Raw genomic sequence first — 72,089 nt, forward strand, 5'->3', positions numbered from 1 at the left:
TCAAAGGGTAAGTTGGTTGCCCCCCTGAAACCAGAACGAGGGCAATGGAAGCTAATGAAGACCATTTTGGCAAGTCAATAACCACCTTCTTTGAATCTCTGTTGACCATTGCAGGGCAACCGAAGAGACCCATCCTTGAGATCCAGAAGTTGCCCTCGAATCTGCTAGACCTGCTGGTGTCATCTGATTCTGGATTGGTCACCAAAGAGAGACACAGGCCTTCACCAAAAGATATCACTGGACCTGCTGGGTCTTAGGATTTGTAGCCCAGCTGCAGCTGACCTTCAAAGAGGATTTCGTGGGACACCAAACGCTGTGGTCAAAGTCACCCAACTTAAGCATGGACCGAGCAAAAACTTCAAGGTTACACCTCCACTGCCACACAAGCTTCTTTCATCTTTATTGGTATCCAGAATCCCAAGCATCAGGACCACTCCATTTAAGTATTTTTTATAATCTTCATGTAAAGTGTGGAACTGGACTTGATACTGCTTTGGGGCCAGGTAACTTTCCATTTGCTCCTTCGTGGCACCCGTGACCTTCTCCCTGTCACATTTTTTCACCCCACTTGACCCGGAGTAGCCAAACATAACTCTTTCACTTTTCAAAAGTCTCTAAAATTAATGATTAGCGAAGCTTGTTGGCTCTTTGTAGTAAAAAGCTGAGCTTTACATTTTACTTCCAAATTTATATCTCTGGAATCCTCCAGTTGATTTTGCTCAATGTGATTTCTTATAATCCATAAATACATAATCTATTCATATAAATTGGTGTTGGATTTCTTTTGTGTGACTTTCTTATTTTGTTGTTTGGTGCTTTTAAGTGCTTTGCATTATTTCCCTTGTTTAAGCCTTGCTTCTCGAAGCCACAGCTACATAGTGGTGAGCAAAAGGTTTTTCAAATGAGGCTGACTGGACCCAAGCCAGTTTAACTAGTGTATTACATAGTAACTTCACACAACTATACCATATAATATCACACAATCCTTGCTAAATATATATATATGTGAGTTGTACACTTGTTTTGAAAATTTTGGGAAGATTTTTCAAACAGCCAAAAATGGCTTGTCTATGTAAACTAGGTCCTAACCATAACTATCTACTGGTGACTGCCATTTGCTAATATATATATTACCTACTGGCGGTCGCCAGTAGGTAGTTATAGTTAGGACCTATTTTCCAAAGGAAATCCGCAACATTATATTTCTAATAACGTTGGTGCCGGCCGACGAATCTTCGTGAAATTTTCAAAACTTGTGGACGCTTTGGTCCGCTCCTATCTTGAAAGTTTCTCGGAATATTCGGCAAGCGGGGGACGAGAAAAATGGAGGTCCCAAAACATGTTTGCCGATGCAATTTTCCATAGGAAACTTTAGCCGCGGCTACTGCCCGAACTGCTGGACGGAATTACCCCATATATGGCAAAGAGGTAACCCTTCGTTCAGAAAGGTGCCTTTTTGTAAAATGGTGTAAATCCGTTCAGTAGTTGCTGAGAAAATCAAAAGTAAAAACGCATATATATCTATGGCCGCGCAGGATCCGCGCACCCTCCCGATGACAAGTTGTATGCTAATTAACTGTCAACACTCCAAATCAGGAAGTGTTGGAAGCCATCTTGTGCCTCGGTAGAACGAGGCACAAGAAAACAGTAAAACAAATGTGCAAAAAGTAAAAAAGGGGGCAGGGTAGAAATACCCTGACCCCCTAGGCCTGTTAGGGGGTCCCACAAGGACCCCCAGGGCCAAACAAATATATATATATTTTTTTAAATCGGTAAAATCCACGAAGGGTGCGCAGATCCTGCCGATAAAAAAAAAACAAAGCGCAGACTCCCACGCCTTGTTAATTATCAGCCCCCGGGTTGGCCAAATCCCGGGGGCAATGTAAGAATTGGTTGGGGGCCCAAAGGGGCCCCCCAGCCTTGGTGACCACCACCCCCGGGGCTTTATCAAAAAATGTGGGTGGGGGGCTCATAGCCCCCTCAGCCCCGGGGACCGATACCTCCCGGGGCTTTGAAATTAGCTGGGTGGGGGGCTCAGGCTTAGTAGCCCAGGAGAGGGGCCACATTGCCCCCAACTGAAATATAAAAATGTTAGAAAAACAACAAAGGCCCGCCCGGGGGATGGGGTCCCCGGAGCCATGAATGGCCTAATGAGGAGGGCAAGGCAGCCCCCCTCCAAAAAGAAAAAGAAATTTAAAAATGGCCATGCCCCTGGGGATGTGGTCCCCGGGGCAGATTATGGCCTCGGGAGGGGGGCACAATGTTTGCTTTTATGAAAAAAAATCAGGGGCAGGTCCTGGGGGATGTGGTCCCCAGGGCCAAGAATATTAGGAATAGAAGGAGGGACACACAGCCCCCTTCTTAAAAAATAAAAAAAGGACCAGCATCACACTGAGGCCACACCCCCTCCTTTCAGCACTCTGCAAACGGGTCCCCTGGCGTGTTTGCAGATGGGGAAAGAATTCCCCTTGAATACTGGGGACCAACTAGCTCACCAGGAACCTCCAGTATGCGCCAGGGGGCTGCGTTGCAGAGAGGTGTCCTGAGGCCATACTCTTTATACACCTCTCTGCAACGCAGCTCTGTGGTGCTTAATTGAGGTAGCTGGTGGGCTAGTTGGGACCCTCAGGATTCAAGGGGACTTAATCTCCCAACTTAAAACGGCCACAGGGTGTGTTTACACAGTGGGGAAGGGAGGGGACAGGGCCTGAGGTGACATGTGCAAACAGGCCCTGTGGCGAGTTTTAAGTTGGGGAAATAATTCCCCTTCAATTTTGAGGGCCCATGGGGGCCAACTAGCCCACCAGGTGCTTCCAGTAATTACCACTGTGCTACATTGCAGCGAGGTGGTCCAGGCCATGCCCCTTTTTACATATCTGTGCAACGCAGCTCTGTGGCGCTTACTGGAGGTACCTAGTGGGCTAGTTGGACCCCAGGGACTCTCAGGATTCAAGGGAACTTAATCCCCCAACTTAAAATGTGTCACATGGCGTGTTTGCGCACATGTCACCTCAGGCCCCTCTCCCTTCACCAGTGTGCAAACGCAAAATTGTGGCGTGTTTTAAGAGTTAGTTTTAATCCCCCTGCCCTATTATATACTGGGGGCTTACAGAGGAGGTCATGCAAATTACAGGGGTAGCCCAACGCATAGTGTTGCCTAGTGTATGTAGGTGTTTTAACTGTATTCTAAGTGTCTTTTAGCATAGCACTGGCTCTAGGACTGGTTAGTCAGAGTCAGTTACCACCAGTACCGATCTGAAAAAGTTGAGGGTACAGGATGAATTTGTAACAAGACCTCTTTCTGCTTCTCTGTTTGTTCTTTCTGCACGTCTTCCTTCTTTCTGCACTTTTCTTTGTCTTTGAGGACTTTTGTTGCTTCTTTCTACATTTCTTTTTCTTCTTTCTGTGTGTTTTTTGTCTTTCTTCACATGTCTTACCTTTGTAGGCATAGTTAGAAACTACCATTTAAAAAACCTTTGAAATTCACTTAAAAAACCATCGTTTTCAGGCACGTTATAGTAAGGAATTAGCATTTAAAAAACCTTAGAAATTCACTGAAAAAAACCATTGGTGTCACGGGCGTTATAGTTAGTTGGACATTTCACTCGTACAAGACCATTTAAATTCCCCAGTTAAAGTTAGTTCAGCTAACTATAACTCGCACACCCACAATGCACTGCTGATGATGTCACAAATTACATCACTCATGGCATGGTCAGTAAAATCACTCATGACATCACTGATGACATCTGAAATGATATCACTGATGACATCAATGATGACATCATCGATGACATCACTGATTACATCATCGTTGTGATAGAGTGACAGACCTCCTCTCACCCTAATATAACCTTTGATACACACACTCAAAAATAGAAACTAACATTTTCAAAACAATGGACATATCAATACCTCGTACAACCCACCTATTCACTAATTCCAAGAACTACACACACATCCACTAATTTACCAACAGTCCTATACAGTCACTCATACATGTACTCACTCATCATATGTAATCATACACTGATACATCCTGTTACAGTGACACTCATCCATAGAGTTACTCACACACATAGTCACACTTGCAAACAAAGTATCAAACATCCATTAAATTGCATATACAGTTATACACACACCACCACACTTACTGCTACAGAAACGTACACATACTTACTCTCTTCAGCAATCACTCATAGAAACGCATACTAATTTATACAGGAACTCTTCCAATCACTCAAACTCACATATACTCACTTATATACAGCAATACTCACATACATTAGTTTAAAACATATGTAGTTACTCATAGAGACAGTCATTCACTCGCTAACACACCCATACACACACTCATCCACCTATGCAGTCCTGCACACATGCCGTCTTTAACACATACAAGCAGTGAATCACTCATTCATGGGTGGGCCTCCAAAGGCTGCTGGATAACTTTGGCACCTTTATGGAGTCATTAGACTTAAAAGTTAACAGCAGCAAATCCCATGTAATGATTGCAGGACGTAGAAGGAAGATCAGTAAGGTCCCTACATTTAGATGCCTGGGTAACCATCTTTCAAGGGTACCAGCTTTTAATTACTTAGGTGTCCTATTTGATGAAAAAGGTAATTGGCTCCCCCAGGAGAAACAGAAAAGTAATGCTGTCACAAGATCTACATCAGCCCTCCTTAATTTTGCTAAAAAACTGGGAGCCAGACCCATGGAAGCAATGCTAAAAATATACAAATCTAAATGTTGCGCTATCGCATCCTATGGGGCATCCATTTGGGGCTATGCTTCAGTTACTAAAATCCAACTTGTGGAAAACAGATTTCTTAGATCTTTGTTATCGGTCCCTCAGTCAGCCCCAACTCTTTCCATACATTCTGAGCTAGGCCTAGGTTACATTACAGATAATTTAAAGACAGCACCCTTGATCTGTTGGGCATCAACGTGGCTTAATGAGGAAATTACACTTAACCATTTGATCCTTAAAGACTGTCTGGCATTGGAGAAGGCAGAGGGAATCTCATGGCTGGCATACTTTAGAGTGGCGTGTGCCAGACTGGGCCGACCCGATCTATACACAGCCCCAGAGAGTATTAAGAAAGAGGACGTGGTTTAGATCAAAAATAATTTTAGAATCCTGCTGGAGACAGATAGAGAGGAAGAGGAGCTCAAAAAAAAGGGTGTAAGAAGCATTTACCTCCTGCTGACGTCCCCCTCACTAGAACCTTACTTAAGGATTGTCACAAAACCTTTCCATCACTTTTTGTTGACAAGATTTAGGTTTAATTTAATACATCTTACTTTGGGTTCTTTTGAGCATTGGGCCAAACCGGAGGATTCGGCACCATGCTCCTGTGACAACTTCTCCACTCAAGATACACTCCATTTAATTATGTTTTGTGAAAAGTACTCGGTGGCCCGTAAAAAATTCCTATTGCCCATATTAAAAGAAGCTGGATTCCTGCAAGTGAGACCAGCCCTTATACACTTGCAGCTATTGAGTAGCGTGCACACTATTTTTAGTGTAGCAAGTTTCTTGTTGGCAGCAGTGAGGATCAACAAAAGTAATGGGAACACTTGTCTACTTCAGGATGTAGCAGAAGGAGAAGGGGTACCCAGTTCTTCTGAGTTTTCAATAGAGGTGATATAAGATCTTACTCTTGAACAAATTTTGATTTGTAAATATGAGCGTATATACCTTAAAACTTGTATTTTCTTGCACAACTTCTCATTTGCACAGAGCTCCAGTGGTGCTACAAAGTTTGCTATTTGCACATATTATGCACAAATCATGAATTGTATATACTTTGTATATGTTTCAATAGCTGCTAAAAAAACAGTATACTCATCCGCCTGTATATAATTAAACATTTTTTTTAACTTGTATGTATGAATTTTATGATGCTACTTTTATGATTTTAATTAATCGAAATAAAGACTCTTGACTGACTGACTGACTGACTGACACTCATTCATGCATCTATGCACTACGTAAGACACCCCAACGAACTATACAGACACACAGACACTCATTCTGATACTCAACAAAACAAATATAGACACTCATGTAGTTACTCACCAACCCATGCAGTCACTTATACACAAAGTGAGAGACTGATACAGATATTTACATATTTAAACATTACTCACAAACACATGTATTCACTAAGGTACACTTAATAAGTCTGTTATACAATCAATTTTATTTTTAAAAAAATCATCCATTTAGACACTTATATAGCCACTTATTCTTCCATCGACCTTGAGATATACATATAAAAAACATATTTAATTTTCGTAAAAACCCACATTCACTGGATGATGTCATCAGTGATGTCATTTGAGATGTCATCAGTGATGTCATGAGTGATGTCACTGACCATGTCATGAGTGATGTAATATGTGACGTCATCAGCAGTGCATTGCGGGCGCGTGAGTTATAGTTAGCTGAACTAACTATAACAGGGGAATTTCAATGGTTTTGTACGAGTTAAAGTCCAACTAACTATGATGCCCCTGAAACAAATGGTTTTCCCAGTGAATATATATATATATATATATATATATATATATATATATATATATATTCCACAATATTGACGAAGTTCTGCCTGTGCCTCTTTGACAATGGCGGGCCTCGACGGGGTTTCGTCCTACCCCTTTAGATCCAAGAAGACACTGTCTCTTTCCTTCGTAAGACAGAAAGTCAAGGCCCAATTTTGCTTTTCAAGTGATTTTATTCGGCAACGATTAAAGACGCTGCGGGGATGGCAAGTCCGCTTTGTGGAAGGAGTATGGGCAGGATACCAGCCCTGTCAGCTTCGAGCAGCCCACTTGGGTAGGAATATGTACATTTTGTTGGGGCAAGGCATGCGACCCACTGGGGTGAACATTACAAAATGCACTACAGGTACCAGCATGCAAATCGCGCATACGCCCACTGGGGCAGGATATTTAAATTTGCGCAGGTGGTGCGTTTGCTGCCTTTTCCCCATGCCAGTGAACAAGGGCGACCACACGCCCTAAACGCATTTGGCTGAATGACTTTTTGCGAAGGAGCAGCTGGTCTGTGTATCCTGCATTCTACAAATAAAAGGTTCAACTTGCCGTGGTGTGGCTTCTTCTTTGGAGGCAACTCTTCTTGTTCGTGTTTAGCGGCGTGCCCCGCCGCGAGGAAGCCCCACTGCTATCATGGCGGGCCGGCAGCGACAACAATCAAAGACGCTGCGGGGATGGCAAGTCCGCTTTGTGGAAGGAGTATGGGCAGGATACCAGCCCTGTCAGCTTCGAGCAGCCCACTTGGGTAGGAATATGTACATTTTGTTGGGGCAAGGCATGAGACCCACTGGGGTGAACATTACAAAATGCACTACAGGTACCAGCATGCAAATCGCGCATACGCCCACTGGGGCGGGATATTTAAATTTGCGCAGGTGGTGCATTTGCTGCCTTTTCCCTATGCCAGTGAACAAGGGCGACCACACGCCCGAAACGCGTTTCGCTGAATGACTTTTTGCGAAGGAGCAGCTGGTCTGTGTATCCTGCATTCTACAAATAAAAGGTTCAACTTGCCGTGGTGTGGCTTCTTCTTTGGAGGCAACTCTTCTTGTTTATATATATATATATATATATATATATATATATATATATATATATATATATATATATATATATATATATATATCTGTATGTATATGTATATCTATAATTCACTGAAAAAACATAGGCTTTAGGGGTGTTATAGTTAGCTGGACATTTCACTCATATAAAACCATTGCAATTCCTCTGTTATAGTTACTTGTACTAAGTATAACTTGCGGGCCCGCAATCCACTGCTGATGATGTCATATATTACATCATTCATGACATGGTCAGTGACATCACTGACCATGTCATGTCATGTAATACAGCATGTGTAAACTGTAAAACGTAACAACTAGCATAGGCGGAGCTGAATCTTCCTTTCATAGACTACTAAACAACCAAAAACTATGTAAACCACACCTATTGTGTGATTAGTTTCGTTTTCGCGAGTTATTTCTGCGTCGCCAATCTGTGATGCAGGTTCCCTTTTCTAGCATCTTATTCTTGTTTTGCGTCAACAAACATATTCCGGAGTTGTAAGTTGTTTCATTATGGCATAGTAGATAGTTATAATTTGTGGCTATTTGTCAATATTTAAACATTTATATCTAGAAAAAAGTGTTATTGCATGTTTTTCCCTTTTTCTCTGTAACACCAGCAGCTTGTTTTCAGAAATGGATAGATTACAACAAACATTGCTCTTTTTCTGGCTCCTTTCAGCTTGTATATTGTGAGTTTCTATTTTACAATATTGACACTGTACTTCGCTTCAGAGGTGTTGGTGACCCGTCGGCGCAAACCCTAAACATTTACAATCAACGTCACCACCTTCCAGTTGGTAGTGTGTTTTCCCCTCGGAATCATATACTGTTAATATGTATATTATAATATTAACAGTTATGCTGATCTCAGTGGAGTCCATGACCCGTCGTCACAAAGAGTAAAGATATATAAGCAACGTCACCAGCTTCTGGTTTTTAGTCTATTCCACTCTTTTGATCATTTACTGTGAATACATATATTATAATTTTCACAGTCATGATCTCAGAGGAGTTTTTGACCTGTCGCCACGAAGATCAAAATTTTGACCTCCCGGAGTAAAGAATCTCAGAAAATAATTACTCCTCAAAAGTATTTAGTTATGGATGTTCTGGTAAATAGATAACTTTATTTTCCTTTCCTTTTTACTGTAAGAATGGTATCAATCGTTATATTGTAATAGATTGTCCTATTGTTACAGAAGAGGAATAGGAGATTTTTCTGCACCATCTGTAATACAGCTTACGAAACATTAGAACGTACTTGATCAGATATTTTTTTCCAGGGAGCATATTTTAGGAAATTGCAGAATAAAAAATATAGCTTTCATACATACTTTGTTACTTTAAATATTTGATAAACCCTACATTTCTGAATGTTATTTTCTAATTTCTATTGTTCTCATTTGCGGTTTCTATTCACCTTCTCCCTAAAGAACATATAGGACCAGTTCTGTATATTATAATAGTACTATCCTATATATTCTTAAGTGAGTATGTGATTTGTTAGCGGAACAGTGTGCAACCTCTAAGCACTACGACAGGACGTTCCTGAATTCTACCGAATACAAATTTGAAAAATAATAATGCATACATTTGTATGTAATATGAAGTCACTTATATTTAACTGTTTTTTACTTGTTCTACTGACCTCAGATAATGTGGTGCGGGAGTGTTTGATGTAGCATTTCTATTCTACTTTATAGTAACTGATCCCCTCTTACATTATCAAGAATATGGGGCAACACTTTTACAAACTATAGGATAAAAAAGAAGGGTATGGCCACGCTTAACTGATATTTTATTAATTTGCATTTTTAATTGTCACCCCTTTAATATATACAGCGTCAGTTTCTGAAGAAAGTTTATTTGTATTTGCTAAATAAGAACTCTTTCAAACCTAGACTGAAATTTTTGCTGCGCAACCACACCTCCCCATCAGAAAAGTAAACACCACATTATAAGTAAATAGGGCTCCTGGGAAGTATCCCGCCTGCAAACTTGATAAAAAAAACACCGCAAGACACTGTCATTTTTCCGCCTTGATTTGTACACAACACAGCAATTATATAAAAGGCCCTTAAAACATATAAAAACTATTTTTACCTTCATAATCCCTGTCCACCACCTTGTGACCACTGTACTGAGTTAATAGTGTTCCTAACCTTCCCTCTACTACTTTCTTTTCCCATACTCATTTGGAAGTGCGTCACAAAATCACTGAGAACAGTGAACCATTCCCACCCAATAAGGAGCAAACTTGTGCTCGAAACACTTTAGCCTATAAAATGTCCATGTTATTCCGCAGATGAGGAAGTAATGACTGCCAAAACTTCTACTTTTAATGCTTCACAGCCAATGATTATTAAGCTTCGTAAGGTCCCACTTGGAACACGTTATCCAATGAAATGTCCCTAATACTCCGCGAAGAGGGAAGGAATCGCTGACAACACTTCTACTTTCAACAGTTTACAGCCAATCAACATTAAGTTTGGGAAAGTCCTCCTTGGAGCACGTCAGCAAATCAGATGTCCCTCCTACTCCGCAAAGCGGAAGTGAATGGCTGGCAACACTTCTACTTTCAATAGTTCGCAACCGACCAACATAAAGCTCAGTAAAGTCCTCCTTACAACATGTAAGCCAATTAGATGTCCTTGCTACTCTCTGGAGCAGAAGTAAATTATAGAAAACATTTCTACTTTCAATAGTTGGCACCCAATAAACATTAAGCTTGTTGTTGGAACAATTTAGCCAATTAAACGTTAAATTTGTTCCACGCACACATACAGAACACGCCGTCCTACATATTAATACATTTCCTGTAACAAAGTGACTCTATCCGCAACAAAACTAAACACTGCCTGATAAATAAACATTATTCCACCTTGTATTAAAGAAAAGCCACAATAAGCCGCACTGTTGTTTTCCTGATATAATTTACACAGCCTACTGCACCCCCCTTGCAACATGGGTGAAGCCCCGGGACTGTGAGGGCCCCAGCGAACCCCCGCTATTATTTTTATTATATTTTCTACTTACTTCTTCTATGACTAACGGTTCCTATGGAAAACTTTTAAAACTCCAGCACGGTAACTGTTCTGATTAGCAACATATTGTGGTGAACTTAAGTGTTTCATGAACTGTTACTATGGTAACAGGCAGTAAGCAGTTTGGGGGTAGGGTTGAAAGGTACTGGCTGTACAGAAACCGTTATATTTATTCAGGATCCACTTCATGATAGAAAGGAAAGCAAAGTAAGACAGAACACTGTGTAGCAGATTGACAAGCCCCCTGAGCCACTTTTACGTCACTTTTCCCATCCTAAAAATGATGCAACAGTAACACAATGAACTTGCAAATTTGCCCCTATGCACATTGCGAGCAAAAGAAGTACCAAACTTTTTCAATTCTTTATCGATCACAATTAGACAGTGTTGCTTCGTGATTCATAATGCACTTCAATAAATTATTTGTGCCTATTTTAATGGGAGATGGGATTGTCGACATTACAAAACTTGGGGGCATATTTACAAACACGGCGTTAAAATTGTCATTGCTTTAATGGCAGCAAGCTACAACAAAAATGGCGAAAATGAACTTCAAAATCCTTTGTTATCTTACCGGAAGATTTTTTCAACATTGAGGTTTGCTATGTAAGAGTGAGAGCTAACCCCATGGCTATAAAATAAATGGTGCCTACCCCCGGGACACTGCTGTATCCTATGAGAGGGCGGGAGTCTTGTGGCTCCCGCCCTCCCATAGCAAAGTTGGTTTGGATTTTGAAAGAGAGAGCAGGGAAATTTGATCTCTCTTTCAAAATCCAAACTAGATTGTTCTTCCAAATGCATGTTAGTATCTCCCCATGTAGAAAAGCAATGCCGGCTCCAGAAGGACGCGGGGAGCCGGCGGGACCGTGAGGGCATTTTGGCTCCCCCCATGGTCCCTAACATTTTTTATAAGACCCGGGGAATGGGGTCCCCGGGTATATTAGAAATTACTGATAGGGGCTATTTTTTTAAGGTAAAATTAGAAGTCGCGCGTGCGGCGCTCAGTGCGGCCCCCTGGTGTGCACGCACTGGATGCACAACTCATAATCTGTAGGGTGCACAACTCCAGTGCCTTTTCGTGCACAACTTCTACGAGTTTGGGAGCTGGCATTGCTTTTCCACATGGGAAGCTACTAACATGCAGTTCCCCATGTGGAAAAGCAATCTGGCTTAGATTTTGAAAAAGAGAACAGATTTCCTTGCAATGGGAGGGTGGGATGGGCACCCTGGGACACTGCAGGAGCCGGCCCTCCCACAACACATAAAGCCCCGGGAAGTGGTGGTCCCCAGGGATTTGAGGACCTTGAAGCCCCCCAACCATTTTTTTTAGCTCCGGGGGATGACGGGGCTCTCGAGTTCTCCAGGAGAGGGGGCCACCCAACCCCCCTCCCACAATACATAAAGCCCCAGGGGTGGTGGTCCTCGGGGACCTTGGAGACCCCCAACCATTTTTTTTTGCAGCCCCTGGGATCATCACCTCCCATCTGGGCCCTCCATAAAATGTAATAATTTTGCCCCTCAGATTTGGCCCCCTGGGGGCTAATTATGAAAAAAGCTCCATTTTGTTTATTTTTATTTTTTACCGCAGAGTCGCACACCATACACCGCTTGCCGTTTTAAAAAATAAAATAAAAATTAGTGGGCCCTGGGGTTCCTTCTGGGACTCCCTAAGCAGGTCTAGATGGTCAAAGTATTTCTACCCTGCCCCCTTTCTACATTTTGCACACTTGTTCCACTGACTTCTTCACCCTCGCTTCTACCGAGACACAAAATGACTGCCAACAGTGATGTCATGAGTGATGTCACTGACGATGTCATGAGTGATGTAAAATGTGACGTCATCAGCAGTGCATTGCAGGCGGGCTTGTTATAGTGAGTCCAACTAACTATAACGTTGGAATTTCAATGGTTTTATGTCAGTAAAATTTCAAGCTATCTATAACTGGTGTGAAACCTATGTTTTTTTCAGTGAATTTAATAGGTTTTTTAAATGCTAATTCCTAACTATAACTGGTGTGAAACCTATGGTTTTTTCAGTGAATATATTTCAGCCTCACAGCTTTTCTCCCCCCACAAGACAAGGATCCTCCAAGATTTATTACCACCTATAACAAAGAGAGTGGATTGATTGCAAATAAATAAAGGACTTACTGACCGTGAGAAAAGCCGTGAGGCTGAAACGCGTCGGTGGAGTGTTTTGTGTGATTAAAGCTTCATAAAAAGTATCCAGTTGTGCCGCCCTCTTTGTTCTAAAAAAAAAAATATATATATATATATATATCAGGTAATCCGCTTCCAAAACGTTTTCTGGAGTCTCGCCAGCCGGCAAGGAAACACGGACACGGACCAATTAGGCGCTGAATTTTCCTTATTCGCAGAGAGTTGTCAAAGACGTTTCGGCTCAACGGAGCCTTGTTCACATGTCATCAGTGATGTCACTGACCATGTCATGAATGATGTAATATGTGACATCATCAGCAGTGGATTGCGGGTGCGCGATATATAGTTAGTGCAACTAACTATATATGCGAATTTCAATGGTTTTGTGTGAGTAAAATAAGGTTTTGTAAATGCTAATCCCTAACTATATATGGTCTATAACCTATGTTTTTTTCAGTGAATTTTTAAGGTTTTTTAATGCTAATTCCTAACTATATATGGTCTATAACCTATGGTTTTTTCAGTGAATTTCAATGGTTTTTTAATAGCAAATATCAAAAGCTGTAAAATGTATTCTTATTTTAATGGAAAAATATATTTTATATGTTTGTAATATAATTTTTTTATGTAACTATTTTTTTTTGTTTCGCTACCGGTCTACGCACCGGGTAGTTTCCCGTTAGCTCAATTTGGTGCCGCGACCCGGTCCGCGAACTGGGAAACGTTCCGTTAGCGCAACTGCTGCGCAAGAAAACAACATCGTGGCGCGTGGCGTAAACGCGACGTATCGCATTGCCGCGTAATGCGTCTTATGACGCGCCGTGTTAGCGCACCCGGAAGTGCTCCGGAGCGCGAACCGAGGCGCAAAGCGCAGCACCCCGGAAGCACTCCAGGTGCGTAGCGGGACGCGTAACGTAAGCATAACAGGTCATGTGACGTGTTCATAAAACTTTTCATTGGTTCATTTTACTTTTGGTTTCCTAATGATGTAAGGCTAGGTCATGTGACCTGAAAATAACACTTTTCATTGGTTTATTACATTTTTCTTCACAAACGATGAAAACCCCACCTTTTTTCCTCACTCTGACTTTCACCATGGGCTGCGAAGTCATATCAAGCACTGCTAACCTTGTCACCTAACAATACAATGACAAACTTTAAGATGGTTATTTTTCCATTTTCATGTCCCCGCTAAGGTTCAACCCTGTTATCTCGACATTGGAATGAACTAATATACATTCCGGCTCGTACATCAGGATTACAGTATCCGGAAAGGCGCCCCTTGGACCCCGGTTCCTCTCATATTCTCTCCACAAGCGACGTATCATAAACTTAAAGGTAAATGAGTATTGGGTTCTGTGTAATAATGGTATTCAATGCTAGGCGTAGTTTAATCCTAATTTCTCCGGTCTCCCTCTTTCAATATATGACCGAGTCTGCTTCAGTGGCCATCAACAATATTAAGCTTCTAATATGAGATTAGCCCACTCCCCACACAGGGTTTTCTCTTGTTGTGCTCTCTCCATCCTTTTCTCTTTCTCTTATTCTGGTCCTTTCCTGTGCCACATGTACAAACATAGGCCTAGCATACACCGCATGCCTTTTGTACATACACATCTTCCGCTCGATGAAATCGATTGTTCGAAATGCAAACAGTCTATGAAATGATCCCTTGTAACTGTAAATAATGTTTATCTTAACTGTAAATAATGTTTATACATTTGTACATATCCCTACATTTATATGTAATCCCCTGCTCATAGATTGTCTGTGGGCTGACGCCTTAAGATCAATGAATGCATAAGCTCCATGTCTATCGTTGTAATGTTTTTAAAATGTTTGTTGTTGTACATGTTGTCAGATTGGATGTTGATCTTTGTATATAGAAATTGATTGAATGTATATGTTTTTTACCGACAGCCCTGAAGAAGTCCCAGCTTGGGACGAAACGCGTCGGCTGTATGTTTTACTGCAAATTGAAAATAAAGACTAAAAGAAGACTATCAACATCTCTTTGAGAAATATTTCTTCATTGTGCTCAAATACCATTTGCACTTATTGTCTTGCTGTTTGTGGTGCACCTTTGCGGTTGTTTTATTTGCACTGAAATTCCCTAGGGAATAGGCATAGTGATGATGGGTGCCATCCAGTGTGCACACAATCCCCTTCATTAATTTAAGGGTCAAAGAATATTACGGGGAGAAAGTTAGTCAGGTGCTTACTCTAGGAAGGGTCCATCATTATATTTTGTTCCATAGATGGTGGAATTACTGAATTGGTTGTTGTAACTGGTATGGGTATGTCCATTTTTTTGAAAATGTTAGTTTCTATTTTTGAATATGTGTTTCAAGGGTTACATTACACTGAAAGGAGGTCTATCACTCTGTCACAAGGATGGTGTCATCAGTGATGTCATGAGTGATGTCACTGACCATGTCATGAGTGATGTAATATGTGACATCATCAGCAGTGCATTGCAGGCGCGCAAGTTATAGTGAGTCCAACTAACTATAACATGGAATTTCGATGGTTTTATGTCAGTAAAATTTCCTGCTAACTATAACTGGTGTGAAACCTATGTTTTTTTCAGTGAATTTAATAGGTTTTTGAAATGCTAATTCCTTACTATAACTGGTAGGAAACCTATGGTTTTTTCAATGAATTTCATAGGCTTTTTAATAGCAAATGTCTATAGCTATGAAATGTAATATTTTTTAAAATGAATCCTATATTGTATATTTATGTAATACTATTTTTTAATGTATATTGTTTCTTTTTTCTTTTTTTTGTTGCCCTGGAGCGCTTCCCGGTGCGCGTACCGGTGAGTGCACCGGTAAGCGCAGTATTCCGGCACGCCCCGGTGCGCATACCGGGGCGCGTCCCATTAGCGCACCCCCCAAAAAAGAAAAAAAAAATAATGAAGGAGTGAGCATAAAGAAAGGGGACAGAAAGAGTGGTGTAAAGAGAAACTGAGCTAGAGGGAGGAACACAGAGAGACTGTGTAATAGATAGTAAGACAAAAAAAAGGTGTTAGTGGAAGTAACTGAGAAAAGGAAAGACATGGGAAGTGACAGAGAGAAAGGACAGAGAGAGAAAAGGAAGGAGTGACAGAAAGGGACTGAGTGAACCAGAAAAGAAAGGAAAGTGAGGGAGTTGGGTGAGCAGGAAGACTGAAAGAAGTTGAATGTGGTTGAAAAGTAAGGAAAAGGGAAATAGACATGGAGGATAAGAATAAGAGAGGGAAGCAGAGTAATGAAACAGGTGTAACATAGCGTGAGAGAAATGTAGTGAGGTTAAAGCAAAGGATCATGACAAAGTACATTTTTTTTGTCACACTTACCATATAATTAATATAAACTTAATTATATTTTTTTTCTACACTTTGTATCTGTGAAAGAGAGAACAAAAAATAAGTTATAATTAGTAGAATATATATTTTAAAATAAAAGAGATAGGTCAAGAGGTTATAAATCATAAAAGTGTATAAAGAAATAAAGCAAGAGTAAAGGATACTGAAAGGGAAATATAGTAATGTAGAAGGACAAAAAGAGTGAAAAAGAAATAGAAGGAAAGCAAATTACTAAGAGTAAGGCAGATAAATTCAGTGACAAAGAGGAAGACAAGATGAGAGAAATGAAGTGAAGGTAAGTAAGATACAAAAAGAATGTGACAGAGTACGAAAAAAGAGATGAGTGAGTAAAGAGAAATTAGTAAAAGGGCAAAGGAGGAAAAGACAGAAAAAGCAAATAAAGCAGAGTGACTGAAAGCTGAAAAGTGGTGCAAGGGACAGAGGGGATGCAGACAGTTAAAATGGGAATGAGGGGTTGTGAAAAAAGTGGAGTAAAGGAATGGGGAAGAAACGGAGTGAGAGAAAGGCAGTGTGAGAGAGTAAAGAGAGCTGAAAAAGGGTGGAAAAAGGAAAGTGAGTGTGAGACAATGGGAATACAATATAAATTACACAAAACAAACTATAAAATAACTTCTACAACATGTTACATAGTTTATTTTTGCTGTTCTCTACTAAAAACAGTGAGTTCAAACTATTCATCATATCACAGCGGGGAAAAAAACACAATCTAAAAGATTGTGTTTAAAAAAAACCATAAACTTACTAATCACATATTTACACTAATCTTTGATTCACTTACTTTTCTATGAGGCCAAATAGTAGATTGTGAAGGTCCTTTTCATTGGAAAATACTCTGCTGTTCTCTAAAACTTCCATTTCATCGACTTTCTTTAAAAAAAACTCTAAGAAATCTAAAATATGGCTCAATTATTTCTTTTTCTCGTTGTGTTAAGTTATGAGTTTTTCCTAATTCCAACACTATTCCTTACGGCCAAATAGTATCAGATTTATCAGTCTATTTTCAAAATCAGAAATTACCATTTACCCGATGTTTTTAAAGAAAAGCTCATACCACATTTTTACCACATTTTCCCAATGTATAACTATTCATATTCCCATCTCTGGATCACACATGTTCAACATTTCCTATAATACTGATATCACTTACTATGAGATCCACTTACAGTACCTATATGAGAACTGCATTTTTTATATTATGTTCATCACCTTTACTCACAATATAATTTTAAATAGCAGACTAACTTTTATTAACTGCTCCTGTCTTTATAGACCAATTACTTTTAATTAAATTTCGGTTCTAAAAACACTAGGTAAGAATTTTTTAAGTCAAAAGGCAAACGTTGTTTGAAAGTCAAATGAGTATCATTACAGAAAGACCAACCTTTTCGACATTTTAAATATGCTGTATAATGCCCTGATGTTGTTGAAGCACCGTCATGATAAATAATAGCTACAGTTACAAAGGTTCTTCCTGAAATTGATAACTGAGAAGCCACAACATTTTTAATAGAAGTTGTCAATTTAGTTCCATCAGATCTACATCGTTCGAACATTAAAATAACATAATGTCCATAAGTTTGTATAAATAATGTGGACAGCATTGTACACTTACATTGGGAACACACCATATTATGATCAGCTGCTTTAAGTAGATTATTAAAAGACACTGATTTGCAGTCTGGTAAAGTCAAATATATAAATCTTTCAGTGTCTATTCTAGTACTACTTGATAAACTACAATTGTCGCAGTCATGCTGCTATTGATAAGAAAGCCTAAAAAGAATTTCTACATCTACACCTTCATCTTCCAATACACAAAACATATACATAAAAAATTCCTGACAATCCTGCTGAATATTTTGTGAACATTTTTTTTGACCTGAACATATATCTAAAAGATTTCGAATTTCGGAAACACTTTCTATTTTTGCTCTATCACTGCTACATTTCTGAAATACAGAATTCAATAAACCGCAGAATCTTTGATCCCGATTTTCAACAATCTGTTCTTGTAAAGTTTTAAGAAAAAAAACAACATTAACCACTACATTAGCATAGCAGTTGACACCAAAACTGTTTTCAAACTGAAATCCAACAACATCTTGAACAGAATCCTTTTTCTTTCTGCTTACAATTACAGTTTCATCTACTTTTTGTCTTTGTGCTACTACCTCACTGCAATTATTCTCATTTCTTCTTTTTCGGCCTACCACACGTTTTTCAAACAGAGAATATTGAGGCAAATGTGGAGCATACTCTCTTCTTAACCTATTGTATTCTTTAACACAATCTAGATCTGCACAAATCTTTGTCTCATCACACTCAATCAAGTACAATCCTGATAAAGTTCTAACTCGTGATAATGCCACATATGCCATACCCTCTTTAAACACAGAACTTCCAATGTTCACCAAAGCACTATCTACACTTAAACCTTGAGATTTATGAATTGTCACCGCATATGCCAAACAAACAGGAAACTGTTTTCGGCGAACATATAAGTCTTTTACAAGCAAAAATCTAGCAGAACAACGACTAATTTGTTGTACTTGCTCAATGCCATCAAATTTTATTTTTAAAAATTCAATTCCATCTCTATTTCTATAATTCACAAAATCAACAACATGACCCATTGCTCCATTTACCAGACCTCTTTCAACATTTAAATTCCTTCTCAAAATGATACGACAATTTAAACACACATTCAGAGTCTTTTCAAAACCAGCTGTTTTAGATATACTTTTCTCTAATGAATACAATTTTGTTTTCAAATTTTCTGACAAAACAATTGTTGCACCCATATGCTCTATTTTATCTATTGCTTCCAGTTTCACAATCTCTTCATTTTTTAACTTTAACATTTTGTTGTTGAAGATGGAACATCCTTGCAGAGTTGGCATCAAACATATCCCAGATTTCTTCTCAGTAATTTTCTTAAAAATATTCTCTGGAAGAATGTTTTCATTTGGATACAAATTTGAAATTAATCGAGCATGTAAAGCTTCTTTCCCAAGCTCACTTACTTTTCCGATTCTTACATCTTGTAGAATATTTTTATAATCTTCATCCTTTGCCTGTCGCATATTTTGAAGCAGTTCTGCATATTTAAAATTTAACCATATATTAACGTTTCCAATGCTTCCAAGGGACTTCCTGGTATCTTCATGCGTGAGCATTTTAAATACTGGTTGTCCTTTTACTGGAGTCAACTGCAGTAGATCTCCAAAAACAATAATGTGTTTTCCCTAAAATAATACATCATATTCTGTTCTAAGAATTTCTTGCATTCTCAAATGCACAAAAGCAAGCATTAGATTTGAGACCATGCTTACTTCATCAATGATAAGAAGTTTCATTTTCTTCAGGACTCTGGAAACTTCAGAACACGCTTCTCCAGATAGCTTGTTGTAATGCAATTTATTATCATGCTCAACTGGCAGCATCAGTGAACGATGTAGAGTAATCCCTTTAATGTTATGTGCTGCCAGTCCCGTTGGAGCGGTTACAACACAAGACAGCGGTGATTCAGTCCTTTTCTGCAGATAACTTGCAATGGCTTTAATCAGAAAACTTTTTCCTGTTCCCGCTTCTCCACTTACATACAGTCGAACAGGCTTAAATGATGTACATGAACACTCTTTTTTCCCATGTCTGAATCCATGTTCAATCTTTTCTGTGACTTCGTCATATATCTTTTTCTGATCAACGTTTAATTGCTTTACCAAATCTTTTAAGTTAACTATATCCTCTTGAGCTTGTTCCATAGCTCTTTCCACCTCATCCATGGCAGTTGCAGCTTCATTTTGGATAATTGGTCCTCCTAGTGGATCCTGACTCAATGAAGTAGAACTCTGACTGTCTTGAGAACTGTCTCTAGCAATCTCTTTAGCAATTGTGGCTTCTTTCTCTATTTCTTTGTTCAACATTTGCAGATAATTTGGAAAAACAGGACATTCTATGGTATCCTTGGTTGCATTAAAAGAGTCTTCATAACAGAGAAAATCTCCAAGTAGTTCCTCTTCTATACGCCATGGCTTAAAGAGTTGCAAAAGAGCTAAACAGTAAAATTCTCTTTTGTCTGGAGATTCGCAACTCAATTTTCGATGATTAATCAAATGGCCTTTTCTCTGCTTCACTAGACATCCTTCATACCCAATGACAGCATATTTTCCATTATTGATATCTTCTGTGATGTCCCTCTTATAACTGTAGTTTTGCAGAACTTCATACAAACAAGTGTTCTCAAGGTGAGTACTTCTATTTGGATAGTATGTATCCAGCATATTTGTCTTCAAAATATCTGTACTGTTTGGTTCTTTCTCCGCCAAATATTAAATTTCTTGTACAGATTTCAATACTCGGTTTCGTGTTGCAGCAAGACCTAGACTCACCCTAAATGATGGAAAGGGGCGACCACTCGGTCCCCCCGAACGTATGGTCGGGTGCCTCAATCCCCCCGGGAAGCCATTTTGGGCGGGAGGCGTGTCACGGCTGGTATGCCCGAAGCGGCGTAGCCGGGCGCGCCTTTTACCGCCCAAGAGGAGGCTGTCCTAGACACCTACACCGTTGGCCACGCCCTGTAGGCGTCGGAGGAGGGTCCACGCCCTCCCGGAGAAGAATAAATGGAGCTGCAAGCCAAGGAAGCATCCTCTTGTTCCCGTGCTTGGAAGCTGCACCTCCTCGTTGCACGTGAGCCCTTGACGGAACAAGAGCCAATTTTGAAGAATTTAATTTTGTGTTTCTTCTTTCAGCGAGTTCGAAGCTTTCGGACCTAGACGATGCCGGGCAAGAAGGTCGGAAAGAGGGTTGGAACCGACCAGATGCTTCGTATGCTGATGAAGGACATGGCGGACATGAAGAAGCAGATGGCGGCAATGAATGGTGCGGGTGGACCAAAGAGAGTCATCGGACCAGCATTGCCGGGAGTAGTCCCTAACGGGAGAGGTAGAAGAGCCAAGAAGGGGGCATCGGGTGGGGAGGCCCCGGTTCCCGAACCACCTCTAGCGAACCCGGTCACCCCGACCGAGGCCCCAGTTCCGGTCCCGAACGCGGGACAACCGATCCCTGTGGTGGTCTCTCCTGTGAATGGGGAAGATATGCCTCCTGAGCTGGCTGCCCAGTTAGCGGCATGGTTGGGCAGAGAGAATGAGGGGGCCACGGCGGATGAAGCCAGGTCGATAATGAAGCAGTTGAGGCAATCGAAGGATGCTGCGAAAGCACCGTGTCCTCTTGTTCCCCCACAGGTTCCCGTGGAACAACCAGTATCGGGCGTGGGTTCGGCAGCAACAACGGTCACAGCTACCGGTTCAGGTAAGCAACCACTGCCGATGGCGGGGGAGGGATCGGTCCCCTCGAGGAGGGAAAAAGTTGTTCAACATATCCCGATTGAGGTGAAAGAAAGGATTTGGGCGGATAAATATGTGAACATGTTTTCCTTGTTGACCGATCACTATGAGATTGAGCATGTAAAAAACCAGAAAGAGTTTTTGCATCCTAGTGTATGGCGCACAAAGATGGCGGGTTTCAGAGTAGATGAAGCGATCGCCAATTGGGCCAGAGCGTTTGGAATGTTCACTGCAATTATGGGGGAACGTAGGCCTGAATTATTGGTGGAATTGCCTGTTTATCAGACACGTATCATGGAATTTTATGAAACGTACGGGGGTAATCAATGGTGTTGTTATGATAGCATATTTCGTAAGTCCAAGGAGCACGACTCATCTCTGACGTGGGATTGTTTCGACTCCATTTCCTGGCAAAAAATTGAGAGGTCGAGCACGGCGAAGTCGCCATCTTTAGGCGGGAACGGGGTTGAGCCTTCCCGCCCTTCGTTGGGGGCGCCCTTTCGGGCGGGTACAAACAGTGATCAGAACACAAAGAATAATGGCAACCCGGGTAAGAAAGGGGTCTGCTGGAGCTTTAACAGAGGCAAGTGTTCTAGGCCACAGGGAGCCTGCAAGTTCAGGCATGAGTGTGCAGGGTGTGGACAGTCTTCGCACCCCGAGAGTACGTGCAGAGCCAAGACTGGTGATACGGGAGGTAGGGGAGGCGCCAAACAGGTCTGAAATAGACCAAGGGGCGCCATTACCTACCCCTGTTGATATCATGGCACTGATCCCTTGGCTGAACGAATACCCTGATCATATCTCCGCCGGGGTGTTGCGAGACGGTTTCTCATATGGTTTCCGCATCCCGGCGGGGGATTTACGGGGGGAAGCACACTGTAAGAACCAACTATCGGTTCAGCAGAATACGGCGGTGGTGCAGGCAAAGATTGGGAAAGAAGTGGCCCGAGGTCGGGTTGCTGGACCATATGACACACCACCAGTTGGCGATTTTGTTTGTTCACCTTTGGGAGTGGTCCCCAAAAAGGACCCGGGGGAGTTCAGGTTAATACACAATTTGTCGGCTCCTAGGGGTCTTTCGGTGAACGATGCGATTGACCCGGGAGTTTGTTCGGTGCGGTACGCATCCTTTGATGAGGCCGTCGCCATTTTGAATCGCCTGGGGCCCGGAGCGCTGATGGCTAAATCAGATATCGAGTCAGCGTTCCGGTTGCTCCCGGTACACCCAGACGATCAGCGTCTCCTAGGTTTTAGCTTTCATTGACGATATTACATGGATGAATGTATGCCAATGGGTTGCTCCATCTCTTGTGCGTATTTTGAGAAATTCAGTAGCTTTTTGCAATGGGCTTTCACAAGAGCCACGGGTTTTACACATGTTATGCATTATCTTGATGATTTTCTGTTTCTGGGGGCAGCCGGGGATATGGAATGTGCACAGGCCTTGAGGGAATTCTGTAATCTTATGAAGGAATTTGGTGTGCCACTGGCACCAGGTAAGACGGTAGGGCCATCTACTACTCTCGAGTTTCTCGGAATTGAGCTCGATTCTGTGGAGGGATGCTTCCGCTTGCCTAAAGAGAAGGTGATGAAATTCAGGGCCTCGCTCGAAATATGTCTCGGCGAGAGAAAAGTAACTCTCCATCAGTTACAACAGGCTGTGGGTCAGCTTAACTTTGCCCTGAGAGTAATACCGATGGCTCGCCCCTTTTCCCGTTCTATCGCACAAGCCTTGGTGGGCCTCAAGGAAGGGCACCACCGCACAAGACTGTCAGCAGAGGTTTGCCAGGATATGCGCATATGGCTGGCATTTCTGGCGGATTTCAATGGTCGTGTCGTGTGGACCGATTCCCCAGTTTCTTCGGAAGAGCTGGTGTTGTGGACCGACTCGGCTGGGAGTGTAGGTTTTGGCGCCATATTCGGCAATCAATGGTCGGCACGAACCTGGCCTGAGTGGTGGCACGATAATGGACTCACTGCTAACATTGGGTTTCTGGAGCTGTTCCCTATTCTGGTAGCCTTAGAAACTTGGCCAGAGGGGTTTCGGGATCGCTCTGTGGTGTTCTGGTCTGATAATATGACCGTTGTTGAGTGTATCAATAGTCAGGCAGCACGCTGCAAATGGATTTTGAGATTGCTGAAGGAAATTGTCCTGCTATGTATGAGACTAAACGTCCACTTTAGGGCAAGACACGTGCCAGGGGTACTAAACCAGGCAGCTGATGCGCTCTCTCGTTCCCATATGCAGGCCTTCCGGGGTTTTCTGCCCACAGCGGACTCGGTGGCGGCACCATTTCCCGAAGCTCTCTGGTCTCTCGGTGCCCCGGATTACAAAACCTCGTGGGAGAGAGTCTAGCACCCAGGACAAGGAAGGCATATGAAGGGGCGTTCCGTTCTTATTGGTCCTTTTTAGGGTCAGCTAGGGGGGAGCAATGGGGGCAGGAGGAGTATGTCCTGAAATTTCTGGTATCTTTACATCAGGCAGGCAAATCAGTGGCTACGGCCAATAGGCACCGGGCCGCCATTTCTTTCATGGCACGGGCTCATGGCATCCAGGACCCCACATCGTCCTTTCTGGTGCAAAAGGCCCTGCGTGGGTGGCAACGCATTGAGGGTCGTAGAGTGGATGAGAGGCACCCGATAGGTTTAGAAAGGTTGTCCTTGTTACTGTCCGTACTCCCTGCGACATGTTCATCTCAATCTGAGACGGTGCTATTCCGGGCCGCTTTTGCATTAGCATTCCATGGGGCTATGCGGGTAAGCGAACTGGTAGCGAGGAACAAGCAGGATACGGGGGGAGGTCTGTGTCGAGAACACATTCGAATAAAGGGGGAGACAATGGTAGTCTCTATAGCCAGGTCCAAGACCGATCAGGGAGCGATCGGGGACAGTGTGGTAGTCCAGCGGATTCCGGGATCTCCCATGTGCCCGGTAAAATGCGTAGAGGAGTATTTAGCGCAGAGGGCGGCATCATGGGGGGGAAGCTTGCTGAGGCACACCGACGCCACCCCACTGACTAGGTTTCAATTTCAGCGGGTGTTAACAATGGCAATCGCGGCAGCGGGCTTGAACCCGAGCGATTTTGGGACCCATTCCTTCCGGATAGGGGCTGCGACAGAGGCTACAGCCAGGGGTCTGAGTGTTGAAAAGGTGAAACGGTTGGGGCGTTGGTCCTCGAACTGTTATAAAAGGTATGTGCGGTTGCACATGTTGTGAAGCCTATGTCATGTACTCACGCTTCTTGTTTTCTGTTTGGTTTACAGTTTTGCGAGCAGGCTTTGCGGGGCGGACTGTGCAGTTGACCCGACACCTGGGGAACAGCGGTCAAAGATTACCGGCTGAGGAAAGAGTGGTGTGGGTCGTTGGCCACTCATACGTGAGGCGTGCTGCGGACGTATTCAAAGCAGGTGACATGATTCACGTGGCTGGGGAATACGGGTACAGGGTGACCTTCCACGGAAGGGGCGGGCTCTGTATTGACCAGTTTCAAAGTTTTATTGAGGGACTGTTAGGGCGGACGAGGTCACCGCCATGTGTAATCATAGTGCATCTTGGGGGCAATGATTTGGTGACCATTGGTCGACGAGTACTCCTCGAGTCAATTTTGTCCGCAGTGAGTTGGTTGGCGAGAAGGGTTCCGGGGTCCACAATTGCATGGTCACACTTGATTCCTCGGAAGGTGTGGCGGGGGGCCCTCTCAGTGTCAGCTTTGAACCAGTCGGTAAAGAAGGTTAATAACAAAATGAGTAGGTTGTTTCGTACAGGTAAATTGCATTGTATTCCACACGGATGTATCCGGGGGACCATATGTATTTGGAGGATGGGGTCCATTTGTCCCGGGAGGGTAATGTCTTACTCATAGGAGACTTCATAGCTTGGTTAAAGAGTTTACGTAGCCATGACCTTTCGTAGGAGCTTTTGTGGGGGGTCCGGATAGCCGGTCAACTATCCGGCCTGTGGCGGTAAGGTCATGATCGGTGAGCAGTAATTGGAAGATCCCTAGAGGTGGGGCGCCACCCATTATGGATGGGAGCGCCCGGGGGGAGACGGCCATTGGCCCCTCACACGGGGAGGCGGTACCCTTCTAAGGATGGGACCGCCGAAAGGGAAGGCGGTCAAGACCCCTCCCTGGGTAGGAGGGGCTACGGGTCCCCTCCTTGGAATTTCCCGGGGCCAGGACATCCGTGATGGCGGATGTGGTAAGCAGTGTGGGGTGGGAGGGGGGTCTACGCTACCTTCTAGACACCTCACACGAGACCTCGGACGACCACCAAGATGGCGTCGAGTAAGTATGGGCCCCCGTTAAGACAAGGGAAATTGGAATTTGGCACAGAGGTACAGTCCTCTGTGCACCCGCCCCTCACAAGTAAGGGGGGGAGTCTGGTATTAGGGATCTGACACCGGTTACGACCTTGCCGTTGGCCCGTAATGTTAGGATGTACAATTTGAATTTTGAGAAATGCATTTACAGGATGTTTTAGAATCGGCTAGGAGAACCTTTGTATTAGAGATATGTTAAGGTTAGCCAATAAACATCGTAATGTATAAATGAAATTGTACGTGATATGAAACTGTTATTTTAATGTTTTAATTTTGTTTCATATTTTAATAAATACGGCCGGGAGGGTAACTCCCTCCCGCCTTCCAAAAGCTCAAGAACTGTATCCGTCTTCCCATTCTTGGGGATTGTGTTGGGAGGGGGTGACGGGTATCCAGGCCATATTGTTCTGTTCTTGATTTGGCATAGAGACTTGTTGATGATAACCGATCAGAACATTCATATGCTCCAATTTCTCGATGCGACAACATCTTCAGACTGAAACTGTATAATTTTTTACTTATACTCTTTTCATGTGAAATGTCTTCCCACATTTCCTTCAGTTCAGTCTTTTCTTTTTTTTGTGATGTAAGACGTCACATATCGAGCCATAGCAATAGAGTTGTCAGCAATGAACTGAATCTCCATGTTAGTATTCCACATGGATAAAATCACTGGGTTGTAGTCATTGATATACTTGGACTCTTTGTTTCTTTTTAAATTGTATGTATTTTTGGTGATTTCCTTGTCACAGTATGTCGCAGAGAAGACATCAAATTATTTACTCTTCCTTTAGAAATCACTGGTCGTGGAAACGCAAAACGACATTACGTGTAGAATTTCTCCTTGTTTTTAAATTTTCGACGACAGTACTTTCCACAACGATGGGATTGAAAACGTAAAACTTGTTGCCTTAAAATGTTTTCATCAGTAGTTTTCGGAACAGCACATGTTGAATATTCTTCAATGATAGTCTTCACTGTGTCATCTGAATCAGTTCCAAATTTGGGTGCATCTTTAATCCATAACAACATATGTATGTGAGGAGCACCTCTCGATTGATACTCCTTCCTCCAAAAGAAATCCAAAACCTCTCCAAGGGGAGGATTTTTTTCAGTTGGTAATAACAGACATCATAGCTTCAAATCTATGATTAAAATATCTGCAAACATTCACTGGATCCAAAGAACACAGTTCTCCAGGTGTTTTCAATTCTATATTTTGTATATTAGCATTTGCCTCGTGTAGAAATTCAAGTAAGTCGTCCCATGCATACTCAGCACAGCTAAGAGTGAGGAACCATGTAGGAGTTCCTAAGTTTCTTAGCATACATTTCAATTCCCCATGATGACGGAACCAATACTCGTTTGTACCACGCTGACATGCCATGAGATTGATTAGATGAGATTCCAAAATATTATCTTGCAGATTCACTTTCTCCATAAAGTCCCTCGCCGAAACATTTTGCAGATGTGCTCCACTTTTCAGTATATGATTTACTGCGTATGAAAGTCCAGACAAGTCACTTTCATACAGTAGATGAAACAAATATGGAATGCATTGACGAAACCTTGAATCTTCAGCATATAATCTTAAAGTCCGGTATTCAGAAGCAGGAATTTGAACTGGTCGATAGTCATATCGTCCACCTCGACCTGTTGGAAATAGCTGTGGAAAACAACGAGCTTCCAAACATTCTTCCCATACACTAATGGGACTTCCTTTTGCTGCTTTCATTTGAAACAAGTCAATTGCATTCCCCATTACTTCTTTGGAATGCAAAGGATGAACAGTATAATGTTCATATATTTCTTCACCTCTAGACACATCAACTTTTTCAATTTGGCTGACTGAACAATCACTGTCTTCTTCTGCAACTATTTCCTCTGCTTCAACACATACATGTTTGTAGTACTCATTGTTTTTGACCAAATACAACGTTGCCTTTTTGACTTTCCTAACATCCACTAAATCTTGCCAGATTTTCTTACTCTTTGTCGGAACCCCATTAACTAGAATACCTAAAGGTTCCTCTTCCACTTTTTCTACAACAATTATATCAATATTTTTCTTGAAATCTAGAGGCAAAGAAACAACTCTTCCCTTTAATCCTCTCTGTAAATCTGAAGGAGGCAATTTCCCTGTCTTAGGCTCCATGCGAACAATTGCCTGAAAAGGATGGACACATTGAATCAAAATAGATTCATATGTATTTAAATCCATCAATTCAGAAGGAATGTCTACCAACTCCAGATTATTATAAACAGCTCTTGCAGGCATTCTGTTTTCATTTAATTTATTATAACAATATTTACAAATACGCTGATTAAAACTCAAATCAAAAGAATTCTCCACCAACAAATAAGTTGCAAAATTCCTCCATTCACTATTATTTCACATTTCACTTTTTGCATATAAATCAACTAACCTAGTCTGAATCTTATAATGAGTCCGTCGACAACAGACACAAGTAAAATTAGGCCTTTCACTTGATTTCAACTGAAACTTGCTAATTTCCTGGTCAAACTTCTCTGTACTTGAAATCTGTACATTGTCTTTCACATTACCTTGTATTACTGTATCAATTTCTAAACTGTCCTCTTTTTCATAAAAATAACAAATCTCAATTTCTTCACAAATCTTCTTCACATCCAATATGGCTGAGATACCCGCCACCCCCTCTCAACACAATCCCCAAGAATTGGGAAACCGGAAACAGTTCTGAACTTTTGGAAGGCGGGAGGGAGTTACCCTCCCGGCCGTATTTATTAAAATATGAAACAAAATCAAAACATTAAAATAACAGTTTCATATCATGTACAATTTCATATCCACATTACGATGTTTGGCTAACCTTAACACATATCTAATACAAAGGTTCTCCTAGCCGATACTAACATCCTTACAAAATGCATTTCAAATTGAAATTGTACATCCTAACGTTAAGGGCCAACGGCAAGGTCGTAACCGGTGTCAGATCCCTAAACCAGAACTCCCCCCTCACTTGTGAGGGGCGGCCGCACAGAGGACTGCACCTCATGTGCCATACCAATTTCCCTTGTCTTGACGGGGGCCCCTGTTAACTCGACGCCATCTACGTGGTCGTCCGAGGACTCGTGTGAGGTGTCTAGAAGGTAGCGTAGACCCCCCTCCCCACCCCACACAACTTACCACATCTGCCGTCGCAGATGTCCTGGCCCCGGGAAATTCCCAGGAGGGGCCCGTAGCCCCTCCTATCCAGGGAGGGGCCTTGACCGCCTTCCCTTTCCTTTAGGCGTCCCGTCCTTTAGAAGGGACCGTCTCCCCGTTGAGGGGCCAATGGCCACCTCCCCCCGGGCGCTCCCATCCGTAATGGGTGACGCCCCCCCTAGGGATCTTCCAATGACTGCTCACCGATCATGACCTTACCGCCACAGGCCGGATAGTTGACCGGCTATCCGGACCCCCCACAAAACTCCTACCTAAAGGTCATGCTGTAAACTCTTTAACCAGGCTATGAGGTCTCCTATGAGTAAGGAATTCCCCACCCGGGACAAATGGACCCCATCTTCTAGATACATATTGTCCCCCCTGATACAACCATGAGGAATCGAATGCAATGTACTGGTACGGAACAGTCTACCCAGCTTATTATTCACCTTTTTCACAGAATGATTTAAAGCAGACACTGAATTAGCCCCCCGCTTTTCGTGGAATCATATGGGACCATGCAATCGTGCACCCTGGAACTCTTCTCGCCAACCAACTTACTGTGGATAGTATCGCCTCGAGAAGTAGTCGTCTACCAGTGGTCACCAAATCATTGCCCCCAAGATGTACTATGAGTATAGATGGCGGTGACCTTGTCCGCCCTAACAAACCCTCGAGAAAATGTTGAAACTGGTCAATACAGAGCCCGCCCCTTCCGTAGAAGGTCACCCTGTACCCGTATTCCCCAGCCATGTGAATCATGTCACCTGCTTTGAATACGTCCGCGGCACGCCTCACGTATGAGTGGCCCACGACCCACACCACTCTTTCCTCGGCCGGTGATCTCTGACCGCTTGTTCCCCAGGTGTCGGGTCGACTGCACAGTCCGCCCCGCCTCGTAGGTTTGCGAAACTGTAACCAAACAAAGACAAGAAGCGTGAGTACATGATATCAGCTTCACAACATGTGCAACCGCACATACCTTTTGTAACAATTTGAGGACCAACGCCCCAACTGTTTCACTTTTTCCACACTCAGACCCCTGGCTGTAGCCTCTGTAGCAGCCCCTATCCGGAAGGAATGAGTCCCAAACTCGCCCGGGTTCAGGCCCGCGGCCGAAATTGCCATTGCAAACACCCGCCGGAACTGAAACCTTGTCAGTGGGGTGGCATCTGCATGCCTCAGCAATGTCCCCCCCCATGATGCCGCCCTCTGCGCCAAATACTCCTCAACGCATGCAACCGGGCACATGGGAGATCCGGGAATCCGCTGGACTACTACACTGTCCCCGATCGCACCCTGATCGGTCTTGGACCTGACAAACGAGACAATCATCGTCTCCCCTTTTATTTGAATGTGCTCTCGGCACAAACCACCCCCCGTATCCTGCTTGTTTCTTGCCACCAGTTCGCTTACCCGCATAGCCCCATGGAATGCTAATGCAAAAGCGGCCCGGAATAACACTGTTTCCGACTGGGATGAACACGTTGCAGGGAGTACGGACAGTAACAGGGCCAACCTATCCAGACCTATCGGGTGCCTTTCATCTACTCTGCGACCCTCAAGGCGTTGCCACCCACGCAGCGCTTTCTGTACTACGAAAGACGCTGTAGGATCCTGGATACCATGGGCCCGCGCCATGAAGGAAATGGCGGCCCGATGCCTCTGGGCCGTAGCCACCGATTTGCCTGCCCTGCGTAATGACAGTAAAAACTCTATGACAAATTCTTCCTGGCCCCAAAGCTCCCTCCTAGCAGAACCCAAAAAGGACCAGTAGGAACGGAACGCCCCTTCGTATGCCTTCCTTGTCCTGGGTGCTAAACTCTCTCCCACGAGGTTTTGTAGTTCGGGGCACCGAGAGACCAGAGAGCTTCGGGAAATGGTGCCGCCACCGGGTCCGCTGTGGGCAGAAAACCCCAGAAGGCCTGCATACGGAAACGAGAAAGCGCATCAGCAGCCTGATTCAGCACCCCTGGCACATGCCTCGCTCGAAAGAGCACATTCAATTGCATACATAGTAAAACAATTTCTTTGAGCAACCTCAGAATCCATTTACATCGTGCTGCCTGACTATTGATACACTCAACCACGGTCATGTTATCAGACCAGAACACCACAGAGTGATCCCTAAACCCCTCAGGCCATGTTTTCAAAGCCACCAGAATAGGGAACAGTTTGAGAAAAGCAATGTTACTTGTAAGTCCACACTCGTGCCACCATGACGGCCACGTTTGAGCCGACCAGTGATTGCCAAATATGGCGCCAAAGCCTATACTCCCCGCCGAATCAGTCCACAGCCCCAACTCTTAGGAGGACACCGCCGGCTTGGTCCAGACAACCCGACCATTGAAATCCGCCAGGAATGTCAACCAAATGCGCATGTCCTGGCGAATCTCTGCCGAGAGCCTCGTGCGGTGGTGCCCCTCTTTAAGACCGACCATGGCTTGCGCAATCGAGCGGGAAAAAGGGCGGGCCATTGGCATTATTCTGAGGGCAAAATTCAACTGACCCACAGTCTGCTGTAATTGATGCAAGTTCACCTTAGTCTCCCTAATGCATGCCTCAAGCGAGGCCCTGAATTTCCGCACCTTTTCTTCGGGCAACCGGAAGCAACCTTCTTCGGAATCGAGCTCTATTCCCAGAAACTCGAGCGAAGTTGATGGCCCCACAGTCTTATCAGGCGCTAATGGCACACCAAACTGACTCATCAGACCACAAAATTCTTTTAAAGCCTGTGCACATTCTGTATCCCCGGCTGCCCCCAGGAACAGAAAATCGTCAAGATAATGCATAACATGCTGAAACCCCGTCATTATTGTGAATGCCCATTGCAGAAAACAACTGAATTTCTCAAAATACGCACAAGATATGGAACAGCCCATCGGCATACATTTATCCATGTAATAGCGCCCTTGAAACATAAAACCCAGGAGACGCTGATCTGCTGGGTGTACCAGGAGCAACCGGAACGCTGACTCGATGTCTGACTTGGCCATCAGCGCCCCAGGCCCCAGGCGATTCAACCTGGCGACGGCATCATCGAAGGATGCGTACCGCACCGAACACACCTCCGGGTCTATCGCATCATTCACTGACAGACCTCTCGGAGCTGACAAGTTATGTATTAGTCTAAACTCACCCGGGTCCTTCTTGGGGACCACTCCCAAGGGTGAACAAACAAAATTAGGGACTGGAGGTATGTCGAATGGTCCGGCAACCCGACCCCGGGTCACCTCTCTCCCAATCTTCGTTTGCACCACCGCGGTATTCTGCAGGACCGATAGTTGGTTCCTACAATGCGCTTTACCCTGAAAATCCCCCACCGGGATGCGGAAACCATACGAAAAACCGTCTCGCAACACCCCAGAGGAGACATGATCCGGGTATTCACTGAGCCAAGGGATCATTGCCATGGTATCAACTGGTGTAGGTAAAGGCGCCCCTCGGACTATGTCAGACCTGTTTGGCGCTTCCCCTACTTCCGTTCTCACCTGCTTTGGCTCTGCACATGGTCTCGGGGTGCGAAGACTGTCCACACCCCCCACAGTCGTGCCTAAATTTGCATGACCCCTGGGGCCTCGTACACTTTCCCCTGTTAAAATTCCAGCATACCCCTTTCTTACCTGTATTGCCATTTGACCTTGGGTGATGCTCATTACTTGCCCCCGCCCGAAAGGGCGCCCCAGATGAATGGCGGGAAAACTCACCCCCGTTCCCCCCCAACAATGGCACCTTTAACATGCCTGAATTCTCCATTTTTTGCCAAGAAATGGAGTCGTAACAATCCCACGTCAGGTACGTGTCGAACTCCTTGGCTTTGCGAAAAATATTATCATAGCAAAACCACTCATTGCCCGCATATGTCTGAGAAAACTCCATAATACGTGACTGGTACACGGGTAACTCGGCCAACAGTTCAGGCCTCCGTTCCCCCATAATTGAAGTGAATATGCCAAATGCTCTGCCCCAATTACCTATCGTCTCATCGACTCTAAAAGCGGCCATTTTGGCGCGCCAAACACTCGGGTGCATAAGCTCTTTCTGAACTTTCACATGCTCAATCTCGTAATGATCAGTTAGCAAGGAAAACATATTTACATATTTCTCAGCCCATATCCGTTCTTTGATTTCCATCGGGATATGCTGAGCCAATTTCTCCCTTCTCGAGGGTACAGACCCCTTCCCCGCAATCGGCATTAGCTGCTTACCTAAGCCAGACGCTGTAACCGCAGTTGCTGCCGAACTCGTGCCCGCTGCGGGTTGACCTACTGGAGCCTGCGGGGAAACAAAAGGACAAGGTGGTTTTGCGGCCTCCCGTGACTGCCGCAGCTGTCTCATTAATTGCTTGGCCTCCTCTGCCGTGTCCCCCGGAGCCACGGAACCACCGCTGCTATTACCCAACCATGCCGCCAACTGGGCGGCCAACTCCGGGGGCATGTCCCCCTCGTTCACCGGGGTAACCACCACGGGGATCCGCTGGCCCTCGATGGGAGCCGGCGCGGGAGTCTCCGCTGGTCTGGGCGGGCTCGCCGGGGGAGCCTCCGGAACTGGGACCTCGTCCTCATTTGTCCCATTCCTGGCCCTCTTCCTTCTCCCGGCCGGGACCTCCACCGGGCTGGATCTTTTTGGCCTTCCCGCACCGTCCCTGGCCGCCATTTTCCTCTTCATCTCTGCCATGTCTTTCATCAACATCCGGAGCATTTGGTCGGTGCTGACCTTCTTTGCAACTCTTTTGCCCGGAATTTTCCCCACGTAGATGGAAGGTCCTGGACTAGATGTGTAGTGCTAGAAGAGAAAAGGAAAAATTACCAATTTTCAAATTTGGCTCTTCGTTCCGTCTCGAGCTCACGTGCAGCGAGGAGGTGCAGCTTCAGAGCACAGGAACAAGAGGATGCTTCCTTGGATTGTCGCTCCTTTTATTCTTCTCTGGGCGGGCGTAAACCCGCCTCCTCCTGCCTCCCGGGGCGTGGCTGACGGCTTCAGTGTCTAGGACAACCCACTCTTGGGCGGGAAAAAGCGCGCCCCGGCTACGCCGCTTCGGGCATACCAGCCGAGACGCGCCTCCTGCCCAAAATGGCTTCCCGGGGGGATCGGGGTATTCCACCATACGTTCGGGGGGACCGAGTGGTTGCCCCTTTCCATTCAGTTCCATGCAAATGAGCACTGTTTAACTGTTTAAGCTTAAGTGCTGGACTTTTTGCAAAATACAACCTTCTCACTAATTTCCTCATTTTGTTATGATGCACTGCTAACATCCTAAAATGATGAAAAACACTCTGACATACTTTTCTAGAAAGACAAGCCAATGATTGTCCATCAAGCCTGTGTTTTCTCTCACTCTGCAAGGATCTAAGTCTTGCAACATCTTCATTTTTTGTTTTAGACTTTTCTTACTATATGTACGTAAGTAATTACGAAGCCCATCGATGGAATCCTGTCACACACTACAAATACTACTACACTTCCAATTGTACACTGGACCCTTAGTACGTCTTCCTAAAACTTCATCACTTAATACCTCTTCTACATCTCTAGACCCAAGTTTCTCTTTTTCAATCGGACAACCATCTTTCACCTCATATGCTCGACCACTGGTGTCAACTGCATGCACCAAATCATTCTCCTGAAAGTAACTCTCCTCATTAAAAAATGGCTCACAACTTGAACTATGCATCCATTCTCCAGAAAAAACTTTACAAAAATTAGTTCGATTAATTACTCTTTTGGATCTACTGTTTGATTTGAAAACATCAATTGTCTTGTTAAGTGTCCTAATTATATTGATTACTAAAATAAATAATTTGTTCTTAACTTCAAAAGCTTGATCAACAATCTTCTCTACATTTTTCTTTTTCTTATAAAAAGCAGCTCTCTGTGTACTTTTCTTAATGTTTTTTAATAAATTTAAAACTACCCTATTGCGGAACATTCGTTTACGAATGTCCCTAAATTCATTTTGCCTTCTATTCCTATACATATTATTGTCTCCTGCTGCAGTAGTAAGATTTTGGGGGGGCCTCTCCTTTCTCTTCAAATTTGCTCTCTCCTTCTGTAAATTCACATGTACATTATAATTTTTTTTTGATCTACATATGTTCCGAAGAAAAGACTTCGTTGTCTTACCAGCAGCTTTTTGGCGGTTTTTGTAGTATTTGTTGTAGGACACTGCTTTAATTCCGTTGCTCTTTTTGGGTTTTTTCTCATAGCATCTTTCCTTCTCCTCTGGCTTGAGGGCATATTTCCTTACTATTGAAATGTTGATTTAAATCTGTGGTAAACAAAAAAAAACACATTATAGACCACTATTACCAAACAACAAAGCAATGACAATAAGTAAACAATATAAACACTATAATGCTTATACATATGACCTTATCTCTGTTTTTTAAATGTTATTCTAAAAAATATTTTGAGCCCATGAATTGGTTTTACATAATTGACAAGGATTAGATAGTACCATTGATTTGCCCCCAAAATCGGTTTTTGAATAACATTTTAGAAACACAGCGCAGGTCCTATGTACAAGCATTCAAATTCACTACTGAAACCTCACTATTTCACAAAATACAAATCCTCTATCTTGCAAATGTTGATAGCAAGCATTATAAAAAAACAAGACACAAACCAACAGCAAAGAAACTCAGGGCCTTATTTATGAAGGCCTTGCGCCACCGGTGCGTCACTTTTTTCCCATGTTAAAAGTGACACACCGGCGGCACAAGGCAATCATAAATAAGGCCCAAATGTAAATACCATTGATTTTCCCCTAAAATCGTTTTTTGAATAACATTTTAGAAACACAGCGCAGGTCCTATGTACAAGCATTCAATTTCACTACTGAAACCTCACTGTTTCACAAAATACAAATCCTCTATCTTTCAAATGTTGATAGCAAGCATTATCAAAAAGCAAGACACAAACCAACAGCAAAGATACTCAGGGCCTTATTTATGAAGGCCTTGCGCCACCGGTGCGTCACTTTTTTCCCATGTTAAAAGTGACGCACCGGCGGCACAAGGCAATCATAAATAAGGCCCAAATGTAAATACCATTGATTTGCCCCCAAAATCGTTTTTTGAATAACAGTTTAGAAACACAGCGCAGGTCCTATGTACAAGCATTCAATTTCACTACTGAAACCTCACTATTTCACAAAATACAAATCCTCTATCTTGCAAATGTTGATAGCAAGCATTATCAAAAAGCAAGACACAAACCAACAGCAAAGAAACTCAGGGCCTTATTTATGAAGGCCTTGCACCACCGGTGCGTCACTTTTTTCCCATGTTCAAAGTGATGCACCGGTGGCACAAGGCAATCATAAATAAGGCCCAAATGTAAATACCATTGATTTGCCCCCAAAATCGTTTTTTGAATAACATTTTACAAACACAGCGCAGGTCCTATGTACAAGCATTCAATTTTGCTACTGAAACCTCACTGTTTCACAAAATACAAATCCTCTATCTTGCAAATCTTGATAGCAAGCATTATCATAAAGCAAGACACAAACCAACAGCAAAGAAACTCAGGGCTTTATTTATGAAGGCCTTGTGCCACCGGTGCGTCACTTTTTTTCCATGTTAAAAGTGACGCACCAGCGGCACAAGGCAATCATAAAAAAGGCCCAAATATAAATACCATTGATTTGCCCCCAAAATCGTTTTTAGAATAACATTTTAGAAACACAGCGCAGGTCCTATGTACAAGCATTCAATTTCACTACTGAAACCTCACTGTTTCACAAAATACAAATCCTCTATCTTTCAAATGTTGATAGCAAGCATTATCAAAAAGCAAGACACAAACCAACAGCAAAGAAACTCAGGGCCATATTCATGAAGGCCTTGCGCCACCGGTGCGTCACTTTTTTCCCATGTTAAAAGTGACGCACCGGCGGCACAAGGCAATCATAAATAAGGCCCAAATGTAAATACCATTGATTTGCCCCCAAAATCGTTTTTTGAATAACATTTTAGAAACACAGCGCAGGTCCTATGTACAAGCATTCAATTTCACTACTGAAACCTCACTATTTCACAAAATACAAATCATCTATCTTGCAAATGTTGATAGCAAGCATTATCAAAAAGCAAGACACAAACCAACAGCAAAGAAACTCAGGGCCTTATTTATGAAGGCCTTGCACCACCGGTGCATCACTTTTTTCCCATGTTAAAAGTGATGCACCGGTGGCACAAGGCAATCATAAATAAGGCCCAAATGTAAATACCATTGATTTGCCTCCAAAATCGATTTTTGAATAACATTTTACAAAGACAGCGCAGGTCCTATGTACAAGCATTCAATTTTGCTACTGAAACCTCACTGTTTCACAAAATACAAATCCTCTATCTTGCAAATCTTGATAGCAAGCATTATCAAAAAGCAAGACACAAACCAACAGCAAAGAAACTCAGGGCTTTATTTATGAAGGCCTTGTGCCACCGGTGCGTCACTTTTTTTCCATGTTAAAAGTGACGCACCAGCGGCACAAGGCAATCATAAAAAAGGCCCAAATACAAATACCATTGATTTGCCCCCAAAATCGTTTTTTGAATAACATTTTACAAACACAGCGCAGGTTATATGTACAAGCATTCAATTTTACTACTGAAACCTCACTGTTTCACAAAATACAAATCCTCTATCTTTCAAATGTTGATAGCAAGTATTATCAAAAAGCAAGACACAAACCAACAGCAAAGAAACTCAGGGCCTTATTTATGAAGGTCTTGCGCCACCGGTGCGTCACTTTTTTCCCATGTTAAAAGTGACGCACCAGCGCCACAAGGCAATCATAAATAAGGCCAAAATGTAAATACCATTGATTTGCCCCCAAAATCGTATTTTTGAATAACATTTTAGAAACACAGCGCAGGTCCTATGTACAAGCATTCAATTTCCCTACTGAAACCTCACTATTTCACAAAATACAAATCTTCTATCTTGCAAATGTTGATAGCAAGCATTATCAAAAAGCAAGACACAAACCAACAGCAAAGAAACTCAGGGCCTTATTTATGAAGGCCTTGCGCCACAGGTGCATCACTATTTTCCCATGTTAAAAGTGATGCACCGGTGGCACAAGGCAATCATAAATAAGGCCCAAATGTAAATACCATTGATTTGCCTCCAAAATCGTTTTTTGAATAACATTTTACAAACACAGCGCAGGTCCTATGTACAAGCATTCAATTTTGCTACTGAAACCTCACTGTTTCACAAAATACAAATCCTCTATCTTGCAAATCTTGATAGCAAGCATTATCAAAAAGCAAGACACAAACCAACAGCAAAGAAACTCAGGGCTTTATTTATGAAGGCCTTGTGCCACCGGTGCGTCACTTTTTTTCCATGTTAAAAGTGACGCACCAGCGGCACAAGGCAATCATAAAAAAGGCCCAAATATAAATACCATTGATTTGCCCCCAAAATCGTTTTTTGAATAACATTTTACAAACACAGCGCAGGTTATATGTACAAGCATTCAATTTTACTACTGAAACCTCACTGTTTCACAAAATACAAATCCTCTATCTTTCAAATGTTGATAGCAAGTATTATCAAAAAGCAAGACACAAACCAACAGCAAAGAAACTCAGGGCCTTATTTATGAAGGTCTTGCGCCACCGGTGCGTCACTTTTTTCCCATGTTAAAAGTGACGCACCGGCGGCACAAGGCAATCATAAATAAGGCCAAAATGTAAATACCATTGATTTGCCCCCAAAATCGTATTTTTGAATAACATTTTAGAAACACAGCGCAGGTCCTATGTACAAGCATTCAATTTCCCTACTGAAACCTCACTATTTCACAAAATACAAATCTTCTATCTTGCAAATGTTGATAGCAAGCATTATCAAAAAGCAAGACACAAACCAACAGCAAAGAAACTCAGGGCCTTATTTATGACGGCCTTGCGCCACGGGTGCGTCACTTTTTTCCCATGTCAAAAGTGACGCACCGGCGGCACAAGGCAATCATAAATAAGGCCCAAATATAAATACCATTGATTTGCCCCCAAAATCGTTTTTGAATAACATTTTAGAAACACAGCGCAGGTCCTATGTACAAGCATTCAATTTCACTACTGAAACTTCACTATTTCACAAAAGACAATTCCTCTATCTTGCATATTTTAATATCAAGCATTTCCAAAAAACATGCCACAAACCAACAAGAAAGAATCTCAATCTGCTTCCTAATTTGAGGTAACGCAGGTGACATAATTCTAAAAGATTCAAATATATTTCTTTACAGAGGCAGATACTATTAATTGCTTCTCAAAAATATAAAAGCCATTCTTTTACCCCAAAATCGTTTTTTAAATAACTTTTTACAAACACAGCACAAGTCCTATGTACAAGCATTCAATTTCACTACTGAAATTTCACTATCTGCTTCCAAATCTTCTCCATAGAGCAAACAAAGTCTCTATCTAAATTAAATGAAACATTAATTACCTTTACAAATGCTTTGGGAGATTGAGAACAGTGTCAGACACACACACCAATTTTTCTTTAGCAGAGCAAAAGGTATGCACTCAATAAACTGAAACCAAGACTGGCACAGAAAACCTCTAATTCTACACTCATATGCCTCATTTCAACCAATCAAAACTCTTCCCTCACTATTTTCAAACCAACACCCTTGCCCCTCTCAGACCTTTCTACCTGTTACCATAGCAACTCCCTCCTAACTGAAATCTCAGGTTCAAAAGTGTATTCTTCAATGTTGCAAATTAAGTCAGCAAGGATATTTGACCTCTCAATATACCAGCTTATCCAGGGCATTATTGCTTTAATTGACTTTTTCTTCACAATTCAAATTGCTTCTTTCACACAACACAACCATGCACCCTAACTTTCAGTTTTCAACTATCTGAATCCACCAATCATTGCTTGTGATTCAAGAGCAGGGAAACTCCACAATTTTTTTTGTAAACTCCTACTGTTCCAACTGCCATTTCATTCCCACACTTCATCTGACTACACCATAACCTTCTCTCTCCATGTATTGTGTCTGGATTATTGGACATAGCTACATCCACTGGGCTCAAAGGTATGCAGCTAGCAGAAATTTTCACAACCTTGATTTATCAAATGTGGAAATCAAGTGGATTGGCCAGAGAGGATTGAGATGTCACCAATTGATACCATTGGTGAAAACCTTTTTGCATCTGCCAAACCCTGACCTCTTAATAGTGCACTGTGGTGGAAATGACTTGGGCACTTTGACTGGGGTTGGTCTGGAAATGCTTTTAAAGGACACCTTTGATCAATTGATGACACTTTTTTCACAAACTGCCTTGGTATATTCCAATATATGCCAAAGACAGAAATGGAACTGGTCCAAACAATTTTGTCCACAATTTGAGAAAGCAAGGAAACATGTGAATAAATCTGTTTCTGCTTACATGAGAGACTATGGAATGGGTTCAATATACAACAATAACTTGCGTTACAACATGCAAGACATCTACAGAGGAGATGGTGTGCACTTCTCAGATGAGGGGAATAGAATATTCCTCCTGAATTTAGGACTGTGCATTGGAACCTACTTGTAGGTACATAAATCAGCCACAGAACCCAAAAGCTCTTTTCAGAGCTACCCTACCTCTGATCGCTCAATGATGATTATCTTTCTCTAACTTTTTTCACTATTTTTCACCAGTGTACGCTCCCCGGTACGCTCCCCGGTGCGCGTACCGGGCGCTCCCCCGGCGAAATGTTTTTTTTTTTTTGGCATATATGCCCCTCCTAAACTCCCCTCTGAAAACCTAGAGGGTCAGGGGGTGTCTACTGTGCCCCTTTCTACCCATTCCCAACGTTCTTTGTCCTCCATCGTGTGTCTCAATTCGTCCGAAACACAAAATGGCGGACTCCCGTAGCGCTCCCTGTACGCGTACCGGGGCGCGCACCGGTGAGGGCTCCCCAAAAAAATGTGGGAAACAAAATTACATAAAAACCACTGGACAGACTTTCACCAAATATAGAATAGACCCTACTACATACCAGTCCCTGCCATTACCCCACATTTGATGGTATTCCATTGAGCCATTTGGGCTGTAGCCCTGTCTAAATATCCTGAGGTAAATTACATGACAAAAACACATATGAAAGTGTTGGAATTTACAACCAATTAAAATGTTACTTACATTTTGTACTTTTATGTTCTGACATTTGATTGGTTAAGTACATGAATATATATGAAAAAAGTTGTTAATTTGAAAGGGGAACTATGTTGTGCACTTTAAGTTAATTTGGGAAAACGTTTTCTAATAGTTATATACTGTCCCTCTGTAATAGTTATAGACTGAGATAGGCTTCTCTGTTATAATTATGGATTGAGTTAGGCTTCTCTGGTATAATTATGAATTTACTTAGGCTTCATCACAAGCACTGTTTAATACTTCTACTTCCTGCCTGAAACCATACACTGCCCAAAAATTACTTCACTGTTAAAAACTCAGAAGCACCTGTCTAAACTTAAACCCAACAGCACCCTAACTCTAATAATATAGTTAATTTTTATGCAAATTTCAGAAAGAAAATGGAAGGAGAAAAACAAGCAAATGTTACTTCTATCAAAGTAAAGGTGGAAAATCCAGAAGAGCAAAAAGATGAAGTTGATTTTATGGATGACTCTTTGGACCAACAGTTAATAGAATGTTTGGAACAAATGGAATCATGTACTTATAATTATGAGGAGATACCGGACAATATTATGTTACAAGTTTTATTAAATTATGAAAAAGAATCAGAAGAATACATTTATATTTAATAATTTTAAATTGTTTGAGACAATATTCATTTTTATATGTAATTCATGAAGTATTACCAAAATGATTATATTTTAAAATGAGACTTATAGTATACTGTGCAACTTTTTTGTGTTACATAGTAAGTTTACTCATAGTTACTACCTTTCTCCCACTATATTATCTCCTATGTGTATTTTACATCTCTTTTTCATCATAAGGGAGCAGGATAGACTACCCATGATTCCCTAGGACTTCTCAGAGGAGTGCTTAAAGGATCTGTTTCTGCTTTCCTGACAGACTATGTTATGGATTCCATATACCACAATAACTTCTATAACAACATGCAAGATATCTACAGAGGAGACGGTGTACATTGAATTTAAGTCTCTGCATTGGTACATACATATAGGTACTTAAATAAATAAAAAAAAGAACATTACTTTAAAACAGCTACTTTTTTTTTTAAACTGTCATTCTTTTTCCCCATGGTACGCTCCCCGGTGCGCTCCCCGGTGCGCATACCGGGCGCTCCCCCTGCGAAAATCGAAATTTTTTATTTTTGTATTTTTGCCCCGCGGGGCCCTTTTATGGTCCCCACATCAAACCTAGGGGGTCAGGGGGGGTCTACTCTGCCCCCTTATGGTCAATTCCCCCTTTGTTTTTGCCACCTCTTGTGTCTCGATCCTACTGAGACACAAGATGGCGGCCGCTCCGGACTGTTTGGAATGTTTACGGACACCCGAGAGGCAATCAGCTTTCCGCGCGCAAGTCGCGTAGCGCGCCTGGTATGCGCCCCGGTGTGCATACCGGGGCGCTGCCATAGATATATATATTTTTATGAACCTAAATTACTCAAAAACCACTGGAGCACATATCTTGAGACATAGCAAAGGCACATCGGGCTACCAGTCCCTACAATTTTGCCAAGTTTGGTGGAAATCCATTCAGCCGTTCAGGCTAAAAGTGAGTTTGACCGCCCTATGGAAATTAACATGGGGAAAACACGTTTTGGGACCCCCCTTTTATCTCGGCACCCGCTTCACGAATCCCCCCCACATTTTCAGGGAAGGAGCGGAGCGGAGCGGGCCACCTACTTTGAGAAATTCACGAAGATTCTTCTACCGGCGCCAAAGGTATTCCCAATAGAATGTTGCGGATTTCCTATGGAAAGTAGATCCTAACTATAACTACCTACTGGCGACCGCCAGTAGTTAATATATATATATATATATATATAAATCAAAAAAGTTCCCTAAAGCTGCAAGAACGCATACAGCAGCGAGCCCACCATCTGGGCTGAAATGACACAGCACCCTCACAGCTCGGTAAGCATTAAGGCCTGACCCCCTTTTGTACCGCTTTTGGCCGTCATAAGTGTGGCAGGGTATGCTCAGACGTGAGTCCCTTGCTCACTTTGCTACTGGATTCAAGCAATCCGGGCTGAAGACGGCTGGAATGCCAGAAACCGGTCCTCGGAAGCTTGTTTCCGGTCCAGGGAAGATATGGCTTGGCAGTTCGGGCTGGACTGTTCCCATGAGGCACAGGGTCAGACTGATTTGCATATAGCCATGTCTGAACTGGGGTGGCAGAGTGGGCTAAAGAATGGTGATGGATTAAACCCAGATCTTTTGACTGGGTGTGAGTGTTTGATTGATTCAGATGCTCCGTCCATCACCACCCCCTTTTGTACCATTTTTGGCTGCCATAAGTGTGGCAGGGTATGCTCAGACGTGAGTCCCTTGCTCACTCTGCCACTGGATTCAAGCAAGCGGGGCTGAAGACGGCTGGAAGGCCAGAAACCGGTCCTCGGAAGCTTGTTTCCGGTCCAGGAAAGACATTGCTTGGCAGTTCGGGCTGGACTGTTCCCATGAGGCACAGGGTCAGACTGATTTGCATATAGCCATGTCTGGACTGGGGTGGCAGAGTGGGCTAAAGAATGGTGATAGATTAAACCCAGATGTTTTGACTGGGTGTGAGTATTTGATTGATTCAGATGCTCCGTCCATCACCACCCCCTTTTGTAACGCGTTTCTAGGCATTGCGCCTCTTAATCATAGGCAGCTGAATACAGACGAGATTTGGATTGCTTTCCTTTTTATTTCAATTGAAGCATGATCGTCAATGGTTGTTGCAGCCCTTTGTTTAGCTGCGCTGAGTGCGTGACAGTGATATTGCATGCTGGGATTTATAGTTCCATAAGGAAGGCATCAAATTCACCCTCAGTGCTTATGTAAAGCACTCTAATACCCGATGTCTTGGCTCTAGTTTGTGCTATATAAAACTCTATATATATACCACTGTAGCTCCTCCTCGAATTTCTAGGCGTCTCAGGTCACAGCCTCGCACACCAGCAAACAAGGGAGACGGACCACAAACGAATCAGCATAAGTAGTTTATTATATCCACAGAGATCAGCATATGTGTATATATATATATATATATCATTGAAAAAACCATAGGTTATACACTATATATAGTTAGGAATTAGCCTTTAAAAAACCAATGAAATTCACTAAAAAAAACATAGGTTTTAGGCCTTATATAGTTAGGAATTAACATATAAAAAACCATTGAAATTCCTCCTATATAGTTAGCTGGACATTTTATTGACATAAAACCCAATGAAATTCCATATATAGTTAGTTGCAATAACTATATATTGCGCACCCGCAATCCACTGCTGATGATGTCACATATTACATCATTCATGACATGGTCAGTGACATCACTGATGGCATCACTGATGACATCATCCAGTGACTGTGTGTTTCTGTAAAGTTTAAATATGTTTTACATATTGAAGAATGAGTGGCTGTATAAGTGTCTGGATGAAGGATTTAGTAGGTGCGTGACTGACTGAGCGAGTGAATGAATGTGTCTTACTGAATGCATGGGTTAATAACTAAACTGTCTGAAAGTGTGCATCAATATGTCTGTTGTTGTGCAAGCTGCTGCATGTGTTGATCAGTAGCTATATGAGTGGCTATATAGCTTATTGATTGGTTGCCCAAGTATTTGTGTGGAAGACTGAGTGTGTGTATAACTGGCTGGGAGGCGAGTGACTCTGTGCAGATCAATGTGAACTTGTATCAGTAATTGTATAAGAGAGTAAGTATGTGTTAGTATATGTTTGAAAAAGTAAGGTGTTCTGTGTTTAACTGTATAGATGAGGAAATCGAAGTGTGATTGATTCTTTACAGGACTGACTAGGTGTGTGAGTAACTCCATGGATGAGTGGCAGTGTGTGAGTGTCTGCATAGGTGTATGAGTGCATATGACAGTGTTGTAATAATGAGTGACTGTATGTACGAGTGATTGTATGGGTGAATGAGTGAATGTGTGCGTGACTAGGTGTGTGAGTAACTCCATGGATGAGTGGCAGTGTGTGAGTGTCTGCATAGGTGTATGAGTGCATATGACAGTGTTGTAATAATGAGTGACTGTATGTACGAGTGATTGTATGGGTGAATGAGTGAATGTGTGCGTAGACGTAGGAATCAGTGAGTGCGTATGTAGTAACTGGTATTGGTGTGTCATGATGTCATCAGTGATGTAATTTGAGATGTCATCAGTTATGTCATCAGTGATGTCATTTGAGAGGTCATCAGTGATGTCATCAGTGATGTCACTGACCATGTCATGAATGATGTAATATGTGACATCATCAGCAGTGGATTGCGGGTGCGCGATATATAGTTATTGCAACTAACTATATATGGAATTTCATTGGGTTTTTTGTCAATAAAATGTCCAGCTAACTATATAGGAGGAATTTCAATGGTTTTTTATATGTTAATTCCTAACTATATAAGGCCTAAAACCTATGTTTTTTTTAGTGAATTTCATTGGTTTTTTAAAGGCTAATTCCTAACTATATATAGTGTATAACCTATGGTTTTTTCAGTGAATTTCATTGGTTTTTTAAATGCTAATATATAGATATGTAAGGGCAGAAACCTATGGTTTTTTCAGTGAATTTGCAAGGTTTTGAAAATGCTAATTCTATTAGCGGATAACGTTTAAATATGTTACTATCCTTGTGGGACCACCTGAGCAGCCCTAGGGATCCGATTTTTGATGCATGAACGATGGTTGGATGCATGATGGATGAATGATTGTTGGGTGGATGCATGGATGGATGCATGCATGATAGATGGGTGAATGGATGCATGAATGATGGATGGATGCAGGATGGATGGATGGGTGGGTGGACAGCTCTGATGATGCACCTCACGTACGGGGCTGACGCAGTTATTATTCACACAGCTCTGATGAAGCACCTCACGTACGGGGCTGACGCAGTTATTATTCACACAGCTCTGATGATGCACCTCACGCACGGGCTCACAGCTGTTATTATTCACACAGCTCTGATGATGCACCTCACCTACGGTCCTGACGCAGTTATTATTCACACAGCTCTGATGATGCACCTCATGTACGGGGCTGACGCAGTTATTATTCACACAGCTCTGATGATGCACCTCACGCACGGGGCTGACGCAGTTATTATTCACACAGCTCTGATGATGCACCTCACGCACCAGAGGAGGATGGAGTGCTCATTGAGGGTACAATTGCACACACTTGAACTAGATATTGCCCCACTTGACAAACTGCCTGAAAGTAGTGGTGAAAGGGCAGCCTGGGTAACCCTTCAGCAGAAACACCCCCCCTCAAAAAAAAACCACAAAAAAAACCAAATCAAGATTCCTCAAACCGCTGTGAAAAGGGGAGCTAAATTTCTGGGTCAAACGGTGGCGGCTGGGAGATCTAGGGAAGGAGAACATCCTGGCAGGATGTTTGCCTCAGAGACAGGGGAGAAGGGACTCTTGAACAAGCACATGGGTTAAAAAAATGAGAAGACATGGTACTTACAGACACACATTAGAGACGTTCATGCAAAACTATTTTGCATTACATATTGCATGGGACAGTTAAACCCCAGACACAACTTCAAGATACCAAACTTCAATAGCAAAGGCATAGATAGTGAACTAGAGGTGGCCTATGTAGTTGTAGCCTCATTACAATATAGGAGAGTAAGGCAACTAAAATACAAGTGTAGGAGAAAATATCTAGAACCGACAGTCTGAGGGCATAGTTACACAAGAGATATGTAGATATTCTAGTGCTGCATGCCGCAGTGACAGGTGCAGCTCGTGTGCAGGGGCTACGCCAACTGTCAGATTCTGGGGACGGGCCACCTGTGTAAATGAACGAAGGGGTGTCCCCTATACTGAGGGGGGTTCTGTCGCTATAGCTTCCCCCCACTCTCCCCCCCCTCCCACACACACGACACCGACTTATTTAAACAGGGAAGGCGTCCTAGTTCTTGCCGGAATAAATGTATTTTCACCATTTTGCCCCAATTCCACCTTTTTCCCTGAGTTCGAACAGTCCATCCACCAACCGTTTCTGATCCTCTGTCTCCCGGTGACAATGACAAGACGCCTCAGCCCCTCGCCCACTTCTACTGAAGCTGCTGACCCTCAGTGTGTGCGTGTTTTGGGGGGCTATATCCATAGTCTAACAGATGCCATTCCCTCGCCTACAACAACCCCCATAAATCACACCTCAGCTGGTTCTGGGCCCTACGGAACCGGATTATCCCTTCGCCTTCACCCACTAACGTAGCTCATCGTTCTAGTTGCCCTTCACATGCTGGTGGCTGTATTCACCACAACATCTTATGCCACCCACTTTCCACAGTTACTCACCTGCTGCTGGTTGTAGTTGTTCTGCTGCTGCTGCAGAAAGGCGGCCGCAGGCTGGTGCTGTTGCTGCTGCAGCTGTGGACTAGCCGGGGAGCGCCGGTTCTGCGGCGGTGGAACACTCATCTGCGGTCCGGAGAAGGGTCCCCTGAAGCCAGCCGGGGCCTGCAGGGTGCTGTGCGGGAAGCTCTGGAAGAAGGCTCAGTCCGGCTGCGGAGGAGGGCGGTGGGTAGTAGGCGTCCTGCGACTCCTGCAGCAGTGGACCTCCGCCATTCCCGGGGTGCTACATCCGTGATGGTGAGGAGGTCTGCACAGACCAGGGAGTTCCGAAGCCTGGCAGCGGAGCCGGCGAATAGCCTGCGGAGGATCCTGCGGCAGGCGCCGGAATGTGCGGCTCCAGAGGGAGATTCCATGCCGGGGATGCGGGGAGGCGAGGGCATAGCATGGGATGGGGGTCGACCCCCTCCTCAGTGGACAGCAGCAGATCGGCGGGGCCGCCGCTCTAAGGGGAGGCGGCGGGCAGGTACTGAAGCTCTGTCCTGGATTTACCCAGCTCCTGGCGCTCGGTCTGCGGGGGTGAGGGGTGTGCGCGGGGCCGCGGCAGCCGATAGTCCCCTGTCTTGTGAAGTTTCTCGTGGCTCAGTAGCGGCTCGTCCCGCATGGGCGTCTCACCGTTCTGGTGGTGCTGCACTGCAGCCGCCGCAGGCAGGAAGAGCGAGGAGATGCCGCCGCCACCAGGAAAGAGGGCAGATCCCGAGGCGGATAGCGGATATGCTGATCTGAAGCCGCCGCCGCCAGGCAGGTTAGCCGTCGGCAGGAGGCCGAAGCCGTAGTCCCCCATGGAGAGAACGGGCCGCCGCAGTGCCGCCATCTTCCTTCTTCCCCCTCGCGGCGGGGGCAGGCATTTCCAGCCGGCCGCGCTGGGATTGGCCGGCCGGCCCCAGCACTTCCGGGTCGCCGCGGGCAGCGCGGCGGCCCCATTTCAGGCAGGCAGGCAGGCGGGGACAATGCGCGCACGCGTGCGCGCTTATAGATCTATAATTGCTTTTAAATGCAATTTTCTCAGCAAATACTGGACGGATTTACATCATTTAAAAAAAAGCGTAATCTGCGAACCAGTCTCTTCCATTTTGCCAAATTTCAAATAATTCTGTTCAGCCGTTCGGGCTGTAGCCGAGTCTAAAGGTCCTATGGAAATTAACATGGGGAAAACACGTTTTGGGACCCCCCTTTTTTCTCAGCCCCCACTTGACAAATCCCCCCCAAACTTTCAGGGAAGGAGCGGAGCGGAGCGAGCCATCTTCTTTGAGAAATTTGCGAAGATTCATCAACCAGGGCCAAAGTTATTCCCAATAGAATGTTGCGGATTTCCTATGGAAAACAATCCTAACTATATATACCTACTGGCTATCGCCAGTAGGTAATATATATATGTATATATATATATATGTATCTTGAGACACACATATATATATATATATATAAATACACATATATATATTTTTCACACAAAAAAAAAATATATATATATATATCAAGAAAATTAAACTCTTACTGGGTTTTCTCATCAAGAATTTTACAGAAAATAATGCACTGATATTATTAATGATGTCATAGAAGATGTTATGAGTGGTGTAATATGTGCGGAAATTAGCAATGCCTGTCGAGGGTGTGAGCTATAGCTACCTTAGTGCACAACTATAGTTACTTGAGATAACCATAACTGTATAATTGCCAAATTTCAATGGCTGTGTGTGTGTAAAATGAACCATGAGTCAAAAGAGAGGAGGGCAAGTTCTTCCCTACAGGGTCACGTTGGGGCTCCACCGGAAATCATCGAATTGGTAGTCTACAGTGTTTCTGGATGTTTCAGACTGAAGCTGGCGTCAGCATGAGAGCACCACCATCTCGTGGCTCCGTCGTGGCCATTCCGCAAGCAATCATGGCAGCCGCTCCCCACCGGAAGCCTGCGGGAGTCGGGGGCCCCGATGACTTTTGTAGAATCTTCAAGGCTGAGGGGACGCTTTCGGGAATGGGGCCCAAGCCCTAGCAGGCAAATGTCCGAGTTCAAATGTGTCCCAGGGCCATTTTAGTGGACCAGGCCCAAATCCGAAGAGCCGGCCGCCATTTTAAGAGTCCTGTGGCAGCCGCCTATCGCTGCACCGCAAGAGTGGGCGCAATTCAACTGGATGGTGGGCGAGACGCTGTAGCCGCAAGAGCGGGCGCAACTCAGCTGAATGGCGGATGAGGCACAGTGCCGCAAGAGCGGGCGCAATTCAGCTGAGTGATGACTGAAACGCTAAGGGGCGCCCCACTGCAGCTGAGGAGCCTCCACCTGGGGAGGCGGGGGAGGCCCATTCGCGCCGCCTCCCCCCCCGGGGGCGCCCCACGCCGTCTTTCGGCGCAGCATTGTAGGATGGCCATACCAGTGCGGCAACTTGCTGGACACCACCTGGGTGCCGTCCAGATCTCGGCGCGTTGTGCTGCCTTCGGCCTATTCGCACAACGGACCGCTACTGACGCCACCTCACAGGCCGACGGATTTTGCCGACTAAAAGACAGACCAAAGCAGCCCATTGTTGCTTTGAGATGGATGTTGCAGCAGGCTGCCATGTAAATAGTTGTTTAAAAAAATTTTTTTTAACGTGTTTACTTTGTTGGAGTGTTGTACATATTTATAAGTTATTAAAGTGTTATAATCCTACTACTTTGTTGGAGTCCTATATATTTTTAATGTGACACATAATTGTGAAGACTTTAATGTACAAAAAGGCATCCCTGGAATCTTCCGCTTCAGGCTCGGTCCCACACACCCTTACAGTGAGAATCCCCTCCCCAATCACAATACAGGATCGTTATCAGATAGTAAGAAAGTGTGTGGTGTGACGGATCTCATGGGGTGGGGGCCTTGATCTACTGTAACTCCTTTGAAGAGGGGTGATTCTTTACAGTTGGTGCCACAAACTACATCCGCAGGGCTAGGTGATAGCCTGGGACCGGCCTGGACAATCGGACACAGAGGAAGAGGAGTGTCAGAGGGTGCGGTAGTGAATAGGGTGAAAGGGAGGTGTCGGGCAGGCACAGGGTGTGATTCTCAGGGAAGAGCAGCACAGATGGGGGGAGGTTTATGGCCCATGCATGAGAGAGAGAACGGGGGTGACCAGTGCGTGGGGGAGATGCTTGCGAGGGTGGGGAGCCATGCTGAGGATCGGCGGCGTGCAGAGAGTGGGTCTGGTCAAGGCATCTAAAATGGCTGCTGTGCACAACAAAAGTGTGGCATTGGAAAAAAGGCAAGATGGCGCAGACAATGTTTATCAATACGGATTAATTTATAACAATTATTTTTAACAATATATTTACTCACAGTGACAAAATGGCGGTCAACACTTCCTGATTTCCTTCGAATCGAACGTTAACAGACGTCACGCAGCAAAAAAAAAAAAGCCGCTCACGCGCAGCCGCTGGAAGACATGTATCAACATATATGAGCATCCTCAGCCACCCTCAGAAAACATAGGGGGTCAGGATACGTCTCCCGTACCCCCTTATACCCATTTCTCACATTGTTTTTCCTCCATCTTGTAATTTAATTAAAACAAAACACAAAATGGTGAATTCCCGTTTCGCTACCGGTTCGCGACCCGGTTCGCGAACCGGGAATCGCTTCTACCGCGAAAAATCAAATTTTTTTTATTTGCCCCACGGGACCCTTTAATAACCCCAACATCATTCCTAGGGGGTCAAGAGGGGTCTACCTTGCCCCCTTTCATTAAATTCCCCCTTCGTTTTTCTCCTCCTCTTGTCTCTCGATCCTACCGAGAGACAAGATGGCGGCCGTTCCGGACTGTTTAGAATGTTGACAGACACCGGAGAGCCAATCAGCTTTGCTTCGCAAAGTTCCGTTATGCGAAAAGTACGCGAACCGGAGCGCTACCCGGGACGCTGTCACAGATATATCTGTTTTTTAAAACGTTAATGTCTCAAAATCCACTGGAGCACATATATTGAGACCTAGCAAAGGCACATCGGGCTAACAGTCCCTACAATTTTGCCAAGTTTAGTGCAAATCCATTCAGCCGTTCGAGCTAAAAGTGAGGCCAACCGCCCTATGAAAAAATGAATGGGAAAAACGCGTTTTGGGACCCGCTTTTTTCTCGGCCCCCCCTTGACGAAACCCCCCCAAATTTTCAGGGGCTGCTCAGAAACAAAATGTGCCATTTTCCTGAAAATTACAGCTGATTCCGTCCACAAACGCCAAAGTTATTAGACATAGAATTTTCAAAAGTCCCATAGAGAAAAAATCCTAACTATATATACCTACTGGCGACCGCCAGTAGGTAATATATATATATATATATATATATATATATATATATATATATATATATATATATATATATATATATATATATATATATATATATATATATATATATTACCTACTGGCGGTCGCCAGTAGGTAGTTATAGTTAGGATTATTTTCAATGCAAAATCTCAACATTCTATTGTCAATAACTTTGGCCCCCCGATACGCGCACCGGGGAGCACTCCGGGCGCTCTACGCGACTTGCGCGTGGAAAGCTGATTGGCTCTCGGGTGTCTGTAAACATTTCAAACAGTCCGGAGCCGCCGCCATCTTGTGTCTCGGTAGGATCGAGACACAAGAGGTGGCAAAAACAAAGGGGGAATTGACCATAAGGGTGCAGAGTAGACACCCCCTGACCCCGGTGCGCGGGGGGAGCGCCCGGTACGCACACCGGGGAGCAGACCGGGGAGCATACCATGGGGAAAAAAGAATGATAGAGTTTTTAAAAAATGTAGCCTTTTTTATAAATTGGAGGTAGTTCTAAAAAGAACTGTTTTTTTCTTCTTTTTGTTGTTTTATATTTTCGTAATGTTTTTTGAACATTTTGTACTTTTTTTTGGTTTTTATGAACTATTTTGTATTTTTTTTGTTATTTTTATGGGGAGAAACAAAAAACAGGGAATTGAAAATGGCTCAACTGGAGCAAAAAAAAATCAGGAAAAAATTAGGGTTTTTTGGGGCAATTGTGGTTGTCACCAGCAAGGAGGATGAGCGTTATGCTCTGCTCACCAAGGAGATGGTCTTACCACAAAAAATACATGTGATCCTGAATTCACCAAACCGTGGTTGTATGCAAGGGATCGTCTCCCTTGTCTCTGGTCCCGATGGAGTGGGTTGTTTTCGTTTGGAGATGCTGGGTGTAGATTGGGGAGGGTTGCTGGCCAGTTCTCTCACCTCTGCAGCAGCATAGTTGTTCGGATGCTTGCGCTGCATGTGTCTAATCATGGTATTATTACCAAAAGAATATTTTTTGTTCGGGTTCCCCCCTTGACAGTTAAATTTTACAGATTTGGCAAGTAACCTTGGGCGCATTGACTTTCTTCTTGCCCTCTGGGATAGAAAAAAACTCCCATACAATGTGCTGCCTTGGCTTGTATAGGGTATCGTCTTCTTGCAGCCACCTCCTCCTCTTCTTCTTGACCACCAATGTAATGTTGTGGCGGTCCTCTTGGTGGTGGTGGTGGAGCAGATGCTCCAGCTGCTGCTGCTACTGTAGCTATTTTAAAGTAAAATTTTTTTAACAAAGATCTCCAAACAGGTCTTCCTCAGTCAAAGGACAAGTGTCACTGACGATGTCATGAGTGATGTAATATGTGACACCATCAGCAGTGCATTGCAGGCGCGCTTGTTATAGTGAGTCCAACTAACTATAACGTTGGAATTTCAATGGCTTTATGTCAGTAAAATTTCCAGCTAACTATAACTGGTGTGAAACCTATGTTTTTTTCAGTGAATTTAATAGGTTTTTTAAATGCTAATTCCTAACTATAACTGGTGTGAAACCTATGTTTTTTTCAGTGAATTTAATAGGTTTTTAAAATGCTAATTCCTAACTATAACTGGTGTGAAACGTATGGTTTTTTCAGTGAATATATATATATATAAAAAACTCACAGACAACATGAATGAACAATTGCGCAAACACGAAGAGAAAATAAAAACCCGCAAGGCTTCTAAATTTTCTCGTGACGCAGATGACTATCGTCTGGGGAGGATCTTTACTTTTTCCAAAAAATATAACTCGGCTAAAAGGCAGGCATATACAAAAAAGAAGAATGCTTCTGCCTCTAACTCCAACAATGCTCTGCCAGCTGGCAGCTCTGGCCCAACAATATCCAACGCCATCGATGCCCACGGAATGGCACATCCTACTGACTCATCGACAACCAGCGCATCCAGCATGGAATCACTATCCTCTGGCTCCACCAACAGTGATTTAAACTTAATTGGACTGGAAACATTAAATCTCCAGCAGGAAATGGATTTTGTAGTGGACGAGAGGCTCCAAACCCTGAGATCATGGCAAAACAACCCACAGCCAAACAAAGGAGGAATAAACGCAGGAAAGAACGACAACGTACAAGGAAGCAACGCCGGGGAACAACTTCAACAAAAGAAAAAGAAAAAAACATGGGGGAGACGATGATAAAAAACAATACTATTATCAATCTCTCCAACGTGGTCATTGACAAAGCGGAAGAGCAACTACTAGCATTGGGTTTAAATTTTTCATCAATTCAACATTTTGATTACACCACTACTAGGGTGGATCTCTTCTGCTTTATAAGGAAACTCAAACTGAAAAAGCATTTTGCCCTACAAACAGCTAAGGATTTGGATACCCAAGATGACAATCTGAGAGAAAATGAAACTATGTCATTAAGGGCATCTGATACACATGTTTTCCTCGATGCTAATGATTTACTTAACACAAATGACGATTTAGAACCTGAAGTAGCGGCCTCTACTCAAGATCGTCTCAGACAGATCCCTATTCTTCCAAAAGGTGCAGGTTTGAGCCCTTTCCAAAGTAAATCAAAATTCGTACCACTGATGCCTAGGGACGCGATCGATATCTTTCACGATTGTGTCAGAAATGACATTAAAAAGCTGTACACTGAAACCAACAATAAACGTTGTAAGAAAGAGACATACACCAGGATGGCCTACAACAAACTGATGAAGAAACTTGATAATAACCCTGACATAGTGATCAAGAAGTCTGATAAGGGGGGCAATTTGGTGATTTGGCCTAAAAAAGATTACATCAATGAGGCCAAACGCCAACTAGAAGACCCGGCTTGTTATGTAAAAAGTACCCAAAAGGAATACGACAAAGCGATATCTAACCTACATAAGTCTTTGAATCAATGGAAGAGAGAAGGTCTTATTTCATCGGAGGAACACAAATATATGTATGTGAACTTTCCAATTCTACCCTCTCTTTATCTCATTCCGAAAGTGCACAAATCCGTACAACCGATACCAGGCAGGCCGATAGTTTCGGCAATTGGGAGTGCAGGAGAGAAAGCGGGAGAATACATTGATTTCTTCCTACAAGACTTTGTCAAGCAACTTCCCAGCTTCACTCGAGATACTAGTGACTTCATATCTAAAATATCTACTCTTGAATGGGAAAATGATATGTTACTGATCTCGCTTGACGTCGAATCGCTGTATACCAGCATAGATCATGACAGGGGGTTATCTGCTGTACAATACTACCTTTCCAGTAGACCTATCCAGTACTATGAACACAATAAGGTGATTGTTGGGTTGATAACATGGTGCCTCCATAACAACTTCTTTTCATTTGGAAAAGAAATCTATAAACAACTGAGGGGCGTGGCTATGGGGGCCTGCTTCTCTCCCAGCTATGCGTGCTTGCACGTTGGCTGGTGGGAGGAGCAGGTCCTCAGGGTTCACCACAAGACGTGGATGGATAGGCATGTCAGGTGCTTCTTAAGATATATCGATGATGTCTTCATCATCTGGAAGGGTAGTAAACAGGAAGCATTGCGATTTATTGATGACATCAATGATAATTTGCTCAATCTTCATTTCACGGCACATATCAATGAAAATCGTATCCAATTCTTGGATGTGGAGGTGTATGTCTCTAATGGAATTGTAAACACCACCCTCCATAGAAAACAGACTGCTGGCAACGCCACACTGCATGCTTCCAGCATGCACCCTAAACATACAATCTCAGGAATCCCCTACGAGGAAATCCTTAGATTAAAGAGAATCTGCAGCTCTCCCTCTGATTTTGATACCTGCTTGGAAGAACTCTTAACCAGATTGAAAGCTAGAGGATATTCCGAGCGGATATTAAATGCAGCAGTAACCAAATCTCTGTCAAGATCTAGGGAGAGCCTCTTTCCTGACTCTACTTTGGGAACCGAACCTCCTCTCACTATTACACCCCAACTGGAGTGCCCACGTCTGATCACTACTTTCAGTAGAGAAGATAGAAAAATCAGGTCAATTCTCAACAAACACTGGCCGATTATTATGAGCGACCATATTTTAAACACTAGGTTGCCCCCTTCCCCTACCTTGACGTTCAGACGAGCTAAAACAATGGGCAATCATCTGGACAAAGCAGCGCCTGAATTAAAAACTAAGGTCCCATGGCTTCGCCCTTCCAGAGGTTTCTTTAAATGCTCCAGTTGTAGAGCTTGTAAGTTCGGAGTCACTACTACCCATTATAACACCCCGTTCAGCAAAGTTGCCAAAACCATCAATGGCAACTACAACTGTAAAACTGACCATGCTGTGAATGTTCTGACGTGCACCTGTGGGCTTAGACATGTTGGAAGCACTAAGCTCCAGGTGCACGCCCGGATTCTACAGCATTTAAGGGCTATTTTACATAGTGACCCCACTTACCCAGTTGCCCGTCACTTTAAACGAGTACACAACAAAGACCTCAGTTGTCTGAGCTATTTTGTGATTGGGGCAGTCCCCCAACTAAGACGAGGAGGTGACCGTGAGTCCCAGCTCAGAAAAATGGAGTCTAAATTTATATTGGAGCTCGATAGCCGTTGGCCTAACGGGCTCAACAATATTGAGGAAATGCATCATTTTCTGTAAATACATCTGGTTTTGCTAGCTTCTGGTATTACTTTTATCTGTGCCCTGGTTTCTGGTTCTTCTAGTTAGGTTCCCTATTAGAAGTTCCTTGCACCTGTCCCATATTCTGCAGTAACAACTGGTGAAGCTTACATTGATTCTCACCTATGGTGACACAATTTACGCACTTTATTTGGCAATTATCAGGCATAAGGCATCATAATATATATATTTTCATACAGTCCTATTCACATATCATGTACAACATCTCGATGATAGACAATTTTGTGATACTTTTTAATTGTACAGTGATTTTATTATGTGGATATTATGTATAGAATTTTGACATTATTTTGACCTCAGGCTTGGATCTGCACAAAGGAGTGTATATATGGAATCGCACAGATATCTACACTTGTAAATATTCATGTGAGGGTTTATATGGTTGTGTGTATAGCTAATGTCATTTGTGTTGTTTGTATCGTTTTTGGCTAGCATATTATGAATTGGAATCCATTCGGATTAACTACATTGCTATAATGGGCTAGTTATGTGGGGTGGTGGGTAAGAGTGTGGGTGTGTGTGTGTATATATATGAAATATGGTCTTATTTATACTTATTGTCATTTTTAGCTTCTTGAAATAATGGTTCTTCTTTTTCTATTTTGAACTTTTAAATAGAACTTATTATGGAATAGGATGATTTGGATGAATTCACTTATATAAACATCGAGATATGATGCTTAATTGCTGATTACTATTCCAGTGGTAGTTCCATATGTTTCCGCTAACTCTTGCACTTTATCACATTTTCATCACTTATGCACTTTTCGGTATACGCACTTTATATTTCTGCTGCTATATATACTAGATTGCTCATTTGCACAGAATGGATATATTTTCTCATTCGTATTTTAATATTGAAGAAATGTGTTGAAATATTACTATAATTGAATATATGTTTATGTATTCGGATGGATTCCTGGATTTAACCAGTTACGACTTTCTGTATACCAGTCAGCAATGGCAACTATGTATCAGCGAGAGTGCGTTTTTACTGTTTATTACTTATCACATGATTATGGTGGGCGTCACCAGGGGGTGGCGTCTATATCACTGCATACACGTATAAAAGAGCATAATGATTGTAAACATGTTGCAGCGTGATCAAGGGCTCCCCGCCCGAAACGCGTCGCTGGTTCTGTTTTAAATCTTTAAATAAATTACCATCTTGCTGAATTTGCTGGTCCGGTCCTCTTCCTTGTTGGCGTGGAGGCGGTGTCTGCGAACGCAGAGCAGGCTGGGGAGGAACTTCTTGTTCATATATATATATATATATATATATATAAAACATAAACTGTAATTTGATGTTTGCACTGCAGTCAAAATTGTGTGATTGCACGTTTATTTCCACAAATGAAGATTATAATTTACAGGAAAATATGTGCTTCTCAAAAATAATTATCCTGTAGCCCACTCCCTCTACACACAAGCACCATTATGTAGAAAGCCCCTACTATGCACATCCTTGACCCTGTGCACAGGTCTTTAAAAAGACGCCACTCTCTCTCCACATGCCAATGTCATTAGATATACAAGTCCCTACTACACACAGTCTATACCCTGTGCAGAACTCTACATGGAGACTCAAATCCTTCTAGACACACATGCATCATTAGGTGGCTAAGCTCCTACTATGCACAGCCTTAATTCAGTGCACAACTCTTTCTGAAGGTGTCACCACCTCCACAGACATGCCCAATTATGTGCATAAGCTCCTACAACACACAGCATTCACTATGTACACAGTACTTCACTGAGAGCCCATCAGATTCCCAAACCCCATTAAGTAAATAATGGCCTAGGCACATCCTTCACCCTGTGCACAGCACCTGACGGAGATGCAACTCATTTCAGTCACCCAAGCCCCATTGATTGCCATGCCCCTACTATGCAAAGCATTCACCGAGTGCACACATCTTCAGAGAGTTCACATTCTCTTCACACAACCAACCGCTTTAAGTTGTTAAACCCCTACTACACATAGTGTTCACTCTGTGCAGTGCTCTTAACAAAATAAAACCACAGTCTTTAAACACCGACGCCTCTTTAGGATTCCAAGCATGTTGTAAATAGTAAACTGATTAAAAATACTAAAAGTGATAACATTTTGCTATAGATGAAGCTTACTAAATACCTTTCAATGTGATAAGTGTATAACAAACTCCCACTTATTGGATGATGCAATCAGTGATAACATCAATTATGTCATTTCAGATTTCATCAGTGATGTCATCAATTATATCAGTGCACATCATGACTGTTGTAATATGTTAGGTCATAACAGTGAATGGAAGGGATACAAGTTATTGCTATCGCGCTGAAATATGTTATGTAATTTTGAAATGTCATTTATATAGCTCATGATCACTAATGGTCTCTTAGCTCTTATGAGAAAATCACAAACCAACCTCAAATGCTATCTGCACAGTATCACTTCATTAGGGCTGATCTTTTCCAAAAGCCTGCATAAATAGAAAAGTTTTAAATTGTTTCCTGAATGGAAGGAGAGTGGCTTCCCTTCACACATTCTCCGGCAACTTGTTCCACAGCTGGGGAATCAGTACTGAATAGGCTCGTCCGCCCATGGTGACTTCTGCAAACCATGGACAAGACCCCTGGTCAAAGACTGGTCTATTCAGCCAAAGAACTGCGGGAATGGAAAGGTACGGATAGGCCACTGCCTCTGCATAAATTGGTTGAAAGGAAACTATGGGCGAATAATCTGCTATTTAACAAGGTGGAGTAGAGAGGAATTACACTCAGGGTTAGACATTAAGGGGTGCAGAAAATGGTGTTTCTACCATGAGCAGTAAGCAGGATTACCCATGAATTGGCCTAACGGCCTTAGTGTTGAACACACAATTCCCACAGAAACATAACCTGGAAGTCTTCTTGTTACTGCAGGGAAAAGAGCCACATATTTTAGCGATAAAGGAAACGTGGCTAGATGAGGGGGCGGAGCCTGATATAGTGGTGGCCATACCCCTAGACCACAATGGTTTGATGAACAACCGGCAGGGTGGGAAAAGAGGGGGGATGGCAGTGCTCAGTCACAGACATCTGACCACAGAAGTTTGGATGGGGCAGAAGTCCTTGGGCTAAGAATAAGTTTAAAGTCTTCCTGCATGATAGTGATGGTAGCATACCGCCCGGCTGACCCCTTTATTTAATGACCTGTGTATGGAAGTGATTAGTAATCTGTGTTCTAGATAACACCAGATTTTGTTGGTGGGGGACTTCAACTATCACTGAGACCAGGATCAGAGTGACCCCCAGGCCAGTAGTTTTGGAGAAGAGATGACCATGCTGGGGTTATAACTACTTGTGGAGGCCCCAACCCATGATAAGGGCCATACCATGGACCTGATCTTGACAACTCTACCTCCTGCAAAGCTAGTGGAGAATAAGCCATGTAGCGGGTCCGATCACTATCTGATCAGACTCATGATCTCACTGCCCAGTTGACCAGAGTACCAACCCCCAGAGTGGAGAACAGTACAGAACTGGAATGAAATAGAGGAAGCCAGATAATGCACCTGGAAAGTTATGGGAAGGATTTAGATCAGGAGAGTGAGAGGTTCACAAGATGGCTGACAAAAGCCATTGACAAGGTAGCCCCTGCATGGAGGGAAAGAGTAAGCAACAGAGAGAAAGGGCGCACCCTGGTATTCAGAGGAAGTAAGAGGAAAAAAACATACATTATGCCAGTTTGACAGAAAATGGTGTAAGCTGTATGAACCGGAGGCCTCCAAGACATATACAGTAATGTTAGCCCTCTATAAAAAAAAGTTATAATTGAAAGGAAGCCAGCATTTTATGAGCTAAGGATTAAGGAAGCAAATTACACACAGAAGGAGACCTTTAAAGCACTTAGGGAACTTAACCAATGGCAGGAGCAGAAGGCTACTGCTAACCTGGATGACTGTAACAAGATAGAGAACTTCTTTCTAAATAAAGTCAGGGATTTCTTCACGGAAATAAGCAATACCTGTATCAGTCCATGCCTCTTGATAGTGTAGGAGCAACCTGACTATCAGGGTGAGAAGTATGCAGCATTCCCAACACTGTATCTAGACTCCCTTTCATCATTGCTAGAACTAAATCAGGCTCACCACTGACCCTTGCCCACCAAAGGTGCTCAAAATGGCACTCCCTGTGGCAGGGGTGGAACTGCTCTCCCTTTTAAACCCCTCCCTGAAAACCGAGAAGGTTCCGCTTAATTTTAAGGAAGCCATGGTAACTCCACTACTGAAGAAGGCAGGGGCAGATCCCAAAAACCTGAACAATTGGCCTATATCTAGGCTCGCCTTTTTAGCAGAAATAGTGGAACAACATATACTCAGAACTCTTTCTTTATTTTTATAGGAACATCAGCTGCTCCATGTGCAGCAGGCAAGCTTCAGGGCGCACCAAAGTACAGAATTGGTGATGCTCTCGGTGCTGGATGAACTTAGGCTAGTGGCGATAAGAAGAAGCCTTCAGTGATGATCATACTGGATCTCACAGCCGCGTTTGACATATTGGACCATGCCCAGCTGCTGAATGGCATTCAAAAGCAGGGATCTATAGGCATGGCATTTAAGTGGATTATATCCTTTTTGAACAATCAGACACAAAAGGTCCAGCTGGGTGGCCATGTGTCCAGTAAAGGAGCACTGTCATGTGGAGTCCCCCAGAGTTCTACGTTGTCCCCTTTGCTCTTAAATAATTATCTTGAATCACTGGTGGCGGCACTAGGTCAAATAGACTGCATAGTTTTTAATTACGTGGATGACACTCAACGGATCCTTTGGATCGACAACTCTATGCAAGCACAGTCCAGTGCACAGAACATCCTTAGGTACACAAAGAACTGGATAACTGTTAACTTTCCTAAAGTGAATCCAGATAAGACTGAGGGCCAGATGTATGACCCAAAAATGCATGCGCAAATGGATTAGTGACCCGTTTGCGCATGCAAAAATGAATAGGGCCATGTACAATTCCTATTTAGCGAGTCACAATATTTTTGCGACTTGCTAAATAGGAATTGTGACTCACTATTAGGAAGGGGCGTTACAAGGGTGTCCCTTCCTAATTGCGACTCTCTGGCCCATGTATAAATGTTTTGCCACCGCAGTTACGGTCGCAAAACACTCACAATTTACCGCCCTCTTCAAGAGGATGGTAATGCACTCACAAATGGGAAGGGAAAATATTTTTTAGGGGCAGGCAGTGGTCCCAGGGACCACTACCTGCCCTTATAAAATGGAACGAAAATGTTTCATTTTCTTTTTTTAAATGCATCCCGTTTTCCTTTAAGAAAAACAGGCTTCACTTTAAAAAAAACTGCTTTATATAAAAGCAGTCCCAGACATGGAGGTCTGTTGAGCCCAGCAGGCCACCATCCCTGGTAGGGCCAGCCATTCCTAATGAGGTCGCAAATTGCGAGTGCCTCATGATATTCATGAGGCGTGCAATTTGCGACCCACTTTGCGAATCGCAAACATTGTCTCAGACACTGTTGTACATGACATTTTGCGAGTCACAAATTGCAAGTCGCAATCGAGCGGAATATGCGAGTCGCAAATTACCATGGCCGTATATCTGGCCCTGGGATTCTAGCAATCACCAAGGTTGGTAACCTCTAGTCAAATCACTCCTACACCGGTGACTGTTAGGAAGAGCCTAGGCATTAAGCTGGACAGTAAGCGGTCATTGACAAAACAGGTGACAACAGTGGTAGGAAATTGGATAGGCCTTTTGAGACAACGTCGGAAATTGGTACCCCTTTTATCCATCCCAACAATGCAAACATGTGGTGACGGCCTTGATTGTGTCGCGACTGGACTATGGCAATGCCCTATATTATTGGGCTAGTGGACAAGTTGTTAGGGAAACTTCAGGTAGTCATGAACAATGCAGCAAGATTCATTTTTAAGCTCCCAAGTTGATTACATGTTACACCATTGCTGCAACAGCTGCACTGACTCTCAATTAAGCAGAGGACTAGGTTTAAGGGCCTTTGTATTGCACATAGGCCCGTATGGGACGGCACAAGATTAAATCAATGACTGGTGCATTTCTGTGTTTATTTGGTTTTTGAGCTTTAGTTTTTGACTCTTTTCAAAACCTAACATTACTTTAACGTTTGTTTCAGTGGATTTCTAGGGTTTTTTAAACATAACATTTTGAACTTCTGGGGATTTTTAAAAGATATTCAGCCAACACCTCCACTGTGCACAGCCTTCGACCATTCGCAAAGGCACAGGCCAACCTCCTGTTGGTGGCCAACCCACTGCAGCCTGCCCTACATTGTCTGATTTCTGCCCTTGCTCCTGCACCCCTCCTGCTTGGTCTCTGTTTTCCATCTTTGTGGCTCCTGGCCCGTCCTCCTGTTCACCGGGGTCAGCTTGCTGCTCCTGTCTCTCTCCTGCCCTCTGTTCTCCATCTGTATGCCCTGGCCATCCTGCCTGCTCTCAGTGATCAGCCTGCTGTCCCTGACACCCCTCCTATCTGCCATTCTCTGTGCGTGTGCCCTTGCCCACTCACACCTGCCCTTCATTGCCGATTTAGCTGCCCCTGGTGGCCAACCATTCATGTTCATCTTGCTGCACTACACACCACCCCCTGTCCTCCATTCTCCATGTGCACACCTCTGTTCTCCAATGCCAATTGTGCTGACCCTACTCATGCCGCCTGATTTTTGGGTCAGATTGCTGCCCCAACCCCCCTTCTGCCTGCCCTCCATTTACCATCTGCTTACCCATTGCATCATCCTGCAAGCCATCTGTGGAGCAGCTTACAGCCTGTGCCCACACTAGCCTGCAGTTCATGGTCAGCGCTCCTGTCCTGCTATTTCCCTCCTCCTCTCTGCTATTTGTTTTCTGTGTGCTTGCCCCTGCCCCCTAAATTGTGCCCTTAATGGTCTGATGTACTGCTCCTGCACATGCTTGCTTTTTCTCTATGGCCAAATTGCTGCCCCTGTCCCCACCTCCCTGCCTTGCCAAGTTTTACAGTATTGATTCAATAAGGATGGCATCATAAACAAAGGGGGGAGGTAGAGGCAAAGAGAGCGGACTCGTCCTCTGAACTAAGTATAGATAACCAAAAAGAGTCCCTCCAAAAGAAAAGAGAAAATAATAGATACAACTCCACTCCAACCTCGTTGTTAAAGGGAAAAGTTTTTCCTTCAAAGTAACCCTCACCCACCCTCACCCACTGGGGTTACCCCTTGGTGGTATGCTTCATCATAGGGTTCATCCCTGACCTGCTACGGAGAGGGGCATGCTGCGATCTGGGACTACATGGGAGCACTGATTAGTGATGTTCCTATAAACCTATGCTGGTTAGGACGGTAATGGAGTGGGTTATGTAATACACAAAAAATACTCCAAAAATATCAGGCTAGTGGGAGAAGGATACTTTTATTCACTCATCTGGCTGATATGATTAAAAACTGGGGATGTGGGGAAACCACTAGGGTATATGACCCTTGTTTCCCTAGTCAACTAGTGTCAAATCCCTCCCAAGGCTTGTCTTCAGGACCGTAGGGGATTGTTTCCACTCCTTTAGTTATTTAATTACTAGCTAATAGCAAAGATAATGAGGCACAGTAAAGAATGAAAACAAAATATAGAGAGGTATATATAGCACCAAATGTAGTCTGTTCTCAGAATGTCAGGCTACTGTAGTGGTTGGAGAGACAACGGAAAACCTTTAAAAATATGCACGGCACTTAGGCCTTTTAGAAGCTTTTTTCTCATGCTTGCATGCGTATTATGGACAGTGGTATATTTTTCTCACAGAATTGTGAACACACGGTGCATTGTGATAGTATAGAATGACAAATATAAACATACAATACACAACTCATAACGATAACGCGTACTGAATCCCAATGGGTACCCGCATTTAGTCTGTAGACAACTATGTACATATATGAGATATTGATCAGGCCTCAGGAGTCCAAATCAGGGAAGAAGGGACACCTGTAGTCAGAACCTGTCAGACCCTAGGATTCAAAATACACCCAGAAACCCATTCCGAAGGTCATTGTATGAGGAAGGGATCACAAAAAATGTCGTTGTATGGAAGTCATCCGAACCTGCAAGGGAAAATAACACTTACGTCTTCAAGGATACTCCCTCACTGGGGAAAAGAAACCCATTCGCCCGAGACTCCGGCGATACCGGAGTGGCGTGGCGGGTTTCCTCTATTTCTCAGATAGGAAGCCGCCATCAGCATCCTCATGGTGATGGTTACGCTAAACCGCTAACCATCTACTGAGCAATATTCACTTCCTGTTTTTACCCGAGGTGTGGGCCTGGAATTCCTAATGCCCATTATGCTTTATACATGGAAAACTAATGACTGGGGCACATGGGCTGAGAAAAATCCCCAAAATAATAATAAATTAGGTAAAATTAAATTACCCAAATTCTGTAAGAAAACGAGGGGCGTGCCTGGGCTCATATTCGCACCTCGTGTATTCATCATGAGTGTGGCCAAAATTATTGTATTTATATAAATGCGAAGATACAAAACTATCTTCAAAGTTTTCTAAAGCGCAAGTGTGGGTTCTAGGTAACCAAACAGATGGTATGACGATGAAGGGCAATACAGGATTAGTGATGTGTAATGGCCCCATGGTATGTTTTTGTTCCATCCATTCTCATTAAACTAGTCTATACTAGGATACTGGTCAAATCCAGGAGTAGTCATGTGAACTAGCCCCATGTATGGAAAGTACATCATTTACTCAATTTGTCAGACTTTATTCTCACATAGACAAGGAGGCTAGTGTGAATTTACAGAAAATACACTCTAATTATAGCTTCTGGAATATCTCCCATAACCTCAATGAGCAAATAATGAGAGAAAACAGTTTTCTCTCAAACCAGGTTCATAAAATACCAGCAGAAGATCAGCATTTTACACAGGGTAAAAGCACCATACAATAAACTACGATTTCACAAAGAGTATAGTACCAACAACAAATGATTTTAGTGTGACTAACTTCTTTTATCGTCCTTTATATGTGCTCCTTTTTAAGACCCAAAAGGCTTTCTCTACAATAAATTTCAATGGGGAACATGCCCCAGAGTCCTGAAATGGCTGCCACAACATGTTCTCCATTTATGGCCAAACAATCAAGGGGGGCTTTAGGAGCCCCCAAATATGCCCTATGGGGTTAGGGTGTGCTCTCATTGCCCCTTTATATATTTTATTTAATTAATTTTCAGAACACAGGTAGCATGTCCTCCTGACCCTTCGTCCTGTATTGACTGCCACAACATATTGTTCAGGTTGGGACCAACTAATCAGGAATGACTTTTCTACCTTTAATGTGAGCAATCAGAAATATTTGGACATGACCCACCTATAGATCTGTATTTCTTAACTTAACTTCTCAGAAACAATTGAGCTGGGTAAAGGTCTAGCTTTCTGCAAAAGTTGGTGTGGTTCTGTTCAGAAGTTTTTCCTGTATTATTGTCTAAAACTGAGCGTGTGACCAAGATGGTGTTCCCAAGTCCAGTGTAGGATTTTTCTCAGTGTGTGACATGTGAATCTACAAAGCGATTTAAACAAAACAATGGACTTCTATTGATGATGCAACCAAAGGGGTGTTGTCCTATGGACTTTTGGATTATCATGTATAGATTACCCTGTTGATCTTGGCCAGAGCTTCTTCAGACTTGCTGTAGGAAGGTGGATATCTGACTATGGTTACCCCCAAACTTTTTGCCTGGTGTTTAGCTGGTTTTTGACTTAGTTGGCCTGGGATCCTGCTATTCAGGGCCCCAGGCTGATTGCTCTCTCCTTAAAATGGACTCCATGTACCTTAGGTGCATAACACAATTGGAAATGGTTCACCTTATGAGCCCCTGTAGTAGTGTACCCTAGGTACCCAGGGCATAGGTGTATCCAAGGCCTACCAGGGGCTGCAGCATGTATTGTGCCACCCCTGGCCTGGCCTCCATATTTGACACAACTGGCTGATCACTCAGCTGGGGTAAGTTGGTGTAATCACCTCTTACTTAGGTACAGAATGCCTGTGCCTAACCCTAAACTGGACACATATGTTCCTATCAGCCACTCCTATGGAAGGCCTCATCAATCCTGGAGGCAGAGTGCTTGGAAATATGTGAGATGGTGCTCTAGCATGAGCTGAGCCTGTCTGCAGCTGTCGGGAACCACTCCCTAAGCTGTTCCGGGATATTGCCATACCATATACTCTTAAGTGCATTATAATCCTCGCGGTTAAATGCTATCTTTGGTTTGGCTTTATCAAAACATGTCGAGTAAGGTGTCATACGAATTGGAATACTATCCCCTCGCCAGTTCTGGCGACGGGGATAGCATTCCACCCTTCTAGAGGGACACGACATGTGTGTAGCCTTAACCCCGGTTAAAGTTAAACAGAGCCTCAGCATCACAAAATGGATGCTGCCACCACAGACACATGTCTGACCTCCTGCTGCTGGGAGTCCTTCCAGCGAGGAGGGCCTGGACAAAGGGTTTCCTGCCTGGGGAGGTGCGAGCACCACCCCAGACAGGGTTTTGTGTATTGGGTAGGACAGGGCTGAATAGATTGAGACATGCCTGGGGCACACAAGGTGTCCCTGTGCATAAGCCAGCCCAAACTGGTTCTGGGGCTTTCCAGCCCCAGTCCTGGCGAGGAGCTGGACAAAGGAGAGGGGGTGTAACCACCCCCCTTCCTGGTCCCACCCATAGGGGAGGGACCTAGCAGGAGAGCCACCCCTCAGATTGGGAATAAGAGTGGGAGCACTGCCATTGCACAGCAGATCATCCTGAAATCAACTTTAAACAAGAAGAAGACTGGACTTCGACATTCTGCTGCACAGAAGACTGAAGAGAATCTCCCTAGTGGCCTAGGAGGGGCCACCCTGTGAACACAGGCATCACCCAGCACCTCGACGTCTGCTTTGCTGCCGCCTCCCGCCGGAGCCTGAGTGCAGAGCCTGACAAGACCCAGTTTCTCAGACTTCTCCCAGCCCGATCCACAGTCCCTGCAAAGAAGGGACCCGTGGAGGCACCGAGAGACGTGAGAGCGGCCATCTTGAAAGACCCCCAAGACGCTGACTGCGCAGCACCCGAGGCACCCTCGACTCTGTGCTTTGGGGTTTCAGAAGCCCTACAACCGAGCAGCATTTGCACCAAAGATCAACCCTCCAGCATCTCCAAGATCTGCGTGGGGCCCTTTTGCTTTTTGCCACTTGACTCGCCATCCCGGCCGCTTGTCACGTGGTCAGCGGCCATCTTGGCGACGAAACCTACAATTTACACTGTGGGTCTGGTTGCTCCAGACCTGCCCTCGCTCCTGTAGAAAGGAGTACCCGCTCTACCCTTGCTGGTCCGAGTAATAAGCCTTTTTCATTTTCCCCGTGGCTTGCATTAGCCAAGGCTTGTTTGCTTCAATCGAGTTGCCGACACCGCCATCAGCTAGAGCCTTCGAGGGACAGCTCGTGATCGACTCCTGGACGTCCTTGACCTCTTCGTGTCCACGTGGCTGCAGAGAGAAGCAACACCTCATCACCTGTTTGCACCCGACTTTGCCTGGTTCCAATCTGGTTCCACGGTGGTCACTGGTCAGTGACTTTGAACATTGTCCCCTCTGCTTTCAGGTCTTCACCACTTCAGATCCACCCTTGGATCCACCGGACACTTCTCCTTCACATCGCCTGCAGCATCTTCAGCTTCAAGCGCCAAGAACCTGCGTGTCAAACCCGACGCCACTTCGACCCTGTGCACCCACTTCCTGTGGGTGAGGTAACATTGCAACGCCGGTGTCCCTACACTGGTACACACCTCTAGGGTCTGTGTCTTAAGTTTTGTTCCTCTAGGTTCAGCGGAAGTGCCCTTAAACTAACTTTGTGCTTTTTACGCACCATAGACTTTGTATTGAAAAGTGCGTGCACTTTGAACACTGCACCCGAGTCCCGTGGGCCTTTCCCGACTTAGTTATTTCCAGTCTCGAATAGCTCCAGCGATTCCCAAGGCCCTAGGCCTCTTCACTTTCCCATTGGTATCTCTTATACCACTTTCTTAGTATATGGTTTAGGTGGCCCCTAGGGCTCATCCATATTGTGCAACTTTTGTGTATTTTAAACTGTCTTGTGATTTAACGCTTGTGCTTCTGTGCTCATAAAGAGTCCAGGGGATTTTAATAGTTAATAAATCAATATATATTTTCAATATATATCTGTGTGGTGTCCCTTTCATTTGGTATTCAAGGGGGTTGTGTATGGTATAACAGCTGGCTTCACATGCCTTTCAGAGTTTAGCCTAAGACTGCTTTGTCCACGTTACCACTAGGATAACTGGTCTACAAGGTTGAATTACAACCATCATCATAAGGGTTGCTTGGCATGGTACAAAGTGATCACTAGAACTAGTGAGCATTGTATACCAGGCCAACTTCTCACATTGGTGAGCAGCGGATTGGGATCTGAGCTTGCTGTTGTTTTACCATTACAATCTTTGAGATTATCATTTGAAAGATCATACAGGTACCTGCTAGGTACATATAAAACAAGACTAGTATACTTAAGTTCTACTGAACTTAGTTGTTGTAGAGCAAAGGGAGTAGCACACCCTAGCTACAACTACTAGATAGGTTTAGTAGGTAAACACCAGTGTAGGTAGATTGCAACACATCCACCCACACTAGAGCAATGTCTGGAGCAGAGGGGTCCAGTGGACTTACTCCTGTTGAGAGTGACCCTCCAAGGGCACCATCCAAATTTGCTATTTTTTCCTTTAAGGAATTAAGACAGCTTTGTGTCTTAAGGGGTCTGAAGACAGGGCCTTCCCCTACTACAGACCACCTAAGAGAGCTCTTAGACCAGTCTGAGACTCTAAAGCCCTCTAAAGCAAACCCCACAGGGAATGCTGAAGGAGGCCATCCCTCAGAGGATGACACTGTAGACACCCCTGCCCCTATCATCCTGGTAGATGAGGAAGCCTCCACCACTGGAGCTCCTCAGGTAGATGTAGAGGAAGAAGAAGAGGAGGAGGAGGTGGAAAGCAGTGAGTCAGATGATGACAGAGATAGTCAGGTGCTGGTCAGTAGACTGAACCAGGCTAACTTAAGCTTACTTGGGAATGAATCAGGTAACAACCCATTCAGACCCCCAGGTGGACTTAACCAGGGACATAGGAGGAGGAGGAGTCACTCAGGTGAATCCAATACCTCCCATGTCTCTAGAGGCTCTCATGGTCACTCCAGGAAGGAGATGACTAGCCCTCAGAGAAGGGAACATGAGGCCAAGATGAGAGAGGCTGAGCTTAGGATCCAGAGGCAAGAGTTAGAGGTTGCCCTGGCCAAGGAGAAACTTGCTAGAGCAAGACAGCCTAGAGAGAGTGGGGTAATAGAACCCACTGGTGGCAGCAATATCCACAAGGATAAAGACAGGTCTTTTGATAATAGAAACCTGAGTAAGATTGTGCCCCCCTACAAAGCTGGGGATGACATCCATAAATGGATTACTGCAATGGAGAGAGCCTGCAGAGTACAGCAGAACCCTCAGGAGCAGTGGGCAGCAATCTTGTGGCTCTCCTTTGAAGGGAGAGGCAGAGACAGACTCCTCACAGTTAGTGATGAGGATTCTAGAAACTACATGGTCCTGAAGAGTGCTCTGATTGATGGGTTAGGCTTAACCACTGAACAGTACAGGTTAATGTTCAGAGATACCCAGAAGACACAGACTCAGGACTGGTCTGAATTTGTTGAGTGTGCCACTAAGGCTCTGGAGGGCTGGTTGCTGGGAAGTAAGGTTACTGACTATACAGGATTGTATAATTTAATTATGAGAGAGCAAATCTTAAGTAATTGTCAAAATCAGCTTCTACATCAGCACCTGGTTGACTCTGATCTGACCTCCCCACAAGAATTGGGTAGGAGGGCAGACAAATGGGTCAGAACCAGGATCAGGCCTAAGAACCAGGGTGGTGACCAAAAGAAAGAGACTACCAAGCCTCAAGAGAAGGGTGGGGATAAAAGTAAGGAAAAGACTTCCCCAGGGCCCCAAAACTCCAAGAATGGGGGTGGGTCCCAAGACACTTCTACAACCCAGAAAAAGCCTTATTGTCATACCTGTAAACAGGTGGGGCATTACAAAACAGATAGCTGTTGTCCCAAGAATGGCAATAAGGAGAATATACCTCCAGGTAAGGCTCCAACACCTCCTGTCACTGTTAGCAGTGGTCCCCCAGGTGGTGGGAGCACCCCCAAGAATTTGGGTGGGTTTACTTTTGGAGGACAGGTGGACTCTGGCCTATCCAGGTCCCCTAACTCAGATACTCTTGTCTATGAGACTGGCATGGGGTTTGCCAATTTCACTGCTTGCCCAAACACTTTGAGCAAGTATAGACAGGAGCCCCTCATCAATGGCTTGAAAGTTGAGGCCTTCAGAGACACAGGGGCTAGCATCACCATGGTGGCTGAATGTCTAGTCCCCTCAAGGCAACTTTTACCTGATGCCAAATATCAGGTGACAAACATTGATGGTATAGAATCCAATCATCCCATGGCAGTAGTCAATCTTAGCTGGGGAGGTGTCACTGGCCCAAAGAGAGTGGCAGTGTCAGCAAACTTGCCTGTAGATTGCCTACTGGGAAATGATTTGGAAATCTCAGCCTGGGCTGAGGTTGAACAGCAAACCCATTCTAGAATGGTAAATCTCCATGGAAAGGTTAGTGGGGCTGTGATGGCCACAGCCCCAATCCAAGATGTCCTTCCTGAAAAGGTTGGGAGGGCTGAGCAAACCTCAGCCCCATCTTTAGATAACTTCACTCCTGAAAAGAGTAGCAGGGCTGTACTGGTAACAGCCCATACCCAAATTGAGTCTCCTCCTGAAAAGGTCGGAGGGGCTGTGATGGCCACAGCCCAAACTCAAACAGATACATGGGTAGTGAAGCCTGAAATGATGGATCACTCAACCCAAACAGAGAGCATTGAGGAGGAAGAGAAATCTCCCTCCCACCAGACTTTAGGAAAGGATCAGCCTCCTCAGGGAACTGATCTTACCCCTGATGAAGGAACTGTCCCAGAGGTTGTTAGGCCTGGCCTGACAGAGCCTCTGATGGCAGTGGACCCTTCTCAGGTGGGACCCAGTCTGGAGCAGGTAACCTGCCCCTCTCTACCTTGCCTTACTCAGCCCAGGGCTGCAGAGGACAAGAAGGACAGTGAGACCCAAAGGGCCCCCTGTCAAATAAAGCACCCCCATCTACAGATTAGGGGCACCAAAACTAGTAGCCCTAGTGAGGTGAAAACTTTAAAAACTCCTGAGGGATCCCCCTCAAAAGTAGTTAGGGACCTCCCCCAGATGGGTATTGTTGGGCACAGCCAAACCTGGGACCAAAAGGCCCCAAACCTGACCTGTCCCTCCAGTAAGCCAAACAGAGGGACCCAGCCTCCAGCTTTAGGTAGCCAGAGGTTGACCCTGAGAGCACAGTGCAACTCAGTCAGAGAAAGAAAGGCACACATGGTGGAGAGTGATTGGAGGAAGCTGAGCCCTACAGAGGAAACTCACTTCAGTAC

The sequence above is a fragment of the Lissotriton vulgaris genome, chromosome 8 (genome assembly GCF_964263255.1).
Source record: "Lissotriton vulgaris chromosome 8, aLisVul1.2, whole genome shotgun sequence".
In the NCBI taxonomy this organism is placed as follows: Eukaryota; Metazoa; Chordata; class Amphibia; order Caudata; family Salamandridae; genus Lissotriton; species Lissotriton vulgaris.